The 71260-nt window shown below is 48.7% G+C and overlaps 4 long non-coding RNA genes across 4 annotated transcripts; 1 reads left to right on the top strand and 3 right to left on the bottom strand.

Annotated features, from left to right (window-relative positions):
- Window positions 1–27366: 27366 nt before the first annotated feature.
- LOC123329701 lies at window positions 27367–50026 on the bottom strand. Its single transcript, XR_006545230.2, has 3 exons — window positions 49907–50026; window positions 31872–32036; window positions 27367–27628 (listed from the first exon to the last, which is right to left on the bottom strand). It is a non-coding gene; the product is annotated as an uncharacterized LOC123329701 (long non-coding RNA).
- A 164-nt stretch (window positions 50027–50190) lies between these two features.
- Window positions 50191–52411, top strand: LOC123329702. Its single transcript, XR_006545231.2, has 2 exons — window positions 50191–50581; window positions 51485–52411. It is a non-coding gene; the product is annotated as an uncharacterized LOC123329702 (long non-coding RNA).
- A 1469-nt stretch (window positions 52412–53880) lies between these two features.
- On the bottom strand, window positions 53881–58904 carry LOC123329700. Its single transcript, XR_006545229.2, has 3 exons — window positions 58089–58904; window positions 56787–56879; window positions 53881–55650 (listed from the first exon to the last, which is right to left on the bottom strand). It is a non-coding gene; the product is annotated as an uncharacterized LOC123329700 (long non-coding RNA).
- A 4012-nt stretch (window positions 58905–62916) lies between these two features.
- On the bottom strand, window positions 62917–66984 carry LOC112579553. The gene is made up of 3 exons (XR_003103871.3): window positions 66905–66984; window positions 66456–66694; window positions 62917–63241 (listed from the first exon to the last, which is right to left on the bottom strand). It is a non-coding gene; the product is annotated as an uncharacterized LOC112579553 (long non-coding RNA).
- Window positions 66985–71260: the final 4276 nt, after the last annotated feature.

The raw sequence follows: 71260 nt of genomic DNA, 5'->3' as shown, positions 1-71260 counted from the left end.
ATGTGCCTGATGGCCAGAGAACAGGTCTTTGCCAAATGCAGCTGAGCCTTGTGGACTCATGTCCTGGGGTGAGTTCTGTGTCAGTGCCATTGTGACTTCAGAGTCACCCTGGCCTGGCATTATTCCTCTGCCGTCTCACCCATGATAGCTGAAGCCCCACTGAGACTTTTATTGTCTGTGTTATACTGTTGAATAGGAGCCTTAGATGCTTGTGGTCATGATTTTGAAATATTAAATTACACCAAGCATTAAGGGCTATGTTTTCTGTTACAAGACAGGTTAATTGCTGCTCTTCATCTTTAATTTTGAGATTTAAGCCGGTTTCTCAGTTAGCTCTAATTGGTAGTGTTTTGACAGCCCTCCCTGACCTTACAAGCCTTTGATATGGTTTAGAAATCCTTTTATGGGAGCCCTTTTTTTCCTGTGCCCTGCACATTTAATAGATTTGTATTTCCTCAGTCATCTTTCCTTCTGTGGAGATATTTCAAAATCACACCATGTGTCTGCAGGGAATAAATGCCTCCTCTCCAGCAAATGTTTTTTTACAGCGATCGGCAAAAGAGGATTAATTGCCCCCATTCACACACATCTCTCACTTGCTGTATTCCATTTTCATACAAAGATTTTTTTAATCCTTTCTTCTGTAGCTGGGCTGAATTTGTCTGTAAATGCATGTGCTCTTCAAGTGATGTTTCTGGAATAGATCTGAAGCAAGCGTCCTCTCCAATCACTATTTTACAGATAATAATATCACCACGATAATACATTATGTGTCAGGGGAGAGCACTCACGGGAAGATGCGAATGGGGGTGATAATGAGACCCCCGTCCCTGGAGGTGTTCAAGCACAGTTTGGAGGCAGCTTGTCTGGCATATTTTAGAGGCAAATACAGTCTAAGAACTAAGAGGTTTTAGAGTCAGGAAAACTTGAGTTTAAATCTCTACTACTTACTGATCCTGTGACCTTGGGCTACTTATGAGCCATACTGAGCCTCCGTCTCCTTGTCTATAAAATAGAGTTAATAATAACACTTATCATATAAAGTTACAGTGGAACTGAGTGAAATAATACCTGGCCCTTGCTGCTGCTAAGTCACTTCAGTCGTGGCCGACTCTGTGCAACCCCATAGATGGCATCCCACCAGGCTCCCCGGTCCCCGGGATTCTCCAGGCAAGAACACTGGAGTGGGTTGCCATTTCCTTCTCCAATGCATGAAAGCGAAACGTGAAAGTGAAGTCGCTCAGTCGTATCCAACTCTTAGCGACCCCATGGACTGCGGCCTACCAGGCTCCTCCATCCATGGGATTTTCCAGGCAAGAGTACTGGAGTGGGGTGCCATTGCCTTCTCCATGAATGTGGCTCAATCTTATTAAACACTATAAACAGCAGCCAGGCTTCAGAAACAGAGGAAGGTTGGGAATAGGGAAGAGAGCAACATAAGCTGTCTCCATTATCGAGAATTCCCTGGTGGCCCAGTAGGTAAGAATCCTCCTGCCAATGCACAGGGCACGGGTTCGATTCCTGGTCGGGGAAGAGTCCACTTGCTGTGGGGCAACTAACTCCTGTGCCACAAATACTGAAGGCCACATGCCCTAGAGCCTGTGCTCCACAACAGGAGAAGCCACTGCAGTGAGAAGCCTGCGCGCCGAGCTAGAGCAGCGCCTACTCGCTACAGCCAGAGAAAGCCAGCCTGCGCACCGAGCTAGAGCAGCGCCTACTCGCTACAGCCAGAGAAAGCCAGCATGCAACGACCAAGACCCAACGCAGCCAAAAAATCATGACAATGTAAATAAATACAACTTAAGGTCTCTCCATTAGCTTCAATCCCCGAACTCAATGGCCCATCGTTTGCAAAGTGCTTTCACGTCTGTAACCTCAGTTTATCCTTAGCCCAGCTCCACAACACAAAGGTTCTACGTTCATAACAGTCGTTTATCCAGACTAAATAACAGTGTGAAGAAACGGAGGCTCAGAAAAGTGAAACGACTTGCCTAAATGATACAGCATTAGGATAGAGCCACTAGAATCCAAATTCACACACACCGTTGTTACCTGCTGTGCCCACAAGGCCAGCACTATCATCTCTCTGCTCCATTGTTATTACTGTTTTTGTTGATGCTCAGTCGCTGTCTTGACTGATTCTTTGTGACCCCCATGGACTGCAGAAAGCCAGGCTCTGCGTCCTTCACTATCTCCCAGAGTTTGTTCAAATTCATGTTTGAGTCAGTGATGCCATCTAACCATCTTATCCTCTGTCACCCCCTTCTCCTCCTGCCCTCCATCTTTCTCGGCATCAAGGTCTTTTCCAGTGAATCAGCTCTTTCCATCTGGTGGCCAAAGTATTGGAACTTCAACTTTGGCATCAGTCCTTCCAGTGAATATTCAGGATTGATTTCCTTTAGAATGGACTGGTTTGATCTTGCTGTCCAAGGGACTCTCAAGAGTCTTCTCCAGCACCACAATTCAAAAGCATCAATTCTTCAGCACTCAGCCTTCTTTACAGTCCAACTCTCACATTCATACATGACTACTGGGAAAACCATAACTTTGACTATATGGACCTTTGTCAGCAAAACAATGCCTTTGTTTTTTAGTACGCTGTCTAGGTTTGTCATAGCTTTCCTTTGAAGAAGCAAAAGTCTTTTAATTTCATGGCTGCAGTTACATCCACAGTGATTTTGGAGTCCCCAAAAATAAAATCTGTCACTGCTTCCACTTTTTCCCTTTCTATTTGCCATGAAGTAATAGGAGCAGATGCCATGTTTTGTGTGTTTTTTTTAATGTTGAGTTTTAAGCCAGCTTTTTGTTATCCCTTTGCTTTATTACAAAGTTACTTTTTTAAAAAAGATTTTTTAATGTGGGTCATTTTTAAAGTCTTTATTGAACTTGTTACAATATTGCTTCTGTTTTGTGTTTTGGTTTCTTGGCTGCAAGGCTTGTGGGATCTTAGGTCACTGACCAGGAATTGAACCCACACCCCCTGCATTGAAAGGCAAAGTCTTAACCATTGGACCACCAGGGAAGTCCCTAAAGTTATTTCTTAATACCCTAGGATCCTCCTTAGCTGGGTGGGCCTGCTCCTGGTCTGCCCAAATTCTCATTCTGAAGGTAATACACACCAATTCAAATGCAGGACTCGGAGCTGTTTCTTTTATTCCCACATATGTAGGGCAATCAAGGAGCTCAATAATAATAATAATACATAATGTCGGATACTCATAATGCCCTTTTTTCATGTGGCCGTCTTAGAATTTTAATTTGATACAAGGAACATTATTACTCCATATTCATTAAATCTCATGTTAACCTCTTTTAAAAACCCTTTTTCGGGCAATAACAGAGGACAATTTTACACGAGGAAAGTCATTTGGGGAAGAAGATGTATTCGATAGGCTTTCTCCAGCATCGTTATGGTCCAGGCTGACCCCCCATCTCCTCTCCCACGCTTCTGGTCTCTCCTGTCTCTGTTCACAGTATAAAGTTCAGGAGGCCGTTTATATGGGGGCTGGGGGCTCATGGGCACAGCTGCAGAACGGGCCTCCACAGTTCTGATCAAGGCTGGCTCCCAAGAGAGACCCTTGGCAGAGTCAGCCCTTTGCGCCAATGTTATCTTAGTGGGAATCTCTAAGGGCTCATAATCATAAAAGGTTGGGAGGAAAGAAGGGACCAGATCAGGGCTGGGGAGGGGGCTGCAGTGAAGGATGAATGGGAGAGATTCTGCCTCTCCTTCAAGGAGTCTACACTCCAACAGCTGGGTTGGAAAAGCTTGAACGTGGATCAAACTTGGTTAACTTCAGGAGGGGGGACCCCGTCTAAAGACATTGAAATCCACTAACTCTCCTCCCACCTCACATTACATCACATACACACACACACACTCACATACACACACCCCCCAAAGGAGACAAACCTACAGGCCTAATCCAGCCCTCATTGTCCTTGTTACTGACCTCTGGCTAAACCAGTTGTTCTATCTTCCAGCAATGCTTCCAAAGCTCCCTGGGCTTCAGGGTGAGCGGTCTCACTCTGTCTCTAAACTGGGCTTTCTTTTTTTTCCATTTGGCTGCTCTGGATCTTAGTTGTGATACGTGGGATCTAGTTTCCTGACCAGGGATGGAAACTGGGCCTCCTTCCCCCCCCACCCCACCCCCTCAATTGCCACCGCACTGAGAGCGAGGAATCTTAACCACTGGACCACCAGGGGAGTCCATTAACTGGCTTTCTAATGGATTCTGCACAGGTTGAAGCAAGAATTCTGAGCCCCGGCACCACCCTGAACCCGTCCTGTCTCTTCATTTCGCACATTAGGAAACTAAGTTCCAGAGAAATTTAGAATCTCCTTCCAGGCACGGTGCTGAGTCGGAACTAGAATCCAATTCTAACACCACCGCAGCGCGCACTTTCGCATGCACGAGTCCTGCGATAAAGCCAGCACCAGAACATCTATTGGAGGGGAGCTAGAGTTTACTGTGTCCTTACAATGTTCCAGAAACTCATTCTAACCCATATCCACCCCCTCCAGTAGTTCTAACAACAATTTCATACGGTCACTATTACTGACCCATTCTATGGATGAGATCACTGGGCTCAGAGAGTCGAGGCTCTTGCAGGAGGTCAGCTGTGGAGCTGGGCTTGACCCAACCCCCTGCTGTCCTCAGCCTCTGCCCTTCAGCCTGTGTTTCACCGCAGTGAACTGAATGCCTGGAGCCTCTGTTGACTTCTCTGTGAAACTGAGCTCCTCATTCCTGTCCAGACTAATTTATGCTAGTGGTTCAAGTCAAAGGGATATAAAAATTCTTGCCAACATCAAAAATGCTGTAAAAACACACGACTTTGTACTAATGTCATTATAAAATGTGGACGAGTTTTTTTTTTTTTTTTAATGCTGTAAAAATTCTGTCAGGAAAAAAAGGGTCTTTTCACCTGCAGTGTATGAGGCATTATGGGTTAGAGACACATTCATTCAAAAACTTTTATTTGGAACATTTCCTGGGCTCAGTGCTGGGTGAGTTTCCAGGGATTTAGAGATAAATAAAACTGGCCCCAGCCCTCAAGGGCCCTTCAGGGACTGCCAATGGATAAAGCAACAATTACATTCGGCAGAGGAACAAAAGATCAAATTCCAACACCCGCTGGATCATCGAAAAAGCAAGAGAGTTCCAGAAAACCATCTATTTCTGCTTTATTGACTATGCCAAAGCCTTTGACTGTGTGGATCACAATAAACTGTGGAAAATTCTGAAAGAGATGGGAATACCAGACCACCTGACCTGCCTCTTGAGAAACTTACATGCGTGTCAGGAAGCAACAGTTAGAATTGGACATGGAACTGGTTCCAAAATAGGAAAAGGAGTACATCAAGGCTGTATATTGTCACCCTGCTTATTTAACTTCTATGCAGAGTACATCATGAGAAACACTGAGCTGGAAGAAACACAAGCTGGAATCAAGATTGCCGGGAGAAATATCAATAACCTCAGATATGCAGATGACACCATCCTTATGGCAGAAAGTGAAGAGGAACTAAAGAGCCTCTTGATGAAAGTGAAAAAGGAGAGTGAAAAAGTTGGCTTAAAGCTCAACAATCAGAAAACGAAGATCATGGCATCTTGGTCCCATCACTTCATGGGAAATAGATGGGGAAACAGTGGAAACAGTGTCAGACTTTATTTTTCTGGGCTCCAAAATCACTGCAGATGGTGACAAAGACGCTCACTCCTTGGAAGGAAAGTTATGACCAATCTAGATAGCATATTCAAAAGCAGAGACAGTACTTTGCCAACAAAGTTTCGTCTAGTCAAGGCTTTGGTTTTTCCAGTGGTCATGTATGGATGTGAGAGTTGGACTATGAAGAAAGCTGAGCACCAAAGAATTGATGCTTTTGAACTGTGGTGTTGGAGAAGACTCTTGAGAGTCCCTTGGACTGCAAGGAGATCCAACCAGTCCATTCTGAAGGAGATCAGCCCTGGGATTTCTTTGGAAGGAATGATGCTAAAGCTGAAACTCCAGTACTTTGGCCACCTCATGTGAAGAGTTGACTCATTGGAAAAGACTCTGATGCTGGGAGGGATTGGGGGCAGGAGGAGAAGGGGACAACAGAGGATGAGATGGCTGGATGGCATCACCTACTCAATGGACATGAGTTCGAGTAAACTCCGGGAGCTGGTGATGCAGGGAGGCCTGGCGTGCTGCGATTCATGGGGTCGCAAAGAGTCGGACACGACTGAGTGACTGAACTGAACTGAACTGAAGGAAAGTGCTAGAGAGAGATGGTCTGGAGACCAGTAAGGGAGCCAAGAGAACCTGACCCAAGGCTGGGAGGGCAGGCTCTGATCTAGATTGTCTTGGATTCAAATCCTTGCTCTTCACCTATCAGCTCTGCGTCCTTGGGCAGTTTTCTTGACCTCTCTGTCTTGAATTTTTCGTTCTATATAATGAGAGTTATAAGAGACAATAATAGAGTCTTATCCCAAAGGATTGCTATAAATATTTCATGAACCAGGGACTCTGGAAGTCTACTGAAGCCTATAGCCTCCTTTTGGGAATATTGTTTTTCAAGGCATACAGTAAAAATACATAGATTACAGAGTGTACTAATTATATTGAAAATAGTATCAAAATATTACAAACACAGATTTATAATTGAGCAATATATGTGCTTCTTTATTAATGCATTAAATAATAAGATGTAATGGCAGGTCTAATAAACACCATAATTTTGAAGTGATGAGAGGTGTGAATGGTATTTCAAGGCTTTGGAACTATGAAAAGTAATAGGAATGTATTAGTTATTTCTATGGGTGACCTACAACGAAAGGAAACGCCTGATCTCAGTTAAAATGAGTGAGTACAAAGATGTAATTTCCCTTTCCTATCTCTCTGACCTCCTGAATTCTATCCAAAGGCGCTGCTGAAAGCCATGTACCCAGGTGGCTAAGTCCTGCCCCAGGGAGAATCTCTGGGGAAGGGGAGGAAAGGGCTGATGCTGAGGGCCAGGCAGGAGGAGCTTCAGGGCATCAGGAAGGAGCCCCACCCTTGGGGGGGCTGCTGGGAGGCAGGGGAGGGCTGTGACGTCTGGGGTGGTGCACTGAGCAGTGTCCTGGACTTGAGTGACACCAGTTGATTACTAACTGACATCCCAGGACTTCAGCATGGTCAGTGTCAGATACTCGTACACTCGCACCATCCTCTACTTGTAATAATCTGGGTGAAGGTGGAGCTTCGTTTCTGCTGAATTTCGGACCTCAACTCCCTCACCCATTCTTTGAGTCACCTTGGAAGAAATCCTTGCCTTCATTGTATCTGGGTTTCCTCATCTCAGTTCAGTTTAGTTTAGTCACTCAGTCGTGTCTGACTCTTTGCAACCCCATGGACTGCAGCACGCCAGGCCTCCCTGTCCATCACCAACTCCTGGAGTCTACCCAAACTCATGTCCATTGAGTCAGTGATAACCATTTCATCCTCTGTCATCCCCTTCTTCTCCTGCCCTCAATCTTTCCCAGCACCAGGGTCTTTTCAAATAAGTCAGTTCTTTGCATCAGGAGGCCAAAGTAATGGAGTTTCAGCTTCAACATCAGTCCTTCCAATGAATATTCAGGACTGATTTCCTTTAGGATGGACTGGTTGGATCTCCTTGCAGTCCAAGGGACTCTCAAGAGTCTTCTCCAACACCACAGTTCAAAAGCATCAATTCTTCACTGCTCAGCTTTCTTTATAGTCCAACTCCTACATTTATACATGATTACTGGAAAAAACCATAGCTTTGACTAGACAGACTTTGTTGGCAAAGTAATGTCTCTGCTTTTTAATATGCTGTCTAGGTTGGTCATAACTTTTCTTCAAAGGAGTAAGTGTCTTTTAATTTCATGGCTGCAATCACCATCAGCAATGATTTTGGAGCCCCAAAATATAAAGTCTTCCACTGTTTACCCTGTTTCCCCATCTATTTCCCATGAAGTAATGGGACCGGATGCCATGATCTTAGTTTTCTGAATGTTGTTTTAAGCCAACTTTTTCACTCTCCTCTTTCACTTTCATCAAGAGGCTCTTTAGTTTTCTTAGCTTTTTGCCATAAGGGTGGTGTCATCTGCATATCTGAGGTTATTGATATTTCTCCCAGCAATCTTGATTCCAGCTTGTGCTTCTTCCAGCCCAGCATTTCTCATGATGTACTCTGCCTATAAGTTAAATAAGCAGGGTGACAATATAAAGCCTCGAGTTACTCCTTTGCCTATTTGGAACCAGATAGGTTCCAAAACCTATCTTTCCTCATCTAGAAGATCCAAATAATAATCCTGGCCTCATAAGACTATTGTAAGAATTCAAAGAAAAGCCTGTGCACGGTGAGTGTTCCCTGAGCACCAGGCACTCTGGGGTCTTTGGTGGCAGCCCCCAGTGCTGTAAATGCCATTGACTTGATAAAGCGCAACGAGCCACCCCCAAGCAGGAGAGCCTTGGGTTTCAGAGTACAGGCTGTGGTGTATGACCACTTGAGTTTGAACCTCAGCTCTGCCACTAACTGGTTATATAACTGTGCATGCTGTTCAACTTCTTTGAGGTTTCTCCAGCTGTAAAAGGGGGAAAATAATATTATACATCAGCCTCACAGTATTGTTTCTAAGACTAAATGAATGAATGCGTGTAAAATGCTTAGGACAGTCCCTGACACATGTGAAATGCTTATCTGTTGTTGTTGTTTAGTCACTAATTCATGTCCAATTCTTTTGTTACCCCATGAACTGTAGCCTGCCAGGCTCCTCTGTCTATGGGATTTTCCTGGCAAGAATACTGGAGTGGGTTGCCATCTCCTTCTCCAGGGGATCATCCCTACCCAGGGATTGAACCCGTGTCTCTTGCATTGGAGGTGGGTTCTTTACCACTGAGCCACCAGGGAAGCCCCCAACATTATTAGGATTGATGTCTACCACCCAGTGAGTGAAACTAGCAGCCGCCCAGCACCTACATTTTGCTATTTTTCAAATTCTAATAATCTCCATTAAGAGTCCAGGAAGGCCGTGAACAAGTCCACTTGTTCCACTTTTTCAAACAATTTATCTTCTAGAGCAATGGTCACAGATCAGAGACTCAGATGGTTTGGGAGCAGCCGAAGGACCAGGGACCTACATCACCTTGCTTAATCTTCATGATGGTCTTTCCAGAGAGTTATCTTTATCCCCATTTCACTAACAAACCAATGGAAGTTCAGAAAGGTGAGGAGATAGGCTCAGGTTTGCAGAACCATGAGTGACAGAGCTAGGATTTGAATCCAGTCTGTCCTACTCCTGGAAGCCTTAGTTGCAAGTATTTTCTGCAGAGCCAGAGGATGGGATCTGCCTGGCTGTGGCCAGGACCCTTGGTCCCCACGTCTCTGGTCCAACCAGGCTGACAGGAGCCAGAATGCTCAGTCCGTGCAAACGAGGAATGTGTGTTTATCTCATGGGTACTGAGCTGGGCTTCCTACTTGATGCCTTAATTTTTAATGTATAATGATCCTGCAGGAAGAGCATGCCTCTCCTTCCTCCTTCCTTTGGGATGACCAGCCCTCTTTAGATTGGGATGGTAGATGGGGCTGCAGCAGCTGCTGGGCATTCTATCCCAGAGCAGATATCATGGCAGGGAATCACCTGTGTAAAGGGATTACATATCTACAGGGGCAAAAGCCAGATACCTGTTTTTTTGTTTTGTTTTGTTTTTATTGAAGAATAATTGCTTTACAGAATTTTGTTGTTTTCTGTCAAACCTCAACATGAATCAGCCATAGGTATACATATGTTCCCCTCCCTTCTGAAACTCCCTCCCATCTCCCGCCCCATCCCACCCCTCTGCTGCTGCTGCTGCTAAGTCGCTTCAGTCATGTCCGACTCTGTGCGACCCCATAGACAGCAGCCCACCAGGCTTCCCCATCCCTGAGATTCTCCAGGCAAGAACACTGGAATGGGTTGCCATTTCCTTCTCCAATGCATGAAAGTGAAAAGTGAAAGTGAAGTCGCTCAGTGGTGTCCGACTCTTAGCAACCCCATGGACTGCAGCCTACCAGGCTCCTCCATCCATGGGATTTTCCAGGCAAGAGTACTGGAGTGGGGTGCCATCGCCTTCTCTGTCCCACCCCTCTAGGTTGATGCAAAGCCCCTGTTTGAGTTTCCTGAGCCATACAGCAAATTCCCATTGGCTGTCTATTTTACATATGGTAATGTGAGTTTCCATGTTACTCTTTCCATACATCTCACCCTCTCCCCCCCTTTCCCCATGTCCAGAAGTCTATTCTCTATGTCTCTTTCTCCACTGCTGCCCTGTAAATAAATTCTTCAGTACCATTTTTCTAGATTATGTATGTATGCATTAGAATACAATATTTATCTTTTTCTTTCTGAATTATTTCACTCTGTATAATAGGTTCTAGATTCATCCACCTCATTAGAACTGACTCAAATGCATTCCTTTTTATGGCTGAGTAATATTCCACTGTGTATATGTACCACAACTGCTTTATCCGTTCATCTGTCGATGGACATCTAGTTTGCTTCCGTGTTCTGGCTCTTGTGGATAGTGCTGCAGTGAACAATGGGATACATGTGCCTTTTTCAGTTTTGGTTTCCTCAGGGTATATGCCTATGAGTGGGATTGCTGGGTCATATCATATGGTGGTTTTATTCCTAGTTTCTTAAGGAATCTCCATACCGTCTTCCATAGAGGCTGTATCAATTTATCCCACCAACAGTGCAAGAGCGTTCCCTTTTCTCCACACCCTCTCCAGCATTTATTGTTTGTAGACTTTTTAATGATGGCCATTCTGACTGTTGTGATGTCTCACTGTGGTTTTGATTTGCATTTCTCTAACAGTGAACAATGTTGAGCGTCTTTTCATGTGTTTGTCAGCCATCTGTATGTCTCCTTTGGAGAAATGTCTGTTTAGGTCTTTTTCCCACTTTTTGATTGGGTTGTTTGTTTTTCTGGTATTGAGTTGTATGAGCTGCTTGTATATTTTGGAAATTAATCCTTTGTCAGTTGTTTCATTTGCTATTATTTTCTCCCATTCTGAGGGTTGTCTTTTCACCTTGCTTATAGTTTTCTTTGTTGTGCAAAAGCTTTTTAAGTTTACTCGGGTCCCACTTGTTTACTTTGGTTTTTATTTCCATTACTCTAGGAGGTGGATCATAGAGGATCTTGCTTTGATTTATGTCATCAAGTATTCTGCCTATGTTTTCCTCTAAGAGTTTTATAGTTTCTGGTCTTACATTTAGGTCTTTAATACATTTTGAGTTTATCTTTGTGTACAGTGTTAGGAAGTGTTCAATTTCATTCTTTTACGTGTAGCTGTCCAGTTTTTCCAGCACCATTTATTGAAGGGGCTGTCTTTGCCCTGTTGTATATTCTTGCCTCCTTTAATCCTTGTTTTACTTCCACTCCTCTTCTGGGGAAATCAGGCATGCAAGAGAAGGGTCCTAGAAAAAAGAAGTGTGTTCCTGAGTTCTGGGGAACCCAGCCATCCACTCACTCATTCACCAAATGAATGCATAGCTCACCACTGTGTTCTGAGCCCTGAAGAGGAAAGGATGAATGCAAGAACTTCCACCTTGGGAGATACACGTGTTTATGTCACTGTGACCTTGGACATCACTAAGGTGTTGCAAAAGCTACAGGAGGTAAAAGAAGGAAGTGACTAGTTCTCCTTGGGGTAAGGGTTAGGGGGATGCAGAGAAACTTGTCAATGAATGTGCCATAGAAAAACAAACAGGTGTTCCCCAGGCAGAGAAGTGGGAGCGGTGGGGGATGGAGGGAGATCGGGGCCAATACTTAGAGGCCACCCTCCAGTGTCAGGCCGGTTCTGTGTTGGGTACTTGACCTGATGTATCTCACTCCTTTTTCACAGCCACCTGATAGGGTCAGGCCTCAGCATCCTTGTTAACAGGACAGGAAATGCAGCTCAGACACACTGAGCGATCTGCCGGTCTGAGATCACACAGCTGAGTGAGGCGTGGAGCCATGTTCCCGCCCAAGGCTGGCTGACTCCAGGACTCGGACTTTGTTCACACTGAGCCCAGCCAGAAAAGACCCACCTGCAAAGACCCCAAGGAGAGAAAAGACCCCCAAGGAGAGAAAAGATCCCGAGGTGCTCAGAGAAGAGAGCTGGAGTGTAAAAATCCACCAGGAGGGTGACAGGGCACTGGAGTCAGAGGACAAAGGCCTGGAATGCCATGCCCTAGACAGCGCTCTGTGTTGCTGTGTGGATTGTCACAATGGCCCCTGATGAATCACCTCTCCCCGCATCCGCACGCTTCGCAGTGTAGATGACCCCTCCCCCCTTCAGGAGGTGGCGTCCCTTCCCCCAGCCCTGGAATCTGGGATGACCTGTGACTGTTTTGCCCAATACAATATGGCAGGAGTGGCCCCATGAGAGTCCCAGAGTGCAGACTTTAAGAGGTGTGCAGCTTTCAGACTCAGTCTCCTGTGGCCCTGAGACTCCATATGAGGATGCCTGGGATAAGCTCCTTCAGTCTGTGGGGCCACATGAGGATGAGACCTCCCTCCCCTCAGCCACCTCAGCCATCTCAACCCAAGGACCGCAAAGCACCAGGCACGTACATGAGCCCTTCTTGGATCTTTGTCCCAAACTGCCATTTGAAAGCAGCCTCCCAGGAGTGACTCCAGCTGACCCCTCGTGGCACAGCTGCACCTCTCCCTGATGGCAGAATCTGGGCAAATAAATGGCTGTCAATGTTTTAAGCCACTAAATTTTGGGGTGGCTTGTCATACAGCCATCGTTATGGAAACAGTTGCCATTTGGAGCAAGTCTATGGCTGAACTGAACATGACCCGAACTACTCCCAACCCTGTTATTCTAGAAACATCGCTCCATGTCGAGGGCAGGCATGTGAAGGCCAGACCAGAATCCAGGGACCCGTTGCATCTCCATCACTGGGACAGCTGCCTTCTCCTTTGGAAGCTGGAACCAAACAGCCTCCCTCCTTGGCTGATGCATTTGCTCTATGGCCATTTCTCTTCCCTCTCTCCTTCCATCACGGATGGTGGAGGCAGCTGCCAAAACAAACTAGGCAGGCTTCACAGACAGGAAACACCAACTGCCTAGATGTCTTTGCTTGTCTGCTGGCTCCTCTCCGGGTAACACACTTTTCTTTCTATTCATGTACAATCTTCCCATTGGGGACCCAGGGTCTCTGGGTGTGGAAATTGTGTCAGGGACACCAGCCAAGCCCTTAGGGAAAAGTAGGCACTTTACGTGTAATTTTTTTAATTGGAATATAATTGCTTTACAATGTTGTGTTAGTTTCTGCTGTAGAATGAAGTGTATTAGTTTAATGTATACATATATCCCCTCCCTCTTGGACCTCCCTCTCTCCCCACCTCACCCCACCCATCTAGGTCATCACTGAGTCACTTGTAGAGATGTGGATGGACTTAGAGTCTGTCATACAGAGTGAAGTAAGTCAGAAAGAGAAAAATATGGGATATGAATGCATGTATTAAAATCTAGAAAAATGGTACAGATGAACATAATTGCAGGGCAGGAATAGAGATGCAGATGTAGGAAATGGATATGTGAACACAGGTTGGGGGGAAGGTGAGGATGTGATGAATTGAGAGATTAGGATTGACATGTATATATAGACTACCGTGTGTAAAATAGCTAGCTAGTGGGAACCTGCTGTATAGCACAGGGAGCTCAGCTCAGGGCTCTATGTATATTCTTTTGACCACGCAGTTGTCGTTATTTATGGATTCCCCCTGTGTGCCTGAGACGTTTACATACGTCACCTTTAGTCCTCACAAAAATACCGAAAGGCCAGTGCCATTATCCCATTTCACGCAGGGGAATTCTGAGGCCCAGCGGGGTGGAATGACTTGTTAGTAGGTGGCAAAGGCAGGCTTTGGATTCAGGTTATCTTGCTCCAAAGCTGAAGCTGTTTCTATGCTACATGCTGCTTCCTTTCCAAGAAAAGAAAAATCTGGCAACCAAGAATCCAGGTGATGGGAATAGGGCCTGGGTTTGAATGAGCAGGATGGAGCAGGAAATGACACGCAGTAAGTGCCTTGCGTATTGCAAAAGATGACTATTTTCGCTGAATTGGTAGCCCAAACATCCTAAATTTCACTCTGGGGCATCTAGCCGCAGCAGAGAATTTGGTGGAACGGGGTGCCTCCACTCTCTTCACCACCAAGCTCTGGTCTTACCGGAGCATTTCTGGCCGGGCTTCTTGCTCTGCCCTCTGTGCTCAGGTCTGAGAGAGAAGCTCAGAGCTCTCTGAACAGCTCTGGCTGCAGAGACCACCTGTCACTGTGAAGCACTGGGGTCCAGCCTCCTCTCACCTGGGCATGTCACTGCCTGAGACTGAATTGCCCAGCAGACTCACCGAGTCTGGATTTGGGGCATCAGCAAAGAAGAGAACAACTACAAAATACTTTTTATATTTAAAAAAAAAAAAAAAGATGGAAATAAGCCTCAAAAGGGAACATCAGAACTTTAACATTCTTCTACTTAAGACAAACTTTCATACTGCTGTTACTGGGAGGAGTTATGAGGAAAGAGGCGCCCCAATCATTTCAGCATGGGGCCTTCATGAAACCAGGACTTCGGTTTCTCCATCCTCAAAGGAAAGAGTTGTACTCATTTGTGTTCCCAAGCCTGGCTGGGTTTCAGAGTCACCTGGGGAACTGACGTCCCGGTTTTGGGACCACTGCCCTGGTGATTCTGAGTGAGGGAGGTGGGCCCATGGATCTAGCTGTGTCTTAACCAATGTCCTGGAGTAATTCCTCTAACAAGGGAAGACGTATAATACCTGTGTTTGAGGAACTTCACTACCAGGGGTAACAACCATCCTGGTTTGCTTAGACTGAGGCATGTGGGATTTCAGCGCTAAAACGAGGAAGGTTCCAGATACACTGGGAGAAAGTCGTCTTTTTTTTTTTTTTAATTTATCAGGGCTTTTTTTTTTCATGTTTTGGCTGCACTGCTTAACATGTGGGATCTAAGTTCCCCCATCAGGAATTGAACCCATGCCCCCTGCATTGGCAGCACAGAGTCTTAACCCCTGGTCCACCAGGCAAGTGTCTAGAAGTTGGTCATCTTAATTGTACCAGATGGCCACTCAGAGCCTTTTGGCTTGAACTTGCTGTGAATCTACAGTGACTATCATATTAGATAAATCCTTCTCTCTGAGAGAAGCTGAAGCTGCCATGTCTTATTTCTAAGGAATCTAAAGTGAGATAAGAAATTATCCTAATTCATGGCAGTGTGAGTTCTCTTGACTGGTGCCCAGACTGAAGGCAGCAGAATGAAACCCTCAGAGGTGGGAGTGTCTGATCCCAGCACCACCCTCCGTCCACTCCTGTGTCTTCTCCAGCACTGTATCCTGAGGGGCTCTGGTTCCCAGTTTGCACTGATACCTCTGTGTGCAATGGACACGGGGACAGAAATGGACCTCCTTCATCTCGTCTTGATTTTTAATTTTGTCTTTTCAGAAAGCATGAGAGTATGTTATCTCATTTAATCCTCACCCCAACCCTGCTGGCAGGATTTATTTTTATCTTATAAATAACACATCTAAGACTCAAATCCCTCTAGTAGATAGACACAAAGGAGGTTGAGCCCCATAGCATCTCCTCCTTGTAACACAACAAACTCCCCACTTGCCAAGCTCCAGGAAGGGGCAATGGTTCAAAGGATGCACATAGAATATGAGGAAGGTCATGAAATCTATACAGGGAATTAGAGAATGAATAGGGCCTCACAGAATCACTTGCTGCTGCTATTTGATTCTTCTAGGTCAGCGCTATTGAATACAAAGGTAATATAAATTTATTACTGCATGTATATAAATTTGTATTCTCCATTGGCTGTATTAAAAAGTAAAAATATGTGAAATTGATTTGGTAACATACTTTTTTAACCCAATACATCCAAAGTATTATCATTTCAGCAAATAATATAAAAATGATAATGAGCTATTTTACATTCTATTTTTTGTACAGTATTTGAAATCTGGCATTTGTATCTTACTCTTGAAAGTGCATATCAACTGAACTTGCCTTACTTCTAGTGCTTAGAAGCCACATGTGGTGAGCGGCTTCTGTAATGGACAGCATTGCTCTACATTCTTTTTTTTAATTTTTTTTTGGGAGGTGGCCACACCTGTGGCATGCAGAATCTTAGTTACCTGATCAGAGATCAATCCCATGATCCCCTGCAGTGGAACTGTGGAGTCTTATCCACTGGTCAGCCAGGGAAGTCCCTATGTCCTTCTTTTTGGACTACTGAATCTGTCCAGTTCTGAAAAGGGTGTATTAAAAAATCTTCAACTTAAATTATATTTGAGAAGCAATTCTCCTTTAATCTGTGATTCTTTTTGCCTTTGTATTTAGTTGCTGTGTTGTTTGCCACATACGTGTATATGATTATAATATATTTTCTATAAAATAGATCCTATGTCACTGTACTCTGTAGCAAGCCATGCTGTTAGTCTTCAGTTCTACTTTGTCTGCTACTTACTGTTGTGCTCGCTTCTTGCTTGCCTGTTTTTGTTTTTTGGACATTGTGGTTTGACATTCTCCTTCCTTCTGAGGTGTTTCCATTCACATGACTTGGCTACTCTCGTCTCTGCTTCTTTTTATGGGTCGATCTGTTTCTCCTTTCATGATGAACTGCCATTTTCACCTTCTATTCTCTATTACCTTGAGGTATTTGCTTTTTTATGGGTTTTGCTGCCTTATAGCTTTGGCTTCCCTTGACCTCTTAGAAATCAAATCAACCTCCTGGTTCTGCCTGTGCGTTTTTTGCATCATATGAGTGAAGAGGTACTAAAGAGCCTCTTGATGAAAGAGAAAGAGGAGAGTGAAAAAGGTGGCTTAAAACTAAACATTCAAAAAACAAAGATCCTGGCATCCGATCCCATCACTTTATGGCAAACAGATGGGGAAACGATGGAAACAGTGAGAGATTTTATTTTCTTGGGCTCCAAAATCACTGCATATGGTGACTGCAGCCATAAAATTAAAAGACGCTTGCTCCTTAGAAGAAAAGCTATGACCAACCTAGACAGCGTATTAAAAAGCAGAGACATTACTTTGCCAACAAAGGTCCATCTACTTAAAGCTGTGGTTTTTCCAGTAGTCATGTTTTGATGTGAAAGTTAGACCATAAAGAAAGCTGAGCTCTGAAGAATTGATACTTTTGAACTGTGGTGTTGAAAAAGACTCTTGAGAGTCCCTTGAACTGCAAGGAGATCCAACCAGTCCATCCTAAAGGAAATCAGTCCTGAATATCCATTGGAAGGACTGATGCTAAAGCTGAAGCTCCAATATTTTGGCCACCTGATGCGAAGAACTGACTCATTGGAAAAGACCCTGATGCTGGGAAAGATTGAAGGCAGGAGGAGAAGGGGATGACAGAGGATGAGATGGTTGGATGGCATCACTGACTCAATGGACATGAGTCTGAGCAAGCTCCGGGAATTGGTGATGGACAGGGAGGCCTGGTGTGCTGTAGTCCATGGGGTCACAAAGAGCTGGACGCAACTGAGCAACTGAACTGAAGTGACCAAACTCCCCACACTTGCCAGGGCAATGTTAAGTATACAGACTGTCTGGCCCCTTTCCTTGGAGATTCTAGTCTAATGGGCAGGGCTCAGGAATTCATATTTAAGCAATCATCCCAAGTGAGTCTTCTAAACCAGCAACTGGAGACTGTGTCCACCCCTGGTCACCTCCCTTCCACAGGTAGAAAAGTCTGCCTGGCATCAAATCGGACTGACAAAAGATCTGGGTAACACCAAAAGGCAAAGAAGGGCAATCCCATTGTGTTAGATTGTTTCAATTAGTTCCACTGCTCAGTGACTTATAGTAGGAGGTGACAGATGTGTTTTTCCTAATAAAATCCCTATATATACAATTGTCTTTTCACCCAGAGCCTGCCTATCTCTGCTTAAGAGTTGTTTTGTTTTTAAAATTGTAATGTTGGCTTTCGTTTTTCTTTTTTGGGTGGGAGGCAATAAGGCTCTCTTTGCTAAAGAAATGGAGGGGAATGTTTCCAGTTCTCCTTAATTGAAATGATCTCATATGCAAACAACAACAAAAAAATTAAGCTGCGGATGTGCCTCTGCAGAATTGAGGGGTAATGACCCCAGCTTAAGATAGAAGGCAATGATCCGTTTCATTGTCTAAAGCCATAAGCATCTGTCATGTGTGGAAGGTTCCCTGCAGGAGCTGCCAGAGCCTAGAGAGGGGCTCTGTTCCCTCCCTCCCATCTTCGTTCTTCTGTGCTGTTCCCTCTCAGAGAGGGGAGAGGCCGCGGGTGAGTAGAGTGGGGACGGGCAGATGTGTCTCAAGGATGCCCCAAGTGCTGGTATGCAAGCCTGCACTCTACTTCTTTGGATGTCAAGAAATCCTTGCCCAGACCCCAGGCCCTCCCCTCCCACTCCTGTGGGCTCAGCCTCTTCAGCCGCTCTTTTTCTAAGAGGCCTCAGTGTTGTGATGCGGAGCCACCTCCATCCCTCCTAAAGAGGAAGTCACTGTGGCCGTTCACATCTGGTGGGGATGTTGGGAGAACAGAGAGCCCGATACTCCGAGAGCAGGAGGAGACCTGTGGAGCAAGGGATGAGAAGTCACCTTCTCTAGGATTTGCTCTCAGAGGTGCCCACCTGCCCACAGCATCAGCTATCCCTCTCTCTCATCTAGATTAGAGGTTGACAAACTTGTGTAAGTGAGGTTTGATTGAAATAAAGTCACGCGTATTTGTTTCTGCATCACCTTTACTGTTCTTGTGCTAGTCGGGGTCATTTGCGTGTCAGGCATTTGAGAGCCTACGTTATAAGCTCCTGTGTGGTTTGGAAATCAGACAGAGTCCTATAGTGGAATGTTTCTCTTCAGGCAGAATTTAGACCTCCAGAGTATGGACACGAGCTAAGTTGAGCTGTGGCACCAGAAACCGTATGGCTCCAAAGCCCATAAGAGTTACTATCCAGCTTTTTAAAGAAAATGTTTGCTGACGGGCTTAGATGAGACAGCGTGGACCCCTGAGCCGTGGGGTGATGAGAGTGGCCACCAGAACAAGGACAGGCTCCTGCCATCACGAAGGGGAGAGAAATGCTACCAGCCCCCAGGAACCTCTGAAGAAAGACCCTGTGCCATCAAACACCTCATTTCTCACTCAGCTTCTCCACACTGGATCACGCTGCTTCTCAAACTTCTTCCTGTTCCTACCACAGGGCCTTTGCACTTGCTTTTCCCTCTGCCTGGAACACTCTTTCCTCAGGTACCCACATCTTAGGTCTTCCTTTTCATGAGAGCTTTGCCCCAAAGAGGCCTCTCCAAAAGCTGGGCTTGCCCTCAGCCCTCCCACGTTTATCTCACTTTCACCTTTACCACTGTCTGAACACTTTTGTTTATTGTTTGTATTGCTGACTAGGAAGTCAACAGTTTTGAAGTTGATGAAATTGAAAACTAAGTTTATGTCTCCACCTTTTATTTCTCTCTGAATGGTAAAGGGAAAAGAAAAGAAAATAGATGACAATGTTAGTCACAATATCATGTCACCTATGTGTAGAAGGGGATCTGACACACGGTGCACTTATTAAATTTTTGAGGGATTTCCCTGGCATCTACTGCAGCAGGCACTGGTTCGATCCCAGGTCAGGGAACTAAGATCCCGCATCCCGTGTGGCACGGCCAATAAATAAATAACTGAATGAATGAATGAACACTTCCCAGAACAGTGGTTGAGGCTCCGGGCTTTGGCATCAGTCTGACTGCATTAAAATTGCAACCATACACTTGGTAGCTGTGTGACCTTGGGCAAGTTACTTGACCTCTTGATGTTTTCGCCTACCATTTTGGGTTGTAGGGAGAATTAAATGGGATAGTGCATAGAGAGATGCCAAATCTGTTAGTTATTAAAGTTAAATGGTGGGGAAGGTCGAATACGATGGTAGGTGTGCCTCAAGCACAGGAAACACCCAACTAAGGGATGGGCTGAGATTTCTCTTACCCTAGCCTGAGGGCTGTGGAGAGTTTTCCGGTTCTGGGCAGGATACTGGTTAGTTGTGTGACACGGACAAGTAAGCGAACACCTTTCCACCTCAGCTCCTGCTCTGAAGGCTAGAACTGATTTCTCTTCCTCACAGGGACAACCAAAGGTCTGTGTGTTGCCACGCTCTGATGGAAGCTCTTGTTCAGGGTCTGCTGAGGAAGAGAGTGTGTGTGGTTAAGGCCGCAGACTTACTGTTAGCTATGTGACCCTAGCTAGGTTCCTTGGTCCTCTGAGGCTCAGTCTTCTCATCAGTAAAATGGGGGCAATGAGAGTCACTTCAGAGTGTTACTGTGATGATTTGATGTCACAAGGGTGCTTCCTGGCACAAAAGACACTCATCCTTTGGTAGTCAATATTTTTACTGCCTTGTAAGACCTATAAGTGAAACGTACATGAATGCAAATACTGTTGGATATGTCTGGTGGTGCTAGTGTTGAAGAACCTGCCTGCCAATGCGGGAGACATAAGAGACACGGGTTCGATCCCTGGGTTGGGAAGATCCCCTGGATAAGAGTTGGAGTTGGCAACCCACTCCAGTGTTCTTGCCTGGAGAATCCCATGGACAGAGGAGCCTAGCAGGCTACAGTCCATGGGGTCGCAAACAGCTAGACATGACTGAAGCAACTGAGCACAGGCATTCTTATCCAGTGTGTCTGTGTAGGGGTACCACAAGGTCTAAAGCTCTGGTCCAGGGTAGATGTGAGTTGAATCCAAGTTCTCCTCATTGTCAGCCTCTTTTTCACAACTGCTCTTGGCAACGAATTTCCTTTGTGATCTTGGGAAAATCGTTCACCCTTCCTAGCCATGATTTTCCTCTTTCTAGACTGTAGATCATAACACTGGAGTGGGTTGCCATTTCCTTCTCCAATGCATGAAAGTGAAAAGTGAAAGGGAAGTTGCTCAGTCATGTCTGACTCTTCACGACCCCATGGACTGCAGCCCACCAGGCTCCTCCATCCATAGGGTTTTCCAGGCAAGAATACTGGAGTGGGGTGCCATTGCCTTCTCCGTAGCAGCAGCAGCAAACTGAAGATCATAATACTTGCCCAGTGGGATGTTTGACTTATGTGTCAGCTTGATTGGCCCAAAATGCCTAGTTATTTGGTCAAATACTGTTCTAGATATTTCTGTGAGGTTGTTTTGGGATGAGGTTAACATTTAAATCAGTGGACTTTGAGTGGAACAGACTGCCCTCCATAAGGCGGATGGGCCTCTTCCGATCAGCTGAAGTCCTGAGTAGAACAAAGGACTGACTTCCCCCTTGTAAGGGGAAATCTTGCTTGCAGGTGGCCTTTGGACTTAAAATGCAACGGTGACTCTTTCCTGGGTCTCCAATCTACTGACCCACCCTGCAGATTTTTGACTTGTCGGCCTTCATAATTGTGTGAGCCAATTATCTTTCCATTTTCCAAACTCTCTCTCCCCCTCTCTCTATATGTATACACATACACTTTTATATATATTAGATATACTTCTCTAGATGTATGTAAACTTATATACATTCTACGGGTCTTATTTCTCTGGAGAACCCTAACTAACACACCCACCCTGCTCTCAGGGTCCCTGAAAATCCAGAGAAGAGCTAAACACCTCCACGCAGTCACACAGCCAGGCGTCCAAGCACAGCCATTACTGGCCCCTGGGTCTCAGGGTCTGGGGGGCACCTAGGGTGTGTGAAATCCTCTCCAGCTTCTGACACAGGGGTACCACGGTGGGGAGGGGGACCCAGACTGACCTTCCTCAGCCTCCTGGAGCCTGGAGGGGCCCATGGTGCCACTGGGAGGAGGGAGCCTGGGTCCATCACGGGGCTGAGGGCTCACCTCCATCCTTCTGCGTTCCTCTTGTACTAGTTTCCTGGGGCTACCTTAATAAATTACACAAACTAGGTCTTTAAACAGCAGAAATGTATTCTCTCCAGGTTCTGGAGGCTAGAAATGCAAAACCCAGGGGATGGCCGACAGGCTGGTCTCTTCTGAAGGCTCCTTGGCGTGTAGACACATCGCTGTAGTCCCTGTCTCTGCCATGTCGTGGGTTCTCCTGGGTGTGTCTCTTCTCCATTTCTTATAAGGACGCAGGTCACACGGGTTTTAGAGCCCACCCTCAACCAGTATGACCTCATCATGACTAATTACATCTGCAAAGACCCTGCGTCCCAAACATCACGTGCTGAGGTCCTGGGTGGACATGAATCTGGGGAGGAGACGATCTGGCTCAATAAACCTGTGTTGGGCTTTTGGGGGCAATTTAACCCCAGGACAAATGGAGAGCAATCCTTTACCTTCGACAGCTCCATTTATCCTGCTCCTTTCCCGGCTGGCCTGGGAGCCTGCTGGCATTTTAAAATGCAGTTCATGAGTCAGGGGGGCCCGGGGAGATTGAAACTTGCCAATACTCCTTTTCGCTGATGTGAGGTTGTAAGTTTGTTTTTTATCTTGTAGGATTGCATTAGTAATCCAGGGCCAGTCGATATTTGCAAAAGTGGCCATTAGAATGAAAAAACAGAAAAGCAATAGGAGCTCTGTGTAGCCCAAGGACCCAGATGTCAGAGGTAGGAATTGCTGGCTGGAGTGGGAGCAGGCATCGGGACCCTTGAGGGTGCCCACGTATCCATCTACCCACTGACCCTTCTACAGGGAGGGAGTGGATCAAATGGGATGTTTCCAATAGCACATGGAGAGTAGAGGGCTGGATCTGGAATATTAGAAAAGGGTTTCCTCCTAGAGATAAGACTCCTCCATGGAGGTGGGAGGAGGCATTCAAGATTCTACCTTCCTTTGTCTTATCTGGCAGATATTGTAGACACCTGGCCCGGATCCTCTGTGACCTTTCACCCTGTTCATGCTGGAAGATGGGAGCTGGGAAACAGTGTTGGGCTTTGATATGCTTTCCTTTCCAGCCAGTGCCTGGGACATTTTGGAGGACTGCTCTGTCCTCTAACCCCTAGAGCTGCTTTGCTGAAAGGCAGGAAAATGTACATCCCTGGGAAATTCCTGGGAATTTACATCCTCCAGCCTCTCCCTCAGCTGCAGTTAACCCTCCACTGATGCCTTCTGGGGTATGAAAACCCCAGCATCCTTACCTCAGGGCATAACTTAACACCCCAGAGGCCCCCTGCCGCCACCAGCTGAAGCTATCCTGCACAGGACACGCCTGAAGTCACGTACTTGCACCTGCATGCTTTCTTCACCTCTCCTTCCTGTTTTCGCAACAGCTTCACCTTCTTGATAAATCACTTGCACAGGAATCCTCACGTCAGGTCTACCCTTGGGGCTGTGGCCACAAACACCCCACCTCTGGAATGTCATTTGCACCCCACCTGCGAGTCTGACCTTTTGTATCAGTGACACCAGCAGAGCCTCTGGAGAGGGATCTGAAGGAACAAGGGCCCCATAATCTCTTCTGGGTGCCTCTGAAATCCCCCCATTTGAGAGTCATTCCCTTGGAATGTGTCCCTCTCTCCTCTTAAAATGGAGTTGCTCCTGGGAGATCAGCTTTATTACGGGCATTAATACTGCTTCTTGGAGTGGAGTTTCCCAGTAAATCAGAAACCTTTCGCTGTTGCAGCTGCTTTGGTGGCACCAGACGGCTGGGTTAAACCCGCTGGGCCTGGACAAAATGACGCAGGCAGGAATGACTGCCTTTGCCACGGCCTGCCTTACTGTGCAGAGAACTTGCCCCTCCTGGCTCCTTCCCCCACCCCTTTCTGAGGGCTTATCTCAGCTGCACTTGGAGGCTAATCCACTCAAGGTTTAAAATAATGGCATTATAACAATGCAAATGATGATAAGGTGTTATTACTTTGGGCGAGTTATTATTTCCAGGGATGTTTCCTTTTAAATGGGATTTCTGGAACATCAAAAATGACCATGGGACCCAAGGGGAAGCTTGAGTGGTAGAATTCAGGCACTGTGATCCCCAGATAAGAGTAGTTTGGAATCCTGCCCTGTACCCTTCAATCACCGTCAGGGCACACGGGGCTGCATGTAGAGCTTCTTTGCACAAATTAGGAAAAGATGCCCCCTCTTCGTAAGTGAATGAGAAAAGGGCGCCTCTTGGGGGCAGACACAGCTCCAAGGCTACTCAGCTTGGAGGGTGAGAACCAGATTTCGGCCCCACTTACTCCTGCCGAGTGCCTTTGCACAGCGCACACACTGCCTGGCCCTACAAGACAGCAGCAAGGACCCTCTAGTAGTGAAATGGACAGAGCAGGACCCTGTGGGCTCCTGGGCATGGAAGTCCCCCCAGGCATCTTGTCTGTAGGATGGAGGCTTCAAGCCTCCAGGACGTTCTCTGAGTTCCAAAGCGCAGGTTCACACAGTTGAAAAAGCAAGAGAGTTCCAGAAAAACATCTATTTCTGCTTTATTGACTATGCCAAAGCCTTTGACTGTGCGGATCACAACAAACTGTGGAAAATTCTGAAAGAGATGGGAATACCAGACCACCTGACCTGCCTCTTGAGAAACCTATATGCAGGTCAGGAAGCAACAGTTAGAACTGGACATGGAACAACAGACTGGTTCCAAATAGGAAAAGGAGTACGTCAAGGCTGGATATTGTCACCCTGCTCTTTTAACTTCTATGCAGAGTACATCATGAGAAACGCTGGGCTGGAAGAAACACAAGCTGGAATCAAGATTGCCGCGAGAAATATCAAAAACTTCAGATATGCAGATGACACCACCCTTATGGCAGAAAGTGGAGGAGAACTAAAGAGCCTCTTGGTGAAAGTGAAAGAGGAGAGTGAAAAAGTTGGCTTAAAGCTCAACATTCAGAAAACTAAGATCATGGCATCCAGTCCCATCACTTCATGGGGAATAGATGGGGAAACAGTGGAAACAGTGTCAGACTTTATTTTTCTGGGCTCCAAAATCACTGCAGATGGTGACTGCAGCCATGAAATTAAAAGACGCTTACTCCTTGGAAGGAAAGTTATGACCAACCTAGACAGCATATTAAAAAGCAGAGACATTACTTTGTCAACAAAGGTCTGTCTAGTCAAGGCTATGGTCTTTCCAGCGGTCATGTATGGATGTGAGAGTTGGACTGTGAGAAAAGCTGAGCACCGAAGAATTGATGCTTTTGAACTGTGGTGTTGGAGAAGACTCTTGAGAGTCCCTTGGACTGCAAGGATATCCAACTAGTCCATCCCAAAGGAGATCAGTCCTGGGATTTCTTTGGAAGGAATGATGCTAAAGCTGAAACAGTACTTTGGCCACCTCATGGGAAGAGTTGACTCACTGGAAAAGACTGATGCTGGGAGGGATTGGGGGCAGGAGGAGAAGGGGACGACAGAGGATGAGCTGGCTGGATGGCATCACCGACTCGCTGGACGTGAGTCTGAGTGAACTCCGGGAGATGGTGATGGACAGGGAGGCCTGGCGTGCTGCGATTCGTGGGGTCGCAAAGAGTCGGAATGACTGAGCGACTGAACTGAACTGAACTGAACTGAACCAGGGAAGGGAGGGGATGCAGAGACCAGGGAGGAGTCAAGAAACAATAGTGCAGCCTTGGGCGGGGTCCTGACTCGGCCTCAGGGGATACTGGTGACACTACCTTTGAGCAGAACTAAAATCCACAAACAAGACGTTAAGGACTTGATGAAGCATTCTTCATTCCAGGGAGCAGGTCACAGCGTGATAACCCCGAGACCCACAGAAGCTCATCAGGAGGACCATCTGAGACCAGATTTAAAAAGTACAGGCCCTGAATATTCATCGGCAGGACTGATGCTGAAGCTGAAGCTCCAATACTTTGGCCACCTGACAAGAAGAGCCGACTCTTTGGAAAAGACTCTGATGCTGGGAAAGATTGAGGGCAAGAGGAAAAGGGGAAGACAGAGGATGAGATGGTTGGATGGCATCATCGACTCAATGGACATGAGTTTGAGCAAAGTCCGGGAGATAGTGAAGGACAGGGGAGCTTGGTGTGCTGCGGTTAATGGGGTCGCAAAGAGATGGACACAAGTTAGCAACTGAACAAGACGGCCCTGTCACACTCTGGTCCTTATCAGCAACCCTGCCCTTGACCATTACTATAAAACTCCACCAAATCCCCTTCTAGGTCAGAATTTTTGTACAGTTTTGAGGGCATTTGCCTGCTGTGTCCCCATTTGCCTGGCAAAGCGATAAAGTTCTTTTTTCTACTCCCCCTCAAACTCTGTCTCTGAGATTCAGTTCGGCTCTGATGCACAGAGGCCAAGTTTCAGCATCAGGAATGTGTGTGTGAGTGTGCACTCAGTCGTGTCCAACTCTCTGTGACTCCATGGACTGTAGCCCACCAGGCTCCTCTGTCTATGGGATTTCCCAGGCAAGAATACTGGAGGAGATTACCATTTCCTCCTCCAGGGGAGCATCAGGAATAGTAACAGCCAACATTTAGTTTACTCTGAGCCGTGACCAAGTGAAGTTGCTCAGTCGTGTCCAACTCTTTGCGATCCCATGGACTGTAGTCTGCCAGGCTCCTCCATCCATGGGATTTTCCAGGCAAGAGTACTGGAGTGGGTTGCCATTTCCTTCTCCAGAGGATCTTCCCAACCCAGGGATCGAACCCAGGTCTCCCACATTGGAGGCAGTTGCTTTACCGTCTGAGCCACTCTGAGCCATCCCTTTGCTAAATATGCTGCTTGCACTATCTTCTCCACGTCAATCTTGTGAGGTAGATATAGTCTGCATCATTCCCATTTTACAGATGAGAAAACTGAGGGCTCAGATATTGAGCAAATTGCCCAGAGCCACATAGCAAATAAACGAAAGGTCCAGGTCAGGGCTCCCATCATTGGTGCCACAGGAAATGTCTCCCACTCACGGTATTTCAGAAGAGGGAAGAGTGGTAAAGGGTGGTGAAACATTGCCAGCAAATCACATACGCAGAGAAGAGGAAGCACGTTGGCTGGGGGCTATGAAATGAGGCTGGGCAGACCAGTGGCAGTCATTGGCCTGCGTGTTCAGGCCCAAAGTAAACTTTCAAGCCTGCCTTTTACCAGCTGGGTGTCCCTGAGCAAGTCCCCCAGCAGCTCTGGGCCTCAATATCTGATATCTTCATTTGTGAAAAGAAGGGTTAGGGAGGCAAGTCTCCACGGATCCTTGTAGGTTCTCGTATCGCCCTTCTACCACCACCCCTAAGAGTGGCTACAGAGGGGCAGGGAGAGGACCACCTGGTCCCCAGTGTGCAGGGTGTGAGGAGGGCAGGGCAGGTCCCTGCACTGTCAGCCCAGCCTGGACTCCGCACTCTCGACCTGCCTCCTGGCTATTTCCATCCTGACTCAGGTCTACACCTGCATCCTGAATACACCCAGCAGAGCTATTTATCAAACACACACAACTAAGGACACGGTTGTCAAGATCTATTCCAGGAGCAGAGCCTTGGGGGTGAGGAGGGGACAAAAAGGAGAGGTGGGGAAGGAGTGAACTCCAAGCCACGCTAAGCAAGATGATGGAGGGGCTGGAGGAGAACCACGGCATGAAGTTCGTGGAACACTGACTCTTCCAGGCAGCTCTGCACGGGTGATGGTATAGACCCTGTAAGCTTGTTACCCATTTTACAGATGGGGCGAATGATGCCCTGAGACATCACGCAACCCGACCAAGGACCTGCAGAGAGGACAAAGGAAGCATTTGAACTGAGGTAGTCTTGATTCAGAGACATGCTCTAAACCATACTGGGGCCACCAGATAGTAAAATAGAACTGTGACTGAGCATTGGCCTGGGAGACACCAAGAGAGATATCCGACACCAGGGAGAGTGAGGCTGAGATTTCACAGAGGATAATTTTGAGGACTGGTTCCGAGATTCCTGGGCTCCTTAGCCAGATCAAGGATACAAAGAAAGGAGATTCCTTAGGAGGGCCGATGGGACTGGTGAAAAAGTCCCCCTCTTCCTGCCCTGATCTCTCTGTGATTGCTGGCCAGGGTCTCCACATGTGTGCACATGTGTGTGTGTGTACATAGGTGAGAGTGAGTCAGTGTGAAGGCAGATGAACATTAGGTGGGCAAACGTGACTGCATGAACATGGGTGTGTGAACCTTTGTGTGAGGGCTGATGTTTGAACACGTGTAAATAAGATTGTGTGTGTGTGTGCATATGGTGTGTGTGTTCACTGCAGCTCTGCAGAGCCTTGTGGGAGATGACATTTGAGGCTGCAGGAGATCCAGCTGCCCCCTTCCGCAGCTTCTCCCTTCCTCTCATTAATTGGCCTGTAAGAGGTGGGAGGAAGCAATGTTACCTGCTTTAAGGCGTGTCTCTGTAGCCCTGCAGGGCAGCCCAGGGAGATTTTGCCATCACTTTCTATCCTCCTCTTTTCTGCTCACCTGCCCTTTGCCCAACCAAGGACCATCCATTACCATGGCAAAAGCCCCCATGGAAAACCCAAGGCTGCATCTGGGCAGAGGAGAGGGAGGGCTCTGGGTTCCTACAGTTCAGCCTCCCACTTGGCCAGACTGAGCACCAACTGGCCTCTGCTCGTTCACCTCGGTGATGGGAGGCTCATGGCACCCTGTCACCCACAGACAAGCCCTCCCAGGAGAACACCCTTTCTGAGTAACCCCAAAGCTGTTGCCCTGTTTCTTCCACCCACTGATCTTGGCTCCTCTCGCCTTCCTGGGTCTTTCCAAGGCAGCCAGATTGTCCCCGCTAAGCCTTCCCCTGAGATTCCATTCATCAGTCCTCACCTGAGGACATTAGGTCCCACTGCCCCTGTCTGGGTCCCTCCTCTGGACACTCTGTGCCTATAAATTGTGGGGTGCAGATTTGAACCCACAGCACCTACTGAAGCTGAGCAGAGCAGAGAGCGGGGACTGGAAGACAGTCCATTCCACCACCAAAGCCCATTCAGTTAGGAACCACCTCGGGGGCCACAGTGTTAGCAGCCACATCACACTGTTTATGCGTACACTGAACTTGTGGGGTCAAAGAAAAACGACCAGATCATTTCAGGTGGAATTCTGCCAAGCCGGCCCTATCTGCCCACCCTTGGCTTGCTCCTTAGGTCATTGATTTTTTTTTTTTTTTTTGATCTGAAAGTACCTGACTTTACATTGATTACTGTTAAACTTCTTCTTGTTGATTTTGGTGCAGCATTCTGCTTAGGAAGAAAGCTTTAGATCATAAATCAACTGTATCAGAATAACCTGTGCTTTCGAGGTTCCGATGCACACACCTATTGTGTCTTCATCCAAGTCTCTGGCAAAATTTTTGAACGGGTTGGAGCTTGGCAATGTTTGAACTGTAAGCCACTCTCCCAGTTCATTCCCCTCTACACAGATTCCTTGCGTAGGGGCTGTTCAAACAACCACCACGATCCAACTCTGTCTTCTCTGATCTGCTAATCGGGTCACCCTAGGAAAAGAGGGGTCTCCCTGGGGCAAAGCTGACTTTGATGAGCCCCGTCTGGCCCTTAGACCACGTCACATTTCTTTTCTGGATGCTCTGAACTTTCTGCCTAGTCAGCCAGTCAGGGCTGATTCTGCTGTGATCAGAATTCAGTCTTCCACCTTCCCTGCTATTTGGCAAATGAAAGTAGCTTTGCACCTCTTTGGTCTCCTTGGAATTTTCTCATTCTAGCCAATTCTTGGATACCCCACAGGATCTTGGAAATCTTTCCTGCAGAGAGTAACCATGTAATTTTTCAATCAAAACAGATAACTTTCAGAGTGTATCAGTTATCAATTGCTGGGTAACGAATTACCCTAAAACTTAGCTGCTTAAATCAGCAAACATTGATTATCTCAGTTTCTGTTGGATAAGGCGTTTGCGAGGCTCCTAGGTAAAAGATTCTGGATTTGGGTATCTCATGAAGTTACAGGCAGGATGCTGGCCAGGCTGTGTTCATCTGAAGCTTTCTTGGGCTGAAAGAGCCAGCAGGCTGTGGGCAGGAGGCCTCCGTTTCTCACTGCCTTGGCCTCTCTGCAGGACAGCTTGACTTACATTTTGATGCAGCTCTGGGCTTTCACCAGGGTGAGTGATCCAAGAAAGAGCAAGGAGGAGGCCACAATGCCTTTTGTGACACATTCCTAAAAATGACACCCTCCCACTTCCACCATATGCTATTCATGAGGCAAGTCACTAAGTCCATGCCATGTACTCAAGGGGAGAAGAATCAGACCCCACCTTCTGAAGGAAAGAGGGTCCAAAAATGTGTTAACAAATAAAATCACCACAAGAGTGACAGGAGATGCTATCTAATCACACCAGGATGATGGACTTGAGCCAGGACTGTCCTGTACAAAGCACACTTGCTGACCCAACTCCTTCATGGCCTCTCAAATATTCAGATGGTGAACCAAGCTAAAAAATCCATCATGATGGGCTTCCTGGTGGTCCAGTGGTAAAAGAATCCACCTCCAATGCAGGGGACATCGGTTCCTTACCTGGTGCAAGAAGATCCCACATGCCAGAGAGCAACTCACGCATGTGTGACAAGTATTATCCCGCCTGCCCCAAAACCCATGCTCTGCAACGAGAAGCCACTGCAATTCTCAGCCTGTGCAATGCAATCAAGAGTAGCCCCTGCTCATCACAACTAGAGAAAAACCTGGATGCAGCAATGAAGACACAGAACAGCCAAAAATAAATACATAAAATTAATTTTTAAAAATCCATCATGACCTTCTTCAAATATACATGTATAACTGAAACAAAAGTTCACAAAACAGCCTTTACCCTTCTTATGTGCGTTTTTAGGAGAGCAGAAAGTATTCCCAGCCCCTCTGAGGATCCCTGGCTGGATCTGAAAGCTAAACTGCTGGAGACAGAATAACAGGAGAAAAGAATATATATTTATGTCATATACATTTTACAGGACACAAGAGACTTCACAAGAGAAGGAAGACCCAAAGAAATAGTCAGACCTATGCATTTTTATGCCAAGCGATGGAGAGTCGACAGCTGTGGGGGGACTGTGATGTGTTAAGGAGTAGGAGGTGATGTAGGAAACAGGGAAACCTTAGGATTCCTCTAGGTGATCCCTTTCCTTCAAAGATAAGGATGTTCCTTTCCTCCGAGCATAAGATGGACACCTCTCACATGAGGGTTTCATAACCTGTTTCAGGGAGAAGGCGGAGGAGGGGTTTCAGAGCGAGCTTCCTACTTCTCCCATTTCCTTTAGCCTACAGTATGCAGTATGCCAAGATGCCTATTGTCTTGAACCACTCCACACTGAAATCTGACGTATTCCACTCAGTTTCATTTTACTCATTCTATTCTCTGTACACTCTTTTTTTTTTTGGCCGAGTCCCATGGCTTGCAAGATCTTAGTTCACTGACCAGGGATCAAACCCAGATGCTCGGTGGTAAAAATGTAGAGTCCTAACCACTGGACTTCCAAGGAGTTCCCTGTGCATTCTAAAAATACTGCTTTGGCTGACTAAATTGATTTCATCATTCACTAATGGTGTGAGGTTCCCTTTGAAAAAACAGACTACCATGCTAGAGTGTGCTGTGTGTGTATGGGCGTGAAGCTACTTCCATTCTCCATCTTTTCTGGAGCTCTCTATGGGTCTGACCCAAATTTCTTAACCTCCTTTTTTTTTTTTTTAACCTTTAAACCCCTCTTTCCTTAATGCATACACACATATTCTTCATCGTTAGTGCTGTGGAGTCACTGAATCATGAAATGTCAGCATACGAAAGATACTCTGGACCAGGAATGGTACACATCGTCTCCTTAACAGACATTACTAATCAATCAGCACTGTCTTCAAGCTCAGTGTCTACCTCAGAATCCTCCCCAACTCCAGATATCTCATTTTTTTTGGTCAGGCAAAAATCTATTGTACAAAGATTTCATTTGAAGCCCAAAAGCAAACTCCAAATCCCAGAGAGATGCAGTGGCCTCACCAAGGTCACCCGGCTGGTCCGTGGCTGGGCAGAAACTGGCAGCACGGCTCTCTTGCTGAGCCCAAGGCTCCCCTAGGCTTTGTCCAGTTATTGCCGGTCATCTTAGACCTCGTTCTTCTGGTCAGCATCCAGCAATCGCTCACCAGCTCATTCCTCACCAATCACCTATGAACCATGAGATGGTTAATGAGACCCCAGATCCTTTCTAGAGAGAACGTCACATGGGGCTTCCCTGCATGGGACGACAACCGGGAGAAACAGCTTTGTTTGGGATGCAAACCACAGCTTAACCTCCGGTTCAGCTCAGCCACCATTGGCTGGAATCAAGAGCCAGTAGCTCCCGCTGCCACCATCACCCACCAAGAGGGCCCAGAAGGGGCTGCATGTTGTTTTCTGTGATTGCTCATTCTCTGGGGCCAGCCCAGGCATGACAAGACTCTGGAGGATCACAGCCAAGCTTCTGGTTATCCCTCCACGGAGGGTGCTGTTACCAGGGTGCCCGGGGTGCTACAGGAGCAGAGAGACAACACTTCATCCAAAGGAAGAGACACCTGAGAAGCCAGGTGAAGGTTTAGAAGGATAAAAAGGTTACTCCGTAGTAGGGGAACAGCAGCAGCAAAGGCACAGAGGCACGAGGATTCAGTGAGTTCAGGGGAAATAGTCATGTAGCAGTGCAGGAGAGGTGCTGAAAGGTTGCGGGACGTGGTGAGAGATGAAGCTATTACCCACAAGGAGATCTAGTCTGTGAAGGGAGAGAGAGAAAAAGAAAAAAAATACACATATATTACTCCAGTTGGGAATAGGAGCAAACAATAGGAGGGGACCAGACATGGGGATGCTGTTTTTCAGATGGGTGATCAGGGAAGGCCTTTCTGAGGAAAGGACATGGGAGCAGCAACCTGAGTGCGCAGGAGCGAATCTGCAGATCACTGGAAGAGTATCCTAAGCAGAGGAAACCGACAGCAGAGATGCCCAGAGGCCTGTGTAGCCAGGACTTATGGAACACTGGTCCTAGTCAAACTTGGCACACAGAGCCCCCTACTTGGTCAAACTATCTTAGTGAAGATCAAACTTCAGACTCTTGAGAGTCCCTTGGACTGCAAGGAGATCCAACCAGTCCATCCTAAAGGAAATCAGTCCTGAATATCCATTGGAAGGACTGATGTTGAAGCTGAAACTCCAATACTTTGGCCACCTGATGTGAAGAACTGACTCACTGGAAAAGACCCTGATGCTGGGAGAGATTAAAGGCAGGAGGAGAAGGGGACAACAGAGGATGAGATGGTTGGATGGCATCACTGACTCAATGGACATGAGTTTGAGTAAGCTCAGGGAGTTGGTGATGGACAGGGAGGCCTGGCGTGCTGCAGTCCATGGGAGTCACAAAGAGTCAGACACGACTGAGCGACTGAACTGAACTGAACTGAACTCAGTCAGGCTAGGGTAGACCTGGTTGAGTGAAACTTGGGCCAGATTTCTGCAGATGTTGGTGGGGCCCATGTCCCATTCCTCATTGACCTAGTAATGGTTCACAGATGTCCCCCAATCTGGAGTCTCACCCTTGGCCCAAACAGTAGCCAATGGCTGACGGATTTGTGAATCCAAGAGGCTGGTCCCCTTGCCTCAAGCTGGCACCAACCAAGTGCTCTAGTTTGTACTGCAGGATTCCCCATGGGATGAGGCCTACGTGAGCCTTCTCCAGCTGAGATCTTCCTGCCCTGGTCCTCTCCCCTCACTTTCCTTCTCTTTTTCCAACTAGTTATATGACTGAATCCCTGGCTCAGGCTCTGCTTCCCAGGAACCAGACCCAAGATACAGGTTCTCCATGATCTATCTCAGAAATGTCCACTGCCTTAGAATCTCAGAAAGAAGAGCTCCCCTCCCCTATGCTTTACGTGTAAACTGGTTTCCATCCCCTCCCACCTCCCCACTCCCCCGAGGACCTGGCCTCACCAGCCTTCCCCTCCCTGCCACCTTCATCGCTGCTGGACGCATCCTACCTGTTCCCCACCCAGCTCCCATAGCAACAGCACTCATTTCCCTCCAAGTAACTCCTGAACCCACATGGCTGCCAACCATGCCCTCTCTCCCACCCAGCCCCACTGTCCCAGCTGCCTGCTAGGTGTCTGCACATGGCTGTCTGGCTCCCAACAGCACTTACTCTAAAATTGCACTCACGGTCTTTCTCCAAACCCAGCTCTCTTCCTGGCTGCCAGCTACTGTAAATGCCACGCCTCTCTCCAGCTCTCCAGGCTCCAAACTTGGCTGTGTCCTGATTCCATCTCTTCCCTGCTTGCCTGCCAGCTCCCTTACATCCGCCCTCTTCTCTTTTGTCTCAGCCAACCAGTCTCTTTCCCTCATCCACTTCATTGATTTTAAAATAATCTTGGAAGGCACTTGCTAAAAACTTACTACATGCAAGACTCTGAGTTCTATGTGCTTATGAACTCAATTACTCATCATAATGACGCTTTGATGAATTATTATCATCATCCCCACTTGATTGATGAGGAAACTGAAGCATAGAAAGGTGAAATAATTCACCTAAGACCCTATGGTTAAAAACTGATTGTCGTGTTCTGATTTCCCCAGAAACCAACTCCACGTAAAAGCTTCATTGTGAGAAGTATATCTGGGCAGTGAGTCCAGGAAACATTGGTAGGGGAGTGAAGAAGTGAGACAGGGAAGATGAGGCAGGCAGTAAAAACTGTCTTAGCAAGCAAGTTATCACTACAGAAACCGGAGTTTAATCTCTCTGGAAACCCTGGGAAACATGCACTAGGGAGCTAGGTTATTGATACACCAACTTCCACAGTTGAGGAAGTTAGTCCACAGTTGAGGGCAGTTTCTGGGGGCATTAAGTTCCTGGCATTCCTGGTACAGGTGGAAGGTGATCTGCCAGTCTGAGAAAGCCCTAATTCAAAGCAATGCTGGAGCTAGGAGTTGGGAGTCAGACCTATGAAATCAAAAGTCAGGGTCAAGGGTGCAGAGCAGGGAACCCACAGTGCCCACTATAGAGGTAGAGCTGGAATGGAATCCAGGCAGCGTGGGTCCAGGGCCCACACCCTTAACCACAGGCTCGGCTCTGATGTGGTGGCCTGCCGCGCTTAGGGCTATCACGTGACTCCCTTCCACCATTTTGCCCGTCAGCACCAAGTTAGGGTCCTGACCTCATTTGGAGCCAGTCCTCTGTTCAAACCCCTTTGGAGGCTCCCACTGCTAAATGTCTGAAGAGGCATGGTTTGTCCCACAGTCCAGGTCACCGCAAAATGATCCTCACCTCCAACAGGAGCCTATCTCTCGCCCCTCCCTGCAGCCCACCGCATCTTGCTCCACCAGCCTCTGCACCTTCGCTCCTGCTGCGCCTCTTCTTGGGATGCACTGGCTCCATCACGGCCTGTCTAAGTCCAGCCCCACTATCCGTCCTTTCGGTCACACAGCCCTTCTGGACTGCTCTGTCTTCTGAATGAAGTGGCTCCTGCTGGTCCTTACCTAAGAGCACTTCTGTATTTCATGCCCCAGCTGTAGCACCGGGTCAAGCCGCGTGCCCCAACTGTTAAATTGCTAGAGACGCTGAACTGATGAATCCTCACTTTGCGACTGCTGATGGTGCCAAGCCTCAGTTTACTCATCCAGAAAATGGGGGAATAATTATATTTACATCAAGAGATGGCTGTGGGGATTGAATGAGATAATGCATGTGAAGAGAGCTGGGACATAACATGTTCCCATTAAATGGAGACCATTGTATTTGTTAAGAACCTCCCCCTTGGCCAGGCCATTCGCTCCCTCAGGAGGGGGCATCGCCTCTCAGTTAGTCCTCTCTTTATCTGCCATGGCACCTGGTTTTTCCTCCAGCTACTGATGGATCACAGAAAGATGAATACTTTATGCCCTGTTGGATCTAACACAGCCCCCTCTAAGCCCTTCCTTTTGTTTCCCCAACCTTCCCTTCACTTCTTTTTTAACTTCCCTCATTTTGCTCCCTAATATTCAGCACTTATAAACACTATATTTCCTTGTTCACTTATTGGCTGTATCCCCAGACAGAATTTAGACTCCCAGATGACAGAGGCCGAGGATGTTTTGTGCCCTGCTGTATGTCTGGTACCTAGAACATGACTAACTCTTAGCAGTAGAAAAATACTGGTTGAACGCGTGAATGAATGAAGGAAGGAAGAAACTGGGCGAATGCCCAATAAACGTTCGCAGCTATAAGCACTCTCTCCAGAGAGCCTGTGTTATTTTCTTCCAAGCCAAGGCTCAGACAGTCAAACAGGAGGTCTGATTCCTTTCCCATCCTGATCTTGGCTTGAAGGCACTCAGCCGTGGGAGTTTCTCCTTTGGGGCTGGGCCTCCTTCCATGCATTCTGTGCTCCCTCCAGGCCCATTCAAATGGGGCCTCTTTCTCTGTTCTTAGATCCCAGGCCAGGACCACAAGGAGATTGTAGGGGAGGAGGATGGATGGTAAGAAAGATGGGTGTCCACAGCTGTCCACCCCTGCCGCCTGGCCCTGCTCCACACAGCAGCCCCACCTTAGTTTCTCTCAGGAAATGAGTACTTAAGTCAGAATCGAAGGAAGCTGAGCTTCTGGGTGCCACACGCAGGGAGGAGTCTACTAGCTGCCAGATCAGGCCCACCGGCCCCCACCTTGGGAGCTGGAGGTGGGGAGAGTGGGAGATGGGACCATATGGGCAGGTGTGACTCAGCAGGAAGAGCAGCTGTTTCTGTGACTCAGCGAAGAGCTGGGGCAGGGTAGGGGTGCTGGGCGGTGTGGGGGCCGGGACTGGAGCTGAACCAGTGGGAGTCAGCGGGCCATGACCACCTCATCCTGCACAGAGGGTAGCAGCCAAGTGCATCCTGCACAGAGGGTAGCAGCTGGGAGGAGAAGCACCATGGGACCCCGCATCCGACGGGCTCCATCCACAGCTCCTCATGGGCTTGTCTCCTGCCCCCAGCAAAACCCGGCCTCATTCCAAGTCCTCCATGACTCTCATTCTGCTCCTCCTTTCAACTCTGCTCCAGCCACACGGGACCACCTGAGCTACACATTCATTCCACCCTCTCGTTAGCACCCAAGCCTTTGCCTGGGCTGTTCCCTAGGCTTAGAAGCCCCACCAACCCCGCCCCCCCCCCCCCCCCCGCCACTGCCATCCAGATGATGTAATTCCACTACCAGCCCCTGCAGATGCTACATGTCAGGGGTGGATTGTGTGCCCCTCCTCCACCTCCCTGGGGCCTGCCTTCACCCTCCTGGCCTGTCTTAAAATGTAGGTTTTATTGCCATTCAGGTATGTGGTGGCCAACAGGTCAGGAGATGATCACCACTGAAAAAAGAGTTTGTTACTCATGGATCCCAAGAGGAAGGGGCCCACCAGGCCACAGGGGGCCACATGAGGAAGCACCAGGGTTGGTCAAGAGGCAGATGGATGGAGAGGAAAACATGGGCAAGAGCCCTTGTTGTGATTTCTGGGACAGAATGGGCAAAGCAAGCTAGACTGGATGGTTCCATTGGGCTCTGGAGCCTGGGAGCTGTCCCTGGTTACCTGGGACGTGGCTCTGAGCTCATTACGACAGGTGGATAGTGACCCAAGAGTGAGAGGCTGACCGAGGGATAAAGACGGTGGATGAGGTTTGTCTGGCTGGTTTGCTTATGAAAAGAGCGTTCATAGGCAAGTTGTTCACTCTTGCAAGTAACTGGCTAGCCCTGGGGTGGGGTGGGGGGAGTCTCTCCAGGGTCAGCAAGGCCCCAAAAGTCTAAGCATCAGAAACATGTGGTTAATTCAGGGCTCTTACCCCAATGCCGGACTCCCCTGCGGACAGCAACCAGGCCATGGTGGAGCCCCCAGCACTGGCCTGGCAACTGGAGGACTCTGGGCAAATGTTGGATGGACGAGGAGCTACTGTGGACCAGGCATAGTGCTAGCCACTTGGGGACATAGCAGCAGATAGGAAAGCAAGATCCCTCCTCACAAGGATCTTACTTCCAGTGGGCACGGCTGACAACAAAGCAGCAAGAAACAAATAAACAAGAGAACTCCGGCTCCTGGGAAGCACCATGACAGAAACAAAACACAGAGTTGTCATTGCATCCAGGTGGCACAGAGAGAGAGGGACTCCATTAGACAGGGTGCTCAGGGCAGCCTCTCTGAGGAGGTGCCCTTTGGGCTGAGACCTGAATGTTGAGAAGGAGATGGGCAAAGATGTCAGGGCAGAGTATGTCAGTAGAGGAATCACTGAATGAATGAATGGAAGAACAGATCCATCTTTTGGTCTGGATTTACAGCTGCCGATGGCGCCTTTTGAGGCTTGAACAACGGCAGTGCCAAAGTCTCACATATTAAATAACTTCCATCAGGATCTTCCATCAGTAACAGGAACATTCCATGGGGTGACCTAGGACCTGTGAATAGGCACTTCTGGGCCTCAGAGCAGGACACCATTTAAACCAGCTTTGCTCTTTGACCACTCATCCCATTTACACTGGAGCCAGCAACCTTCTTGCCAAACTCGTCCCTGATGAGAATTAAAGTGCTTGATTTATAGCCCAGGCGATGGTACCTCTCACAGGAGAGGCCAATCGACAGTCTGTTCTATTACTGAGGCGCTGCCAGGCCATCAGACACTCAGACCAAGCCCAGGCCACAGATGCTGCAAGCACAGACCCAGTGTAGACCCCTACCCACGCCCACCCACCCCAGCTGCCCAGAACCTTCCTGAAAGGTTTCTTTGGCAACCAGGGCTAGAGGCTCACCGGCAGGGGGACAGCCATGGTGGGCTCCTTGGAGCATCTTGTAAATCTCCAGTCTACACTGGGAGAGCCAGGCTATCCAGACGAGCCACCTGGAGTCACTCTTCCTGCCACTTGAGAAGGGGTGCAAATGTGGTTGACAAATAAAATTCATAGGAAGGAGGCATTGCGATTAAGCTGTCCCTGGGCTGGCGGCGGGATATAAATAGTTTTAACAGGCCCCTCTCCCTGCTCTGGGTGATGGAAAAGCTGTCCTGAGATGTTCATCACGTGGGCTGAAGGGCTGTTTGAGCAGCTGTCTGGGCTCCCCCATGGCCTGCGATCCTCCCCACAACAGTCTCAGCCACAGGGTTCTCTGTTTCCCACTGAGAAGGCCGTGGGGAGGAACCCAGAGCTGCCCAGAATTGGATCGTGAGGAAAGACAGGGTGTTAGGGGAGGCTGGGAAGGGCAGGAAAGAAATAGCCCCCGAGCACCTGTTCTCTGCTCCAGAGAAGATAAGCAGTTGCCCCATGGTCGAAGTGTTGGACTTGAACCCAAGTCTTTCCTGCTTTCAGCTCTCACTCATGTTGCTGTTGCCATCTTCTTTGCATTCATTTATTCATGCATGCATTCATTCATTGGTCCATTTTCTGGAACTCCATAGGGAGTGAGAAAAGCACAGATCTCAGCACCCAGATACCCCGGTTCTCCCCTTCCTCGCCAAGAACTCCTAGGCAAATTGCTTTGCCTCGATTCCTTCATCACTTTAAAAACAACATAAGGACACCCGCCGCTTATCGTGAGGCTCCGCTAAGGATCAGTGCAGACGTGTTAGGATCAGTGCGCGTGCGCTAAGGTCTCAGCTGCCCAGAGCCCGCCTCCACGCAAGCGCACCCCTGGAATAGAGATCGCGGAAAGCCGGATGAGGTGCCGCAACGCTTGCGTTCAAAGTGCTCTGGCTGCACAGGGTCAGACATCCCACAGCTGCTTCTACTGGTGGGCAGATGAGAAAAGATCTATGTGAGAGTATAAGAATGCACAGTGAGCGGTTCCGTTTGGGTGGGTGAGGGAGTTTTCCCTCAAGAAGGGGCATGTGAGTCCCACCAGTGGGGTAGAAGGAGAAGGGACATCCAGGGGGTAGCGGGGAAGAGAACAGCATCCTAAAAGTCTTGGAGACCTAAAGGTTCTCTGGGAACTGTGCGGGCAGCGTAGATCCATGCCCGCGGGCAAGGAGACCGAGAGAGGGGTTGGCCTCTCTTGGTCGGGTGGGAAGAATCAGGACAGGCCCCTGATAGACTTTGGCTGTTGCACTAGAGGACTTGAACTTTATACTCTGGACACGGGGAAGCCGTGACCATTTTTTGAGGACAGTTGTGACATGCTCTGGCAAAGGTCCTGGGGACATCATGAGGGATGAATTAAAGGGGCTATGATAGGGAACAGAGACCAGCTCAGAAGTTGTGCAGGTCCAACCAAGAGATAAAGAACAGACAGAGCTAGATAAAAGGAGAACAAGTCATTGAGCACTTCCCACGTTTCCAGCACTTTCTGGACACCTTCTCCATTGCCTTCAGCAGCGCTTTGAGTTAGGTGTTCTTGTTCTCATCTTACAGGTGAGGAAACTGGGGTGTAAGAGGTTATGTAACGGTGTCATGGAGGTGAAGAATTAGAATTCAGATCCTGGGCTCTCTGAATCCAGAACGCTGATACTTCCCAGACCCTTTTACCCAAAGTCAAGAAGACCCCAAGGTGGAGAGGGGGGCATGCAGCAGGCGCAGATGACCTTCTCCATCCTCAGCGGCCCTGAGCTGGGCATCTCCCGTTGGCCCCTCCAGACCCACACCTTGCCCTCTGCCTCTACCTGCTCTGTGTCCTGGGAGAATGCTGTGTGGGCAACACCCATGGGCTCCCTGGTCTGGCTGGGTCCATCGGTGGGGCAGAAGAGCAGAGGGAGGAGGAGAGTGAATGGGAGACGTTATTTCCCTGCTGCCTCTCTGCTTCAGGCGAGCTGTGTCCCTCTACTGACAGCCTGGCTCCTCAAGCTGCCCTCTCCAGTCAGCTCTCTCCAGGTTTTGGCATCTACTCCCAATCCTGTCCGTTCAAGCCTGGGGGTGGTGACAGCACCCTGTTTTATTTTTTTAATATTTGTTTATTTATTTGGCCTCATCGGGTCTTAGTCATGGCACCCAGGATCCTTGCTGCATCATGCAGGACCTTTCGATGCTGCATTTGGACTCTGCTTGTGGTGTGGGCTTTGGTATTTGCAGCTCACGGGCTCAGCAGTTGTGGCCTACTCCTCGCCGTGTGGGATCTTAAGTTCCTCACCCAGGAATCGAGCCCGAGTCTCCTGCATTGCAGGGTGGATTCTTCACCACTGGGCCATAGGGAAGTTCTGTCACCCTGGTTTTTTTTTACAAATGTAACTGTCTATAGGGTCTGGACCTCAGGAGAGAGGGCAGCAGGCAGCAGCTTATAACCAGCACTGGTAAGGTCATCACAGGGGTGGATGAGCTTCCTGGAAGAGAGCAGAGGATGACGCCCAGGGACCAAGCTCTGGGGGATGCTGACATTTACGAGTCCTCAGAGGATGGGCAGCCAACAGGGCGGCTAAGACTTGATGGCACTGGAGCCTCCCTTTCATGTTGTTACTCATTCTGTCCACTTTGTCAAAAGGGCACTGTGAAATGAGGTCTGCTAGTCTCTGGAGGCAGCTCTAGCCCTCCCTAGAGGTGAAGTCCCCCAGCTGGTCGGGCTCATAGCCCTGCCTCCTGGGGTTTCTCCCAGCTGTGCATTCAGCAGCCCTGGCTTTGGGCTCTTAGAGGGCCCATGTGACACTCCCTCGGGATTATCAGGGGACACTCGGGCTGGGAATGGAGTGACCTTCTCTTTGAAAAACCTGTTCCACCCCAGGGCCCTGGCTGGCTGAGCCCTCTGGAGCCAGCCCCCGTGAAGGATGCCTTTTGGGGAATAAGGACCCCACCCGCCCCACCTGTCACCTGTGTCGGACTCCAGAACAGCACCGCCAGCCCCAGCAGCCAGGTGGCTGCAGAGAGGACCTGCCTGGGAACAGAGGGGAGAGGAACAACGGCTCCGGTCCTGTTATGTCTAGGGTCAGAGAAAGGGAGGAAAGGATACGGCTTGGGAATTTGATATGTACATTGATGTTACAAAAATCCATCTTTGAACAAAGGTAGAGCCACTGAGAGCTGTAGGACTTAAGAGCTAGGAAGGGCCTTCCAGAACCCGCAGATGAGGAAACAGGCCCAGAGAAAGGATGTTACTTCTGGCCTTAAAGAGCAGCCTGGCCCTGCCTGTTCAGTCACGGCCTTTCCACCTGCCTGCCCACAGCTCTCACCTACCAGACTCCTCCCACAGCACGAAGAAGGATTATTCCACCCCAGTCGGCATCTGTGTGCCTGCCGCTGATCCTGATCCGAATTTCTACCCACCTTTACCCCACCATGGAAGCAGCTGGTTGTCCCATGGTGCGGGCTGCCTGGGTGCGAGACAACTGTTTTTTTTCACAGGGTGGAAATTAGATCGGCTTCGCAGGATGAAGTGTCTGTGAGCTGAAATGCCAGCCAGTCGGGTGTGGTGTGAGGCCTTGTTTTTGTTCTGTGCTCCAAGGATGCCAGCCACAAGGAGGAGGCATGGGTGGGGACAGAACAGTGAGAAGGGCCCAGGCCTGTCGGGGCCACTGGAAGGGGCCTGGGAGAGCGTGCAGGTGGAGAACAGAGGCACCAAGAGGTCAGTGGCTTGCCCAGCCCTGCGCTGTGAAGACAACACCACATGTTCAGACCTCCTCTGCACCCCCTGTCCCAGCCCCTGCTGCCTTTTTACTCTGCCCTTGAACCCTGAGCCAAAGGGACCTGGAGCCAGCAGTGGCCAAAATGAGCCTCTCTCTACTTGTGAATTTAACTTGGGGGTCTTCCAGCCATGAGAGACTGGCTTATTATCCAGCAAATATTTATCACCTTCCCCTCCTACTGGGCTTCCCCAGTGGTTAAGCTCGTAAAGAACCCGCCTGCCAAGGCAGGAGACATGAGTTTTATCCCTGGATTGGGAAGATGCCCTGGAGAAGGACATGGCAACCCACTCCAGTATTCTTGGCCAGAAAATTCCATGCACAGATGAGCCTGGCGGGCTGCAGTCCATGGGGTTGCAAAGAGTTGGACACGACTGAATGCATGCACACACACACACACCCTCCCACAGTGCAGGGGGGGCTCTCCCTACACTGAAGTTGGGCTTGGCCATGTGACTCACTTTTAAGCAAGACAAATGTCAGCAGACATGGCAGAGCGAAAGCTGGAGATGTGCTTCTGTGGATGACCTGCTCCCTTGCACTCTGGTGGTGTCCGTAAGAAGAGGTTCCCTTGGGAGGCTGCTGCTCTTCAGCGGCAGTCATAGAATGACTTTATGTGGAGTGACCTGAGCCCAACCTGCAGTCTGAAACAGCACGCAGCTGAGCCTATCCTAAGTTCAGAGAACCATAGCTGACCTGCAGGTCCACGAATGTAAGACTAAATGCCTGCTGCTGTGAGTCACTGACTTTGGGGATGTTTGTTTTGTAGCATTATCATAGCAATAGCTGACTGATACACAGACCCAGAGCTGGAGCCAGAGAAGGGGCTGAGAGATGGACTTGGAAGATCCAAGTTATTCATGTCCCTCCCCTCCTGCGGTTCTAGATAATCTCAGCTAACTCCAAGGTTACAAATGCAGGGAGGCCCTAGGCCTCTGTTGATACTTTCTTGGTGAGAAAGCCAAAGCTCCTCGAAGAGACCAAGGTTTCAGAACTTAAAAAATGGCCATACTGAGACTAGAATCAGGTCTCTTGGCTCCCGTTTCCAATCCACCAGGCAGCCCAACCCTGGGCCAGTTGAGCAGTGAGACCCATGAGGACTGAAGCAGTGGTTTGCCTTGGATGTGGTACTCCCTAGTGTCTCCTCTCCCAAGACACTTCCCCTGCTGAGGTGGCGAGGCTCACAGGGGGCCCAGGCAGCTCCTGTGCCTCCTCAGGACAAAGGGCCTGCCTGGGGCTGGCTGGGTCATCCTGGGTCCTGGGGCTGGGTCTTGGGTCCCTGCCCCCAGTGCCATGTCCAAGGTTGAGAGGTCCAGAGTTGGGGCTCTGGGGTCTGACAGAACTGCATTCAGCCCTTATTCTGTCCTCTGGCTATGTGACCTTGGACAGGGTGTTTGCAATGTCTCTGGGCCTCAAGTCCATCATCTGTGTAATGGTGCTTTCAGTTCAGTTCAGTCACTCAGTCGTGTCCAACTCTTTGTGATCCCATGGACTACAGTATGCCAGGCCTCTCCCGTCCATCACCAACTCCCGGAACTTACTCAAACTCATGTCCATCGAGTCGGTGATGCCATCCGACCATCTCATCCTCTGTTGTCCCCTTCTCCTCCCACCTTCAATCTTTCCCAGCATCAGGGTCTTTTCAAATGAGTCAGTTCTTTCCATCAGGTGGCCAAAGTATTGGAGATTCATCTTCAGCATCAGTCCTTCCAATGAATATTCAGTACTTATTTCCCACCCCTGTAAATGGTGAGAGGTTTACATGAGATCATATACATAGAACAGAGAGCAAAGACACTCATACAAAAGCAGCTCTGATAAAAAGTGACAGCTGCCAACACCACTGTGATGGGACTCGGGGAGCTGGGAGCACAAGGGGTGCACAGAGCTGGCACTCTGTCTGCAGTCATCAGGGCCTGGCTTTCCTGGGGGCCTGCTGGCTCATCCTGATCCACCCTGGAAAAGGTGGGGTTTCCTATCAGAAGAGAAAGCTGGTGCTGGCCCTCACTTTGTGCCCCCAGATGAGAGCTCTGAGGGTCCCAGCAGCAGGGGCCCAGCCGGCTCCAGCAAAGAAACCACAGTGAGCAGGGTGAAGTCTTCCAAACTATCAGTAGCTCCCACGCTGGTCAAGGATGCCCACTGTCCTCCTAGGACATGAACAGGTGCTCTGTCATCCACTTTCACCGTTCAATGAACAACTAGCATGAGCCCAGCTCTGTGCAGGGCTTTAGGGAATCCAGCAAAGAATCAGACACAGTGGGCTCCCATCGTTAAGAAGTTAGTCTCAGGAGCTGGAAGCGTTCCCTTGATCCATCCCCACACCCTCTCCTTGTTACTCTGGGGTCCAGACCAGGCCTAAGGGAAGCATCCTGTCCACGTCAAGGTCATGAGGAGTGACCAGGGAGCCTGACGTTCTGATCTCCATCAGTCTGCTGTGTGACCTTGCCTAAGCCGCTTCCCCTCTCTAGTCCTGGATTCCTATTTCTTTAAAGAGAGGAACGCTGGACCAGATGACCCCTGACCCCCTGGGTGAGTCCAGTATTGGGCTTTCCCTCTTGGGGTTTGCTCAGTAGGTCTCCGCTAAGGTTGCTCTGGCCGTGGATCTTGCTGGGGACCCACGATGACCAGGCCTGGTCCCGTTTCTCCAGGCAGACCCTGGTTTAGATGTTTTAAAAATAAACAATGTGGAAAATAGTTAGGGCCATCGACACACTTGGGCCAGCAGTCTTCTACTGCTCCCGAATTCTCCTTCCTGTACGAAATGTAGAGATCACCACCTTGGTTGCAGCCTATTCAGCCTTTATTTCCAGAAGAGCATGCATGTCTAGGATAACCGGCTTCACAGTCGTGATGTGTCTCTTTCATATCCAAGAGATAAGAGAATAATCACTAATTATATGGTGAATAGTTGGGGGTGATTGCAAGGGAACCTCTCTTCCCCAGGTTCTTAGGTTCTGTGGGGAGAAGGGCTGTGAGAGGCAGCGGTGGAGCACAGTGTTGGAGACCACAGACTTAGAAGCCAGGCGCCTGGGTTCTAATCCTGCTTGACCTCGGGCAAGTTTCTTAATCCCTCTGTGCTCTGGCTTGCTCATCTGTAAACGGGGGATGATTAGAACAATCCCTACCAATCTTGGAAGGGGGTCAGGAGGATAAATGAGCTGTTTGTAAAGTGCCTGCATCCAATAAATGTCCCCTGGATGTTGGTTGACGAAATGTTGGGTAGGCCCACCCACGTGAGCCCTCCCACGCATGGCTGAGGAGTCCTAAGAGTTGTGGAGTGCCCGGTGTCATTGACCCTCTGCCGTCATGGCTTGTGCTGAGCAAGAGAGCTGACCGCAGATCCTTGTTGCTTATGAAGAACTCACAAGAGTCAGATGCTCCCAGTGTTTTTGGTGTACACTAATTAATCCTCATGATATTCCTAGAAGACACGTAGCTTCTATCTGTATCCCTCCTGCTTTACAGATGGAGAAACTGAGGCATGGAGCAGGTGCAGAATCGGCTGTGGGCCTCACACTCCAGCGCAACAGCGGGGCGGAATGCAGAGGTGCAGGCGTCTCTGGTCACAGCCCTGCTTGCTCTAACCTGCTCTGTGGTTTGGGCATGGGAATCCCCTCCCTGTTTCCTCAACTGGAAAATGGGGCAAATTACACCTTCCCCATAGGGATATTGTGAAGAGTAAATGAGACATGAGTGGCATGCCTAGCATGCTTTCTATGTACAATGGGGTTCAAGAAATTGGAAAAGTTACATTTTTAAAATGTTGGGGGGGATGGGGAAAGGAGGTTGGGTGGATGTCCTACCGCCAGGGCAGCCCCAGGGCAGCCAAGACCCTGAAAAACCTCTTTAAGATACACTCATTGGAAAAGACTCTGATGCTGGGAGGGATTGGGGGCAGTAGGAGAAGGGGACAACAGAGGATGAGATGCTGGATGGCATCACTGACTCGATGGACGTGAGTCTGAGTGAACTCCGGAAGTTGGTGATGGACAGGGAGGCCTGGCGTGCTGCAATTCATGGGGTCGCAAAGAGTCGGACATGGCTGAGCGACTGAACTGAACTCCCTTTCCTACCCACACTCAGAGCCCTAGGAACCTGTCATAGGAATAAGGATGGAGAGGGCATGGGTCTCAGACCTGGGATTCAGCCAGCCCTGGGTCCCACTCCTGCTCCACCACTCATAAGCTCCTTGTCCTTGGGCAATCACGCTCGTCTTCTAGCCCTGGTTTTTGCGTCTGTTCAGGGGGACAGCAACCAGCATGCACAGATGAGGAGGAAGGAATGAGACCACTTAGCTCATGTTTGTTAAGCCCTTGCCATGGATCATGCAGGGAACTCCACTCTGTGAAGTAGCTTCTACTATTATCCCCATTTCACAGACTCAGAAACTGAGGCTCAGATAGGTCAAGCAAACTGCATAGGGTCACACAGCACCTGATGGTGGATGAACGGTGTTGGCCCCAGCAGGGCTACAGAACTCGTGCTCATACCTTCGGTAAATTGTTCCTAGGGGGTCCCTTTGGATTTAAAAACAGGGAAGCGTGGGCTGTGTCCTGACTTCATGGCCTGAGCTGAGAGGTCCCTGGCTATTTGGGAAATGGGTCTAATGAGGCCTGGGGTTCCAGAGTCCCTGCATAGTCCCACCTAGTTACCTAGTTTCCACAGTCCACACAGTTATCTCAGGGTGCTGGCCAAGGCAGGGACCCCAGCAACCTGGCCTTCTGCCTCAGCTTTCTTCTCAGCTCAGAGGTCAAAGTGACCCCCCACTGCCCCACTTCCCACCGATTCCTTTGCCCCAGGCATCTTCTTCCTGCTGCTCTGGTCCAGTCCATGTCCCTTTAGGCCCAGGACAAATTCCTCTCTGCACTGTGCTTGCGCAGAAAACATGCCGCCAAAAGTACAGGAAGCACGTTTGCCCCCAAGTGACACCCTGTCCACATTCCTGTAGCTCTAGAGGCGGGCTGGCCCAGCCTGCAGTCATCTGTCCCGGCTGGGAGGACTGTTGGGATCAGTTTGTCCTACCCCCAACCCTCTGCACAAACCAGGAAATGAAGATACAGATGGGGCAGGGCTCTGCCCAAATGCACTGAGCTCAAAGCTGGGTCAGGACAAACCTTGGAAACAGTCCCCACTGAAGTGCCTTAGGACATGCAAAGAGCTATGCAAATTGCTTGATATTCATCCAATACTCAGTCCAGCCCTGTGTCAACCTAAAAAATAGTCACAGCCTAAAACTTGAGAGTTATGTTTTATTTGGCAGACATTTTTAGGACTTAAGGCCCAGGAGGCATCATCTCAAGTAGCCCTGAGAGAACTGCTCAGAGGAGGTGGGAGGAGAAGCCAGGTTATATAGAAGTTTGTAACAAAGGGCAGGTTGTCTGAACATCAAAAGTATTTTTGTGAATTAAAGAGAACCAGATACTCCAAGTTAAGGACTTTAGTGCTTTTCTATGTATGGGAAGATGCAAGGATCTGAGCTCACTGAAGTCATTCCTTTCATATGCATCTCAGCTATCTGGGGCCAGTATCCCGCAATTTTTTTCAGGAATATCCTGAGTTCCTCAGTGCTCACCATTGGGAGCGGCTGTAACCTGATGGCTGTCTGATTGCTCAGGCATTCGCCTTCCTAAGTTGGAATCTCTGAGGGCTGTGACATCCTGGTTTATTGATACAGCAGGAAATACTCTATTTCTTAACCTGCAGGGTTGATGCTATTCTCATTTTACAGATGGAGGCGCTGAGGCACAGAAAAGGAAACTTGATTACCTCAGGTCACACAGAAAGCAATGGTTTAGGGATTTAAGCCAAGGTTCTTTTGTCTTTGTTGCACCATCAGTTACTGCAGATTGAGCCTATGGGCCCAGGGCCACCCACCTATAAAATAGCTGAATTCTTTACCACCGCCACCACCCAAGAAACCTAGCAGGGGCAGGGTGCGGGGACGGTGTTTTCTACTTAATCCATCAATCTGGGTTTCCTCTTCATGGCTCCATCCCTCAGCCTCTCAACTCAAACCCAGGCCTCCTGACTCCCCCATAAGCTCCCCATTCTGCAGGCCATCCAGGCCTGGACTGGGAGGTTGAGGCCTGCCCCTGACACCAGTCCAGACTGTGTCAGACTGGGGCCTTGGAGACCCCAGAGCTGGCAGAAGGATTTCCTGATGAGGTTTCTGCACGCTTCTGATGCTAGAGAATCCTTTCCGATGCCCAACTTCTGTCAGCAAAGGCCTTTCCAAATGATAACACTCTGTGGCAGGATGGGCAGCACATCCTCCCATTTTACAGATGAACAAATGGAGGCTGTGGGAAGTTGTGGCTTCCCCATGGACCCAGGTCAGGTCCAGGGCTCTTCAGGGTGGCTTTCCCAATGCCTGGCGTAGCCCTTTCTACATTAGCAGACCCTCAATTTTTTTATTATTATTATTATTTTTTTGTCAAATAAATGAACAAGGTACAGATTTTCCATTTCTTTATTTCTGAAATGATCACATCAAACACTGTTGCCTATTAGAGCAGAAAGGGGCCTCGAGCTCATTCAGTCCCCTCACTGTACTGATGAAGCAACCAAGGCTCAGAGAGGGCCAGTGACTTGCCCATCAGAAGGGTCCACGACCATTTCAAGCTGCCAGTGATCGTGAGATCAAGGTGCCCGCCACCGACCCAGCCTCCTTGTTTTCTCTGCCTCCCTGTTTTTCCTGCAGTGGAGCCAGGAAGAACATTCATCCAATACTCATCACTCATCACCCACCTGCATCATCCCCATAGCGTTCAGGACTCCTCCCCTCATCCTTGCCTGTCAGAATCCTACCTATTTGCTGGTAGATGAAAATTCAAGCTCCTCCCCACCTTATTTCAGCTGTGTGAACTTGAACAAGTCACTATGCTTACTAAGCCTAACTCCTTTGCAAAAAGGCTGATAATGCCAGTTTTGGAGGGTTATTTGGGGGATGAGAAGAGCTACTATGTGTAAAACATGCTGCATTGTGGTGATTTTGGTGGCATGGGGGTGGCGGTGATTGCTAACAGGACCAAAGGCAGGATGAGGGCCTGGGCAGCGCAGAATCAGGATGGCGTGGATCGGGCGCTAGAGCAAGGACCCCCAAGGGTGACCAGGACCGTATCTAAGCAACATCAGACAACAAGGCATTCTAGGCAGCGGGCAGCGGCTGGAGTCCTAGGGGAAGGTGGCTGAGTGCCCCACTGGGTGGAGGGGTGGGGCCCAGCCTGGAGGAACCCAGCAGGTTGGGAGAGGTGGGTGGGCAGTGGGCACCGTACTAGGCCTGATCACCAGGCTCAGTTTGGGGGAAAGAGTCGCAATAGCCTTCTGAGGGAAGTTTCGTATCCCTACTTTACAGACAGGGAAAGCAAGGCCCAGAAAGGGTGAGTAACTTTCCCAAGTTGATCCAGCAAGAAAGAAACAGAACCAGAATGAGAACCCAGCAGCCTGTTAACCAAACACTCTCCACGCCAGCTCACCATCGGTTTAAAGCAAAGTCCTACCGTGTCACAGCGCGCTCCCAGCTGAGCCAGGATGTGGTCAGAGTCCCCAGGGAGGAATGGAGGCGAGGCCAATGGTCAGCCAAATTCTTCCTCTTTCTGACCACTCCCCCACCCCAACCCCCCAGGGCGGCTGGAAAGAAGATAGAGCTCCAAAGACAATTCCTAACAAGAAAGAGAGGAAACAATTAGCCTGGGCCCTTAAACGTGTGGAGGCGGGGCTGGTGGCAGGCCCCAGTTCCTCCCTTGATTAAAATAGACCAAGGTATGTGGGCTTGGGCAGCTTTTAAAAGGATTTGGGGCCGAGCAAGCCGAGAAGGCGCTGCAGGGGCTCCCAGACTCCGGCCCAGGTCGCTCGGCTCTGGTTGTAAGGAGCCACTCTGCCCTGGAGGGGAGGGCAGAGGCCACCCAGACCCAGAGACGTCTTCCTGGGGTGGGGGACAGTAGGGACCAGACTTTTTCTCCTCCTCTTCTTTCCTTTATGAGCCATGGCATTCCTCTTGCGTCACAGCTGGGCTCAAGTGGCTCAGTTCATCCAGCCTTCACCTTTAGGGGCCACCCACGCCTCCTCCCAAGATGACTGCCAAGCCCTTTCCTCTGAATTCCTCATGGAGTGCCTGGCTTTCTTCTCAAGAGGAACAGCCCTTCTGCCTCTGAAGTGGGGCCCGGAGACCCACGGTGAGAAATTCCCGGGAGAGTCAGCTTCCTCATCCCGGTGATGTATTACCTATCACTCCCCCGCCTTCCCTGAACTACATCATACAGTCTACCTTCTGCACAGCCGGAATGATGCCCCCTGGGGGTGTGCAATGTCAGCGGCTCCCCTGGGACTTAGAGGTCACCCAAAAGCAGATGGAGAGGCTGGAGGGCTGAAGAGGGGGACAAAGTACACAGGGAGATGTTCCCATGACACCTATCACACTTCCTCACCCGCTGGCTGCTGGTCTGGGGCTGAGGGCCTCTTGTGCCTGCTCAAGGGCAGAGTAGAGGAGAGACCACTTACTTCCCCATCCCCCACCCCAGGCCACCTGGACCGCAGGTCCTGGGCCTTGTCAGTGATCTGGAGCCATCCCACTTCCTGGCCATGCTTTCCCCACCTGCCAGGCAGGGCTGCTGGTTGGACCTCATTCCCTCCCAGCCCCCTGTATCCCTAAACCCCCTCCTGAGAGCAGACCCAGAGACCCTTGGAGAGAAATTGACTGCAGAGCTGAGCTCAAATCCTCGTGGCCTTGGGCAAAGGGCTTGGCTCTCTGGGCCTGTAAAATGGGATGAGAATCAAACTGAAATGGTGGAAGGGAACTGCTTCTTCCTGCCAGCAATAGAAACAAAAGCTAACATTTAATGGGTGCCAACACCTTTCGTGCATGATCTCATTTCATTGTCACACACACACCGATGAGGTGGCAGGGCCAGGGGGCGGCTACAATTTTCTCCATCCAACAGAGAGGCCAGCGGAGGAAGGGAGCAGTGCCAGGCTTTCAGCGCGGGCAGTCTAACCCCATCCCCACCCAGGGTGCTTCTCCTCTGTCCTCTCTCACCTCTCCCACTGCTCAGGAAACTGATAGGCACTTATTTTGCCAGATGCTGTGCAGATCAGTTGGAGAGAAGCTTGAACTAGCAGACTTCCACCTTCCCCACCCCAGGAGCTGTCAACCTCATCGGTGGCCCAGCCCTCTCAGAGAGGAGGGAGATTAGCCAAGGTTGGCGGGAGCAGGGGACGGGGGTCCTCTAGCCCACACCCCAGGGAAGGCTGGGTGGAGGAAGGAGGGGACAACCCAGGCCCTTGGCCTTCGCCTCCTACTCCCTCACCCCGCCCCCACCCCTGCATCCCAAAGGAAGCCCTGTCTGCCCTCCTCTGCTTTCCTTCCAGCCCCTTTCCCTGCCCCTCCCAGCAAGGATTTATGGTTTTAATAATCCAGGCTTTCTCCACCAGCCTCCCTTGCTGTTTAGTCCCTTCTAAAGATCCTTAAAATTAAAACACTAATCAGGAATTTATTTTCTCATCAATCCTGCCCTTCAGGTTATGAGGCCCTTGTGTTTTCACAGCCGCAGGGAGGGCCCTCCAGGGGGAGATGGGCATAGGGAACAACGGCTCTGGCTCCAGTCTGGGGAAAGAAAGGAGAGAGAAGAAGGGGAGCGACTGCAGGAGGCAGAGTCAGATCCAGGTCAGAGGGAAAGAGGGGTGCAGGTAGCTCGGAGAAGGTGTCACCTCTCTGCATTGGCCCCCTGCCACCCAAAAGGGCTGTTTGCAAAGCCCAGGAACACTGTTCCTTCCATGGGAAGCCTCTGAGATGAGTCAGGTCACCCTGATCGCTGAACAGGGAGTCTACTGCCTGCTTTGCCTCTGTCTGGGTGTGTGAGGGTGGGCAAGTCACTAGCCCTCCCTGAGCTTTGGTTGCTTCATCAGGACAGTGAGGGGATTGAATGAACTCTAAGGCCCCTTCCTGCTCTAACAGGCAACAGACTTTGATGTGATCATTTCAGAAATAAAGAAATGGAAAATCTGTACCTTGTTCATTTATTCATTTGACAAAAAAAAAAAAAGAAAAAACTGAGGGTCTGCTAATGTGGAAAGGACACCAGGCACTGGGGAAGCCACTCTGAAGAGCCCTGGACCTGACCTGGGTCCATGGGGAAGCCACAACTTCCCACAGCCTCCATTTGTTCATCTGTAAAATGGGAGGATGTGCTGCCCATCCTGCCACAGAGTGTTATCATTTGGAAAGGCCTTTGCTGACAGAAGTTGGGCATCGGAAAGGATTCTCTAGCATCAGAAGCGTGCAGAAACCTCATCAGGAAATCCTTCTGCCAGCTCTGGGGTCTCCCAGGCCCCAGGCCGACACAGTCTGGACTGGTGTCAGGGGCAGGCCTTAACCTCCCGTCTAGGCCTGGATGGCCTGCAGAATGGGAGCTTACGTGGAGTCAGGAGGCCTGGGTTTGAGCTGGGTGTCAGCTGCAGCACGTGCAAAGTCAGTCGCTTGGGTGAGTCCCGTCCCCTTTGGGTGCCCAGAGTCATCCTCCAAGGAGGTTAAACAGTCCTGCCCCACCTGCTGAGATGTGTGAACTGAGCCAGGTAACACACGCGGAAGGACCAAGCACACTGTAAGTGTTAGGAAAAATGCTTGCTGGGCACCAGGTTTAAGCCACAGGAACATCAAGGTCGAGGGTACCGGGTGTCGAGTTACACAGTCAAGGGCAAGTTGGGATGTGGTACAGCCCACTGCAGGGGGTGGAAACAGGGGGGCTTCGGCCTCCCTGCCAGATGAGGCCTTTCCAGGCTGGCATTAGCATTTTCCAAGATGATTCAGCAAAACCAGGGGTCTTAGCCCAGCTTCCCCTTTATGCTGAGCAGCTTGTTCATGCCTCAGCCCGGCTTGTCTGACTGATAGGAAATCAATGTGTTTATGATCTGAGGCCTCTTGCACAAAAAGAAGAAGAAATAATTGCTCTTCCGAGGTCTGAATAGCAGCCTGCCCAATCTACTGATTTAGCTTACCTTCCCAGCCCTGAATCTTGCCTCTCTTCAAGTTGAAGTATCCAAGAACAGTAGAACTTAAAGCTGTGAACAAAGGACTTTGAACATCCCCATCCCGAGAGATAGATGAGCCCTCCTGGGGGATCCCTGTCTCTGGGAACCAGTAGCTGTCAAATCAAGCAAACTGAGCAGAAGAGTTTGGCTGTGTTCTCAAGAGGTTCCGAGTCCTGAAATAACAGAGACGTGGTCTCTAACTTAAGAAATCTACGGGAAAAGGTAGATTTTGTTGGGAGAGCTAAAATAATTATACTGTGATTATGTCTCATTTATCCTGTGATCACATATCTAGGGTAGCACCGGATACTGCTAGCTGCTGTTATACGGGATTCCTAGATCTAATTAACACTGTAGAAACCACTAGAATTTATGATGATACTGATGCCTGTGATCAAATATACTGGGAGAATGACTCAGAACACCTTCAGGACATTACACCAATGGAGGAGAAGCAGCCTGAAGAAGATTTAGATCTGATTAATGATAGATTGATTACAGTCCTTAATCATTCATTAAATGCAGATGGCTTGTAGATCAGGGAGGTGAAAGAATCATAAAGTCAGTCCTAAAGTATGGGAAAATCTGTGCTGGTCTTATTGGAAGATTCAGTCACCTTTTCAGATTTGTTCCAATCCCCCACTGGTTATAGCAAATGTTTGACATTGACATGAGTTTGTTAATTGCTGTCAGACTAAGGATGATCATTTCTTCACAAAAAGGTCTGGCCCATAGGACAGGGCTGAGGATGGGGGGAAATGGGGGGTTAACTATGAGCTGTTTTGCTGAAGCCCCCATATGGCCTGATCGCCTGTCAGGGCATGAAACACACCGTGCAAGGGTGTTGCTCTGTCATCAGGGGCAGAGGAGTTTCAGGGCAACTCGGACCAGCCTGTCGGCACTGTTTATGGGAAGCAGTGAGACTGATGGTTTGCACCTGGCCTCGGCAAGACCCCTGACGGCTCTGCCGTTGAGGTTGGTAACGTAGCGGAAAAATGCCGACACGACCAGCAAAATGTACAAATGCCTAATGAGGCTCCTCCCCAGTTTGGAGGTGTTCTACATCCCTTACAGAGGGAGGGTGCTGAAGACCCGCACCTGCCTCTCTGGTGCCTAGCCGGAAAGCCCATCCTGATGAGTCCTCTTCCTGTAAGCAACTGTAGGTTAGTGAGCACTGTCGTTGGGGATCCTGTGAGTCTGTCAGATTTAGCAGTTGAATCCAACTTGACTGCCACTGTTAAAGGTGAAACTTCTTTCTTCCACATTTCATAGATGAAGCAATGGAAACTCAGAGGGGGGGAATGACTTACCCACAGTCATGCAGCAGGTTTATAGTAGAGCCCAGATTGGAGTTGTAGGCTCACATCTCAATCCAAACATGTGGTCTGTTTTTTCCCCCTGACCTTGCTCCTTACAGGTGATTGGTCACTTCCCAGGAGGCCTTGAAGAACCAGAGAGAAGCATTGACCTCTAGCATAGATGTCAGGGTAGCAGGAGAAGAATTGCCCCAGGATGAGGAGAGGTCAAAAGCCAGGAAACAGATAGGAAAACCCAAGGTTCAGGGAGAAGAGGAAATTGAGAGAGAGGCTCAAGACTGAGTCTGTGAAGGAAGAATGTATCAGTCACTGTGGGATCATTGCTGTAACAAACAACCCCAAGTCTCAGGCTTTTAATTCCAGAAGAGTCGGTTTATTACTCATGCCATAAGTCCAAAGCAGGTCAGTGGAGGAGAGAGAGCACTGCTCCATGCAGTCATTCAGGGACCCAGGCCCCCTCCATCCTGTAGCTTGCCTCCCCTCAAGGTCTTCAAAGTCCTCACCATCCAGAAGGAAGTTGAAGAAAGAGAGGACACTGGTGTTATTATTGATATTAAGCCAGCCCAGGAGTCCCCTCTCTTCTGGACATTGGCATGTCAGTGTAGAAGCATTAGGATGGGGGGCTGAATTCCTCTCTTTCTGAGGGGCAGTGGAGCCCGAGCCAGCCCGTGGCTTCATCATCCACACCTTCAGTGTCCCCGGGGGCTCTCCCGACATCTTGACGTCAGCACAGTCCCTCTTCTGCATAAGGTGAGCCAAATCCCGAATATGCAGCCAATCCAAAGGTACCCAGGCCCCTCCTTGGTCCCTCAGGTCTCTGAACTCTATGTCCCAAGTTCACCTAAAGTCAGTCTTGGAGGAGCATGCCGGTGGTCACGGAGGTCACTTGCCGTCGTCATTAACTGAGAATAAATCACAGTAGGATATGAATTGTGAGTTGTTCTTCTCTAGGACACAGGTTTCCCTTACTTAGAAACAGGTGTATCCATGGTGTGGACCCTCCTGGAAGCTGGTTCCAATAGCTTAAAAACTACATAAGTGGTTATCTGTATATTACCCAAGAGAGAACTTGTGCCGAAATCTTCTGCCAAGCTTGACAGTACGAGTCAGTAGGACACAGTCTGGGAGCCAAAGCAGAAACGGACTCAGAGTCAGGCTGGGAAGGGCTCCTGGACACGACACCCCAGGACGCGGGTGAGGCATGGAGGAAAACTGGCCTTGCGGTGAGACAGCTCTGCCTCTACTCCATGTTAGAATGCTGGGTGACTTTGGACAAGTCAGCTCACCTCTCTGGGCCTTGTTTTCTCATCTGCAAAATAGGTGTAATCACAGTACCTTTCTCCCAGGGATGCTGTGGGATTTAATGAGATAATGGCCTCAAGCACAATGCCTGCTCCCAGGAGGCTTTCAGTAACTGAGCTCTCCCTGGCCCTCCTCCCACCCTTCTTGAAACTCTGTGATAAGGGAAACTCGGTGCGTATGTGGGCTAGCCTTCCAATCATCAGAAAGAGCCCTGTGGGAACACGCTATTTTCCTGGGAGCTGAGAATTTCGTCTAGCTACACAACGGTGGGAGGTGAAACCTCTATGCTGATTCTGGTGAGCAACGCCAGGAAGTGAACAAGGTCTGCAGTGAATTCCTCCATTTCTGAGCTGTTTTTTTCCACCTGGCCTGGGAGAGCCTGGGCTTGTAAAATGCACTTATTAGCCAAAATGATCTAAATCTGATCTAATTCTCCCACAGAAACGATGTGATGATGTTCCTCACTAAGTACCTGACGCTCGACAATTTTATAAAATGACCACAGACATCTTTGTTAATCACGTTGAAACCTCATACCTGGGCTCGGGGCAGCGGTGAGCTTTCAGAAGTGCTTCTAAATCAATTAAACAGGGTGGCATGGTACACGCTCCCACAAACACCGTTTAATATGAAACAGAGTGATAGTGAAAAGTACAAAATGTCCTCGTCAAAGTTCCTGTTAATTTTTGTTTCCTCTGTGTTGAGTAATGACACCTAAGATTTACTGGGTGCTTACCATGTGCCAGACGCCGTTCCAAGCTCTTTACACAGCACCGTGTCACTTTGTCCAACCCGGAAGCTTGGGGCCCAGAGAGGTTAAGGCTCCTTCCTACAGACACACAGAAGCCAAGGGATGAGAGTCTGGAACCAAAACTCGTAACCAAGTCAGGGCTTGGTAGAAGTGTATCAAAAGGCTTATCTAAAAAACAAACAAACAAACAAATGGCTTATCTATCCAAAAGGCTTCCCTGGCCAGTTTTGGCAGAAGACTTTAGGAGAAATTTGGAGACACGGACTCCCGTTGGCTAATTATGAAAGATATCAGCCAATTATATATGTTTAGTGCCTTTCTGTCCCATATTCTGTTCAGTTCTACTCCATCCTACATACCAGGAGCTGTGTTAAGCTTGGGAGATACCAGGGCATTTGAAAACTGGTTCCTTACCTCTGGGGGAAGCAAATATATAAATAAATGATGATTGCAAACCAAGAGAGAAAGCATAAGAGAAATACACCAAATGCTTGATATAGTAAGGGAAGAAATGATTCATCTGGAGAAGACTGGGGAGAAAAAAAAAAAAAAAAAAAAACAGAAAAGTAGTTACTGCTGGGAGGATTTGGGGGAATGAAAAGGAGTCTTCCAGGCACACAAGCGGAAAACACATCCTAGACAGAGGCACTCTTGGAGGCTCAAAGATTGGGTAGAACAAGTGTGGGCCCTATAAACACTTTGGTATGGAGCAGCTGTGCCGAGTCCTGCCAAGTCTGGCAGGCTGTTCTTAGAAGCTTGGGTTCCCTCCTTCAGAAGAGGACAATTGAATGACTCTTACAGTTACATGTGACAGAAACCCAATTCAAATGGTCTCGGACTTGGAAGGTTTTGACTTGTGTCACTGAAACCATTTTATGTTACTGCATTCAGGCATAGCTGGATCCAGGTGCTTAAACAAGATCATCTGAAATCTCTCTCCATCCCTTTGGCTTAACCTTCAGGTAGCCTCTGTCTAGTTGATGACAAAGATGAGTTTCACAATATCTAGGGTTACATCTGACCAGCTGGGCAACCTCAGGAGAAAGAAAGTGCCTTATTCCTGACAACTCCAACCAAAGTCCTGGGACAGGTGTTACTTGCCTGTAACTGCCTTGCTTGAATGGCTTGTGTGCCGTTACTAAGAAATGAACCCCAAATGTCGGGAGACCCAGAGTCTTGCTCCAGCCCTGACATTTAATTAAGTAGTCTTGGGTGAATCCCTCTGTTCTCTGGATCTTGTTCTCCTCATCCAAAGAAGGGTGGACATGAGGTCCTTTGGGGTCTTACCTTCCATCCTGGACACAATCTGCATACTCCGAGTGCTGTGCATGGTCATGTCGGCAGTCTGCAAACTCTCAGCTCCCAAGATGGGGATGGGCTTCCCTGGCAGCCCTCCTCTCCTCCTGGTTTCTCCTTCTTTGTGACCCAAGAGCAGGGGATGATTGGAGGGGGCTTGACTGATGGGTGGGGGACAAGCAGGCATAGCTGGTCCTTCCCCAAGGACCTGAAGCCTTAGGGACCAGGGGCACCCTGTTTCAACCCACTGTGTAACTTGCTGCCAGCTTGAGACCTTCAGGTGAGAGCTCCTGCCCAAATGCAGGGCGATTTAATCATCTCAGGAGGCGGGCTTCACAGGAAAGCATAACTGTTTAATCTTTAAATTGAATTTTATGTGATTTTTTTTTCTCCTCAGATTCTTACAGTACTTAATTCCAGGGCTAATCTGGGACCCTGACTCTAATTTACGGCCTGGGTAACCGCTGTATATATCAGGCAGCGGTAAGGCTGCTCACTCTCCGCTTCAGGGCCGTGGGCGGACATTCGCCTCCCCTCCTGTCCCCTGCTCACCAGGACTCCTGTCTTCTTCAAGCTCTAATCTTTCTTGTCCCCAGTTCAGCCTCTGGTCAGGCCCAATCTCTGACACTCCTCTGGCCCTTCCCAGTGAACTTGACATCTAGGGGTGCCTGTCTTTATATGTTACCCCTGCCCCCAGGACAAGGGAGGGGAAAGAGGCTCTGAGTGGGACAAAAATTGTTAAGAACCTCACTCAGATCCTGCCGTTGGAGGGTAAAGAGAGACGTCTGTCCCTTCCTGTCCTTGGTTCCCCTCCGTCTCCACCCCCGCTTCCGCCCACACTCTGTGCCAGGGACAAGATGTTTTGTCAGTTTTAAAGTGCAACCTTGCAAGACAGCAAGAGCTAGGAGAACTGGGCGCTCCTTTCTTATTTTCCCTTCTCCCACTACCCCCTCCCTTCCTTCTTTCCTTTCGTCTGCACTCTCTTTCCCTCCCTCCCTTCCTTGCAGCTACTCAAAGATTTATTGAGCACCTACTGTGTGCCAGGTCTCCCGCCAGGTGCTGGGGTTACCGTGACCAAGACAGATGCAGACTTTGCTTCCCTGAGGCTTCAACTCCTGGGAGACAGGTGACCACTCACTCGTCGCGGCCATGCAGGAGCAAAGAGGGCAGATGTCACCCCAGAGGTGGTGACATTGGAGCTGTGACCTGAATGACGAGGAGGAGCAAGGACAGCGAGAGGGCCTTCCAGGCCAAGGGGACAGCAAGAACAAGAGTCCTGGAGCAGGAAAGGACTTGGCTTTATGTGAGGAGCAGAGGGAGGCCAGTGTGGCTGAGGTGGAGTGAGCGAGGGGAGAAGTGGACTGAGCTGGGCTCAGAGGGGTAGGCAGGCCAGGTTCAGAGTGTACCTCTAAAAGGGCAGGGCACCTTCTGGAAGAGGGGAAGGAAGGTGTGGAGAGTTCCCAGTATAGGCAGAGGGAACAGTATGAGATAAGGCCCAGAGGTGGGTGGGGTACATGGGGAAATTCCAATAGCTCATTCTGGTCCTGTGGTGTTAGAGAAGACTCTTGAGAGTCCCTTGGACTGCAAGGAGATCCAACCAGTCCATCCTAAAGGAACTCAGTCCTGAATATTCATTGGAAGGGCTGATGCTGAAGCTGAAACTCCAATACTTTGGCTACCTGATGTGAAGAACTGACTCATTTCTTCAAGAAAAGACCCTGATGCTGGGAAAGATTGAAGGCAGGAGGAGAAGGGGACAACAGAGGATGAGATGGTTGGATGGCATCACCAATTCAATGGACATGAGTATGAGTAAACTCCAGGAGTTGGTAATAGACAGGGAGGCCTGGCATTGTTGCAGTCCATGAGGTTGCAAAGAGTCGTACACGACTGAGCAACTGAAATGAACTGAACTGAACTGAGGACTATTGAATGTATGAGCAAATCCAGGGGAAGGGCTCAGCCTGGGACACATTAAGGGCTCAGTAAGTTATCTACTGTCTGGCAGTAGTTGATAATAAGGCAAATGCAGCAACTGGGGCAAGAACACAAAGCAACCTGTGCTAAAGAGGGATAAGCAGAGCGGTGGAGGAGAGGAGTGTGTCGTTAGCTCTGACCGGGGGGCCCTGCAGTGTGATCAGGAGTCCAGGGTGGAGGAGAGGAGGGTGTCGTTAGCTCTGGCTGGGGGACCCTGCAGTGCGATCAGGAGTCCAGGAAGGGTTCTCAGTGGAAATGATGTGGCGAGGGCCCTTGAAGGCTGAGCAGAATTCCATCTGCAGAAGGGCAGGTCCTGCAGCCTGTGGAAAGGGCACAGTGGGGTGTTTGGGGAAGAGTGAATGGTCAAGACCGGCTGCGGGGAGGGTGGTGGAAGTGACAGGTGAGGCAGGAGAGGTGGGCTGGGGCCACGGAGCGCGGGCTCAGAATGTCATTCCAAGGAGGCTGACTCTATCCTGAGACTGGGAAAAATGTTCTTTTTCCTCAAAGCGGAGAAGTGAGTGACATAATGAGAACAGATCTGAGTGTTCAAATCTCTCTTTGGCAGCCACGTGGAGGAGGCTACAGCTGCCTTCAGACATCGAAGAGGGGAACCCCCAGAAGCCCAAGGGTGCGGGCTGTGGTCAGGGCAGCGAATGGCTCCCTGGGAGGCTGCACTCTGGGCTCTGGTCCTGGCGGCATGATCAACTTTCTGGGTGACCTCGGGCAAGTCACTCTCCCTCTCTGAACCTCAGTGTCCTCATCTGTAAAGCGAGTACACTGGTCTAAGACCCCAGCCGGGTATGCGGCAGGATGGGGCTCTCAAACTCAGATGCCCACAGAGAACAAGCTGAGCACAGGAGAGGTGGGAATTGTCGAAAACCTGAGAAAACGCAGCTCGTTCAGAGAGGGGGCTGCTGCTCTGCCCCAGCCTGCTGTTGCGATGCAGGGTGTGTGTGTGTGTGTGTGTGTGTGTGTGTGTGTGTTCGTGCATGTGTGTGCATGCTGGGGTTGCTAGCAAATCTTCAGACTGGAAATCCAATTTTTTAAAAATATTTATTTTCAATGTATTTGGCTTGCCAGGTCTTAGCTGCAGCCCTCGGAACCTTTAGTTGCGGCGTTCAAACTCCTGATTGCAGCATGTGGGACCTAGTTCCCTGACCGGGGACCAAACCCCAGGCCTCCTGCATTGGGAGCACAGAGTCTTAGCCTCCAGACCCCCATGGAAGTCCCTCAATTTTAAAAAAATAAAAAATCATCTGACTTTTAAATGTTGGTTCACTTCTTTTTAAAAATCACTACTTGGGGTCATCTCATCTACTAGACCCAGAATGACTCACACCCCCACAAACTTAGCACTCTTATTTTGGCATTTTTGGAAAGAGGAGAGAGAGCAGGTAGAAAGGAGGAAATAGACGGGGTCCTGGGGGGACAAGTCCTGAGCCCCCAAGATTGAGGACGACGCAGTGCATCCTGGCAGCAAATGCTCGCCAACTGACTGCTATGAGCTGAGTGTCTCTTCTGAGCTCGCTCGGGAACCAGGAGTCTGTTTTCATTAAAAGGCGAATGCTGAATTGGCCCTGGAGGCATGTAAACCAGCTCCCCTGTCCGGGAGGCTTTTAAAATCTATCTTGTAAACTTGCCTTTCAGACCTGACACGAGGCAGCCGTGTCAGGAGAGAGACTGGAAAGCAGAAGTCAGCAGTCCGGCTCTTATCAATCAGGCCATGGGGAGGTTGCAGGGGTGGGGGGTGGGGGGTGCGGAGGGTGGAGGACTCCAGGAGGCAGGGATTCAGCAGTCCTGGGGTGGGGCCAAGGGCACAGACCTGAGTGCCCAAGCACAGATTGGGGCACACTACAATAAAATCATCTTGCTGGGGCGGTGACATGACCACGTCCAGGCGGTACCAGCGTTATTTCCATTTTATACAAGAGAAACCTGGGGTTCTGGCACTTGCCCAGAGTCAATACATCTCGTAAAGTCAGACAAGAGGACTTAAGTGCAGGTGGTCAGGCTCTGGAGCGGTCACCGCCCCCCAGGTGGTCGAGGAGACCTCCCTCACCATCCTGGAAGATTAGAGGAGAAATGAGAAGGGCGTTTTGACCATGACCCAGAGCCTCCCTTGCCACCTTCAGATTCACTGGGTGAGTCGCAGAAAGCTGCCCCAAGCCTCTGGACTTCAACATGGGGCTGGCTATTGAGCTTTCAGGACCGTCCAGCTCTGACGTCCATTTATTCGACACCTGCTCACTGAGCATCTGTTCTGTGTCAAGGGCTTGGGGAGAGAGCAGACAGACAGACAGAAATGGTCCCTGAGCTCTTGGAGTTTCCATCTGGGCTTGGGGATAGGGATGGGGGTGGGCAGTGGAAAAATCGGCCGATCAGGAGTGCTGCCGAGTGTTGTGATGTGTTTTGAAGCAAACAAATCAGGATGGTGAGAGAGTGATGTAAGTGGACAGAGCAGATGACTTTGGATAGAGTCAGCAGCTTGTCCAGTGGGAGCTATTCTGTAAGCCCATCACAGGGCTGGTGAGAGTGAGGCAGCCACACCAGGGGGGCCAGCAGGAGCAGAGGCCTCTAGCAGGGAGCAGGCTTGGGGTTTTCAAGGACCAGAGAGAAGCTGGTATGACCTCAGGGGCCCACAGGCCCGTCCTGCCCGCCTCTGCCTCCTGATCTGGAGGCCAAGTGGCCAGCAGCCAAGGGAGAGGGAGAGAGAGAGATAGGGCTGGATTTGAGAAGCCATAGACCTGTAGGACTGGCCCTTTAATAATCCCAGGTGGGCATTCAAAGCAATTGCAATTTGAAGATCCCAGCTTGCTTAGTACAAGTGGAAAATTACCTTCACATCTTTTCTGGATTGCTTTTTGATCCCGATTTCATCATTCAGATGTACAACAGTGCATTTTCAACGGGTACAATTTAATTAGGCTCAGTTTGTATAACTACATTATTAAAGACTCATTTGGAAAGAGCTTCATGTCCAAGGTTCACTGGGCTCCACCGTTTGCGTGAAAACACATTTGGAAGAGAGCTCTCTGACGACCCCGGCTTCTGGAGTGCTCTCCTCCTCCACCTCCAGTGCACAGGGCTGGCTTGTCATTTAATTTCCATCTCATTTAATAGAATGTCTTTGGACATCTCTGGGTCTCTGAGCCTCTGACGGGTGTCTCCTGTAATTACACAGAGATTCCTCCTACGCTCCTTCAGTCAGTCATCAAACATTCATGAGGAACAAGATGGGAGCAAGGTCCTGAGCCAGGGGGCTGGGACAGGGATAAAAAGCTGCAGATACACACTTTAGAGTCTAGATGGGGGCGGGCAGTACAGGGTACAGGGCCATCAGCCCTGTTATCAGATGAGGACTGCAAGCCTGGGTCCCTAAGTCAATGCCAGAGTCAGGATTTGAAACCAGGAACCTGGAATGGTTCTGCTTCACCAAAATCTCTCTTCCCTTGTGGGTGAATGCAAGGATATTTGCCATGTAGAGGCAGGTCAGGCCTCTTGGCAGGTATCATAACTGGAGGCCAGAAACCTCCAAGTTACTGAACTGGGGTGGGGGAGGAGGCACAAGAGGAGGATATATTAGGCAGAGTTCTCCAGAGAAGCACTATCAATAAGATGGATATATACAGATAGAAAGAGATTTTATTATAAGGAACTGATTCACACAATTATGGAGGCTGAACGGTCCCAAGATCAGCCATCAGCAAGCTAGAGACCCAGGAAAGCTAACAGTGTAAGTTCTAATCTGAAAGCCAGCAGGCTTGAGGCCCAAGAAGAACTGATGGTCCAGTTTAAGTCTGAAGGCAGGAAAAGACTGACGTCCTGACTCAAGTCAGCCAGGCAGGAGGAGCCCCCCATATGCTTAGCCTTTTTGTTTTATTTAAGCTTTCAATTGATTGGATGAGGCCCACCCACATAGGAAGGGCAATCTGCTTTCCCTGGTCTACCCATTCAAATGTGAATCTCATTCAGAAACTCCCTCACATGGACACCCAGAATGTTTGACCCTATGTCCAGATCCCTGATGGCCTGATGGAATGATACATAGAGTTAATGACCACAGAGGGAAGGAGAGAAGGAGGTTGAAAGGCATTGCTAGTTATAGACCAAATGGTGGCAAGGAAGCAAAAGAAGCTCACATCTCATTTCATCCTCACAGTCACACTGTGGTATCAGGGTCCCTTCCCATTTTTGAGATGAGGACACTGAGGCTGAGATAAGTGACACGCAGATGGTGTGTGTCTCAGGGACACACAGATGGTGATTCAGTGCCTCCTTGTCCCTGGATAATATTTGTCTCCATGGAGAAAGACTGAGGAAGCTGCCCGTAGGACTATCTCCTAAGTCTACTTTTTGTTTTCTGTTGCCTCTTCTGCTCTTCCAGTGTGATCAGAATCTGACTGAAGTGCTGAATGGCCCGCCTCTATCTACTGCATGTACTGAGGGGTGGTGGCATCACTCTCAGAACTATGGTCAATGGAGTCTCCAAGGTCTCCCATAGTCCTCTGCTTCAAAGATGCTAAGAGTCCTAGAGCAGGATGCAGGACCCTGGTGCTGACTCTCTGACTCTGAGTTGCTGTGTGGGCTTGGATAAACTTCTCCCAATCTCTGGGCCTCAGGCTCCTCGTCCATAGAACAACCAAGGAGGACTGGAAGATGTCTAAGGTCTAGCAGAATCTTCTAAGGGGTTCCATGACTCCCCTGAAATCTGTGTCTGTCCTTTGCTGGAGACCTTCATCCTCTAGAACCACACCCCCTCACCACCAGTCCCATAGGACTGTTCTGGCAAGGCCTCCAACCAAGGGGCTTGACACTTCTCACTGAAGGAAATTGCACCTGGGAACCCTGGCCCCCACAGGGCCTTCAGTAAGGCCATGGGCAGGGAGGGATGAGCTTAGATGCTGTGAGAATACGGCCTCACATGCACCCCTGGTTCCAATTCCCACGTTGTCATCAGCCTGGTAATGTGCGTGGCCTTGGACAGCACAAGTCCAGGGGCAAAGTTCTCTCCTCTCTTGCCTACCCCTGAAGAACATTCCTACATGAAGAAAATCATGTGTTTCTGCTTTTCTCTTACACTGCAATCATACCCACAACACTTCTGACACCAGATGAGTAGGTGTTTTTCCCCCCATACCAAGCAGAGAAGCCAAGTGTCCTACAACTTAATTCTGATGCTATCAGCCTGGAGATAACCCAGATCCCACAGGTTAAGGGCTCAGTCCCACAAGATTCACCCTAACTACCTCTCACTTTGCATGCCAATGGCAACTGGTAGGTTCCTCAGGTTATTCACACCTTCTGTCCAACTTGACTACAATTGGAGGTTCTCATGGTGCACTCCCATTAAATCTGATTATTTGCTAGAACAGATCCCAGAACTCAGGGAAATTCTTACTTACATTTACTAGTTTATTATATGATAAAGGATATGATAAAGGATCCAGATAAACTGCTGGATGAAGAGATGCATTGGGTGAGGTCTGGAAAGGTCCTGAATGCAGGAATTCCTGTCCCCATAGAGTTGGAATGTGCTACCCTCCTGGTACATGGATTTGTTCACCACCTGGAGAGTTCTACAAACATCATCCTTTTGGGATTTTTATGGATGCTTCATCATGTAAGCTTGATCATTTATTATACCCATTTCCAATCCCACTTCCCTTCATGGAACATGGAGGGTAGGGATGAAAGTCCCAAACTTTTCTTTCTGGTGACCAGTCCCACTCAGGAGCTATCCAGGAGCCCATCCAGAGTCACCTCATTAGAGCAAAAGACAATCCTATCACCTAGGATTTAGGAACCCTGTGTCAAGGACTGGGTTCACAGACCAACTATTAGAGAAAAACTGGTGCTTCCAATACTCCTATCACTTAGAAAATTACTAGAGCCCTATTTCAGGACCTGGGACAGAGACCAACATATACGTTTCTTACTATTTCAAAAGTCCTCAATGGCTCACCTCCAAGTCATATCCAGGGCTGGGGATTGAGGGAAGAGAAGTCAAGTAGATCACTTGTGACCCAAGAAAGAAATTGGGAGAAGCTTGGAGCCAACAGGCTTGATAGGAGTCTGTGATAAAGACCTAAATTGGGAATGGGCTCTCAGAATCCATTCCCAGGCTTGCTTCTGTGTGACCGTGGGCAAATCGCTCCCCTTCAGATCTTTTATCTATAAAATAGGAAACAGGGTATGTAAAGGTAATCTTTAAGATCATAAGTTTGCCTCTTTGCCACAGGACCTTTGTACAAGCTACTCCCCTCAGCTGGAACCCTCAATTTCCACCTGGCCAGTTCTTGTTCACATTTCTATTGTCAATGTAAGTACCATCTCCACCAGGATGCTTTCTCGGAATCCCCAACCTAGATGAGGTTCTCTTACCATATCCCACCTCCAAATGTCTCCTTCATGACTCTTGTCTTGATGGCAGCTGGAACACTATGTGTCGGAGTATTTGTTTACTCACTACTTCTAGAATGTTGACAGGAGCAGCAGCCACATCTAATCTGTTCACTTCTATGTCCTTGGTACTTAGCATAGGGCTGGTGCACATAGTAGATGCTCAGTAAATGTTTGCTGACTGATGGGCTGAACGCTTGAATGCTTTCATGGTATGAGACCTTGGGGATAAAGAAGAAAATAAATAATAGACAATAATAAATAATACAGAAACCACCCATATTCTCTGAGCATTATCAACATTTAGCCATCCTGCAGACCACATGGAAAAAAAAAAAAAATAGTGCATCCCACTACTGAAAAATGGGACGAACAAGTGAGTGTTGAGTATGGGACACGTACCCTTCTCCCCTTTCCTGCCTCCCTCTCACCTGACTCTTGCTGTGGGGTTAACTAGAAAAAGGACTCAAGAAGGGCTCCAGCTCTGATTTCCCCACCAGAACCCCTCCCCCACGCTCTGACATCCCCACGTTTGCTGCGGAAGCTACTGTGGCGTCATCAATGCGCGATGAGGATTTCAGGTGGGCTAATCAGCCAGAGGAACCGACCTGGAAACTTACAGCCTCGGGTTGTTTTCATGTAAATACTCCCAGCGCAGAGAACAGAGGAAAAGACAATTAGTCCAGGCTGTCAGGAAATCCACACAAGCTGCTTCGTTCCTGAAAATGGTCCTCTTTTTTTCCCCAAGATCTTCCCTGGCTGTGGCACATCTCACATGCTGCAGGGAGCTGTCAGCTCCGTGGAGTGACTGTAAGAATTAAAAATAAAAATTGACTTTCAGAGAACAAAATCAGACCTGACAACTCAAGTCACTCAAACCAGCCGTGGTTAGAAGATTGCAAATATGTTTGTAAAAAGGAGGTGGCAGAGACTGGTGGGGGAGAGATTCTCTCAGGGAGGGACTCTGGGAATGTGTTCATCTCCTAAGATGAGGTTTCCAGCAACCACCCTGTCCCACCATGTTCGTTGCTCCTCTTTGCATTCTTATCATGGTCTGGGCTCATGTCCAGTAAGCTGCAGATCTTTCACTAATTACAGTCTACCCTCATTGTTAGCAGACTCTGCATCTGTGAATTCACCTCCTTGCTGAAACTTAACCTCAAATCAATAGTCGTTCACGGACATGCACAGAGTCATGGAAGACTCGAGTCATTCAGCACCCACGTTCTCACCTGCGGTGCCACAGTGAAATGCTCTACCTAATTGTTTCAGCTCTCATGCTGCGAACAAGCATCCTTTCATGGTCTGCTTTGTGCCATGTTCATCATATTTCTGTGCAGTTTGTTGATGATTTTGCCATTTAACATGGCCCCCAAGTACAATGTCTAGTTGTGCTCCTGAGTGCAGGAAGGCCATGGGGAGCCTTAATGAGAAAATGTTTGTGTTATACATGTTTCACAGTGTTCATGGGGTTTTCAAGGCAAGAATACTGAAGCTGTTTGCCATTCCCTTCTCCAGTGGACCACGTTATGTCAGAATGCTCCACCATGACCCATCCGTCTCGGGTGGCCCTACACGGCATGTCTCATAGTTTCATTGAGTTAGACAAGGCTGTGGTCCATGTGATCAGTTTGATTAGTTTTCTGGGATTGTGGTTTTCATTCTATCCTCCTCCTGATGGATAAGGGTAAGAAGTTTATGGAAGCTTCCTGATGGAAGAGATTGACTGAGGAGGACACTGGGTCTTGTTCTGATGGGCAGGGCCATGCTCTGTAAATCTTTAACCTAATTTTCTGTTGATGGGTGGGGCTGTGTTCCTTCCCTGTTGTTTGACCTGAGGCAAAACTATGGTGAAGGTAATCAACAGTATGAAAAGGCAAAAAGATAGGACACTGAAAGATGAACTCCCCAGGCTAGAAGGTGCCCAATGTGCTACTGGAGATCAGTGGAGAAATAACTTCAGAAAGAATGAAGAGACAGAGCTAAAGCACCCAGATGTGGATGTCATTTGGTGATGGAAGTAAAGTCTGATGCTGTACAGAACAATATTGCATAGGAACCTGGAATGTTAGGTCCATGAATCAAGGTAAATTAGAAGTGATCAAACAGGAGATGGCAAGACTGAAGATCGACATTTGAGAAATCAGCGAACTAAAATGGACTAGAATGGGTGAATTTAACTCAGATGACCACTGTATCTACTACTGTGGGCAAGAATCCCTTAGAAGAAATGGAGTAGCCCTCATAGTCAACAAAAGAGTCTGAAATGCAGTACTTGGATGCAATCTCAGAAATGACAGAATGATCTCTGTTCATTTCCAAGGTAAACCATTCAATAGCACAGTAATCTAAGTCTATGGCCCTACCAAGAATGCTGAAGAAGCTGAAGTTGAATGGTTCTATGAAGACCTACAAGACCTTACAGAACTAACACCCAAAAAAGATGCCCTTTTCATTATAGGGGAGTGGAATGCAAAAGCAGGAAGTCAAGAGATATCTAGAGTAACAGGAAAATTTGGCCTTGGAGTACAGAATTAAGCAGGGCAAATGCTAACAGAGTTTTTCCAAGAGAATGCACTGGTCATAGCAAACACCCTTTTCCAACAACATGAGAACACTCTACACATGGACATAACCAGATGGTCAATACCAAAATCAAATTGATTATAGTCTTTGCAGCCAAAGATGGAGAAGGTCTATACAGTCAGCAAAAACAAGACCGGGAGCTGGCTGTGGCTCATATCATGAACTCCTTATTGTCAAATTCAGACCTAAATTGAAGAAAGTAGGGAAAACCACTAGACCATTCAGGTATGATCTAAATCACATCCCTTACGATTATACAGTGGAAGTGACAAATACATTCAAGGGATTAGATCTGATAGAGCCTGAAGAACTATGGACAGAGGTTCATGACATTGTACAGGAGGCAGTGATCAAGACCATCCCCAAGAAAAAGAATGCAGAAAGGCAAAATGGTTGTCTGGGGAGGCCTTACAAATAGCTGAGAAAAGAAGAGAAGTGAAAGGCAAAGAAGACAAGGAAAGATATATCCATTTGAAGGCAGAGTTGCAAATAACAAGGAGAGATAAGAAGACTTTCCTCAGTGATCAATGAAAAGAAATAGAGGAAAACAATAGAATGGGAAAAACTAGACATCTCTTCAAGAAAATTAGAGATACCAAGGGAACATTTCATGCAAAGATGGGCACAATAAAGGACAGAAATGGTATGGACCTAACAGAAGCAGAAACTATTAAGAAGTGGCACGAATACACAGAAGAACTGTACAAAAAAAGATCTTCATGACCCAGATAACCACGATGGCATGATCACTGACCTAGAGCCAGACATCCTGGAATGTGAAAGCAAGTGGGCCTTAGGAAGCATCAAAGCATCACTATGAACAAAGCTAATGGAAGTGATAGAATTCCAGTTGAGTTATTTCAAATCCTAAAAGATGATGCTGTGAAAGTGCTTCACTCAATATGCCAGCAAATTTGGAAAACTCAGCAGTGGCCACAGGACTGGAAAAGGTCAGTTTTCATTTCAGTCCCACAGAAAGGCAATGCCAAAGAATGCTCAAACTACCACACAATTGCACTCATCTCACATGCTGGCAAAGTAATGCTTAAAATTCTCCAAGCCAGGCTTCAGCAGTACATGAACCGTGAACTTCCAGTTGTTCAAGCTGGATTTAGAAAAGGCAGAGGAACCAGAGATCAAATTGCCAACATCTGCTGGATCACTGAAAAAGCAAGAGAGTTCCAGAAAAACATCTACTTCTGTTTTATTGACTATGTCAAAGCCTTTGACTGTGTGGATCACAACAAACTGTGGAAAATTCTTCAAGAGATGGGAATACCAGACCACCTTACCTGCCTCCTGAGAAATCTGTATGCAGGTCAAGAAGCAACAGCTAGAACCGGACATGGAACGACAGAGTTGTTCCAAATCGGGAAAGGAGTATGTCAAGGCTGTATATTGTAACTCTGCTTATTTAACTTATCATGCAAAATGCTGGGCTGGATGAAGCACAAGCGGGAATCAAGATTGCCAGGAGAAATATCAATAACCTCAGATATGCAGATGACACTATTTTATGGCAGAAAGTGAAGAACTAAAGAGCCTCTTGATGAAAGTGAAAGAGGAGAGTGAAAAAGTTGGCTTAAAACTCAACATTCAGAAAACGAAGATCATGGCATCTGATCCCATTACTTCATGGCAAATATATTGGGAAGCAATGGAAACAGTGACAGACATTATTTTGGGGGGCTCCAAAATCACTGCAGATGGTGACTTCAGCCATGAAATTAAAAGACGCTTGCTCCTTGAAAGAAAAGTTATGACCAACCTAGATAGCATATTAAAAAGCAGAGATATTACTTTGCCAATAAAGGCCCATCTAGTCAAAGCTATGGTTTTTCCAGTAGTGTCATGTATGAATGTGAGAGTTGGGCTATAAAGAAAGCTGAGTGCTAAAGAATTGACGGTTTTGAACTGTGGTGTTAGAGAAAACTCTTGAGAGTCCCTTGGACTGCAACAAAATCCAACCAGATCATCCTAAAGGAAATCAGTCCTGAATATTCATTGGAAGGATTGATGCTGAAGCTGAAACTCCAGTACTTTAGCTACCTGATGCGAAGAGATGACTCACTGGAAAAGACCCTGATGCTGGGAAAGATTGAAAGTGGGAGGAGAAGGGGACGACAGAGGATGAAATTGTTGGATGGCATCACCAAGTCAATGGACATAAGTTTGAGTAAGCTCTGGGAGTTAGTGATGGA

Source organism: Bubalus bubalis, chromosome 16 (genome assembly GCF_019923935.1).
Source record: "Bubalus bubalis isolate 160015118507 breed Murrah chromosome 16, NDDB_SH_1, whole genome shotgun sequence".
Lineage (NCBI taxonomy): Eukaryota > Metazoa > Chordata > Mammalia > Artiodactyla > Bovidae > Bubalus > Bubalus bubalis.
The sequence above is the reverse complement of the archived record's forward strand: the minus strand, read 5'-3'. Positions and strand labels throughout refer to the sequence as shown.